General features: G+C 32.1%; 2 protein-coding genes, 1 long non-coding RNA gene and 2 pseudogenes across 4 annotated transcripts in view; 3 read left to right on the forward strand and 2 right to left on the reverse strand.

Annotated features, from left to right (window-relative positions):
- Positions 1–2,041, forward strand: part of LOC139501735 (uncharacterized) — a 7,533-nt gene extending 5,492 nt beyond the window's left edge. The window contains exon 3 of the mRNA XM_071290881.1: positions 1–2,041. This exon is cut by the window's left edge and continues 395 nt beyond it. Within this exon, the coding sequence (XP_071146982.1) occupies positions 1–315 (315 nt within the window). The 3' untranslated portion in view covers positions 316–2,041.
- A 17,122-nt stretch (positions 2,042–19,163) lies between these two features.
- On the reverse strand, positions 19,164–31,538 carry LOC139500168 (uncharacterized; annotated as a pseudogene).
- Positions 31,539–39,860: 8,322 nt separating this feature from the next.
- Positions 39,861–50,482, forward strand: LOC139500582 (uncharacterized). Of its 2 annotated transcripts, none has more exons than XR_011658308.1 (7): positions 39,861–39,984; positions 43,923–44,080; positions 45,979–46,229; positions 47,458–47,720; positions 48,153–48,250; positions 49,473–49,563; positions 50,278–50,482. It is a non-coding gene; the product is annotated as an uncharacterized lncRNA (long non-coding RNA). The 2 variants fall into 2 exon arrangements; XR_011658309.1 differs by lacking the exon at positions 39,861–39,984 and adding an exon at positions 40,107–40,130.
- On the forward strand, positions 40,566–43,110 carry LOC139501818 (uncharacterized; annotated as a pseudogene).
- Positions 50,483–55,517: 5,035 nt separating the features above from the next.
- LOC139501172 (G-protein coupled receptor dmsr-1-like) lies at positions 55,518–56,746 on the reverse strand. The gene has a single exon (XM_071290161.1). The coding sequence runs from the start codon at positions 56,736–56,738 to the stop codon at positions 55,653–55,655; it is 1,086 nt and encodes a 361-aa protein (XP_071146262.1). The 5' UTR covers positions 56,739–56,746; the 3' UTR covers positions 55,518–55,652.
- Positions 56,747–72,089: the final 15,343 nt, after the last annotated feature.

The following is a 72,089-nucleotide window of genomic DNA, read 5'->3' on the forward strand; positions in this document are numbered from 1 at the left end:
GGCATCACTGACCACACAACTAAAGCTTTCAAATGGGAATTACAAAATTCAGATAAAAGTCTTGCAATTATGAAAAATAAAAATCAGCTTAAGCACTACTTTGATGTCATGAAGGAGTTTATGGCTAAAAGATATAGAGCACAAATTGATATCTCGTCAATAGTTTGTGAAACATGTTGGAACTGCAATGAAAAGTCCAATAAATTATTGAAGTGTGGAAAGTGCAAAGTCGCCTTGTATTGTTGTAAAGAGTGTCAGAAATCAGATTGGAAAAACATACATAAATTAGTGTGTTTACCACCTAATACATTTTAAAACATCTGTTGTTTTTCATTTCAAAATTCATTGGAGCATTTTTTGAAACAAAAAAACAGTTCTTTTTAGTTTAAATCTACATCATCAAACTTTTCTTTAGGGCTAAAGCTTACATTATATATATCGCTCAAAGATCGAATGTATGTGTGATAATGAGAGTTTTTGTTTTGTTTTGGTATGTCACGTACAAACCTTTATCTTTATATATATATATAGCATACTTTGAATTAATCAATACATTTTATATCCAACGAATATACAAGATTCATTTCTTTTCTATTACATTAATTAATATTTTGTTTTACTAGATAAGCACAAAATAGTGCTATATATGTATTGATGCATAGTAACATCTGGTGAACATCTTATTTGTTTTAAATCGTTTAATGTTGACTTGTTTGTGTCTTTCATTGACCGATATGTGTGAATATTTATGAATTTAAAAAAAAGCTACCACACCCCAAAAACAAACATTTTACCGGTAATCTGGAACATAACAGATAATTTTCTAATGAGGAAAACTATAATACACATAATGCAAATACGAATATAAAAATTGCTTCGGACGTATATGTGAACATTATGGTATTCACGGTACTAGCTACTAAGGTTATAAAGGAGTAGGGCCTAAAAAAAGGCCGTGTAAAGATGCCCTTTTCAACCTTAATTATCAAAGTATATGTAATATGTATGTATTGCTTAATGTATACTAATTGAAAGATTTAAAAAAAAAAAGGTTTAATATCTGCTTCATATTTATAGAGAAATTGCATAAAACATGTAAAATAGGAAAAGATTTCATTTTCATCCACATCCGTATAAACTCTTTTGTTTAAACCTTATTTCATGATTGTATATGTGAAGCCACCTATCGCCATTTGAATTGTTTGTTGAAAGTAAAAAAATAAGGTACAAAAGAATATTTCAGCAAAAGTATTTGAGAGCGAAGGATGGCACCACTTGTAATTTTGCAGGAAACTGTCATAAATTGTGCAGAGTACTGCAAACAAAAAGATATTACAATTATTCACATGACTTATAAAATAGCTGGAATTTTTTTCCTCATCAGTTTTTTTTCTAGCTCTTCGTAGACAATACATCACAAGTTCAATTTAGTATACTAAATATTATTATGTAATATCGTATTATAATCCTTTTAAAACTGACATATTAGACGACTTGTCGCAATTGATCAAAACACACATTTCCAGTGTTTCAAATCATTTTGTTTTGTCTAGTGGTTCAGATATTAAGAGGTTGGCTGTGCGTGCATTATTCAGTCATTGGTTTTGGTATACGTTTGTATTTCGATTATGGTCTCTATTAAGTTGACAATTCTCAGACTTAGTTTTATCTATTTTTGTGATTTCAAAATTAAATCTGTTGTCATTTTTATTTGAACATTGATTATTTATATATGTAGATATAATATGTAATTACTTTGTCCATTATGTGTGCTGGTCTATCATCAATGCCATATGCATTGTATTTATTCAGGTTTTCATAAAGTATTATAGATATATATAAACTTAAAGAATCAACTAAAATTTATACCAATTCAAACAGTTGTCAATCTTTAGGCGTATTTTTAAATACAGTTATCAGAATGCTTTATTCAATGTGTGTTGCTATTGAAAAAGAATATGATTATTCGTTGTACTTGTTAACTAGCTATGCACATAAATATTGAAAATGTCCGTTTACATAAATAAAAACATTTCAAATATTAAGATTAGTTGTTGACATTCCTCTAATAATTATACATGTTTTATTTAGAGTTTGGGGGGTGGGGGTAACAACGTTTTTACATGTTGAGGTGTGAGACACATTTTTTGCCCACTTCTTGTTATCCTTGATAGAGGATTGCTGCTCACAAAGAAGTTATTAAACCAAGAGTTCCAAAATGGCGAAGTTGAAATCATCCCTTCGTACATTTTACGGATGCCATCACGAGTTGGTTGAACGTTACGGAATATCCGTTTCACCGATGATATCGGATATGATCCTAATGTAGTAACTACGATCCCGATACCTTTCCACGAATGTGAACAACCGAATTATACTATTTACCGGGTTAGTAATGACATTAGAAACACGACGGGTGTCACATGTAGAGCCGGATCTGCTTTTCCATCCGGAGCACATGATATCACCCCCAGTTTTTGGTGGGGTTCGTGTTGCTTTCTCTTTAGTTTTTTATGTTGTGTCATGTGTACTATTGTTTTCTGTTTGTCTTTTTATTTTTTAGCCATAGCATTATCAGTTTATTTTTTTATCTATTACCTTAAATGTCCCTATGGTATCATTCGACAGTCTTTTATCGTTATCTTATCATTGTTATCATATGTTGATTTATTTTTCTGTTATAGTCTTCATTTTTTTGTTAGTCATTCTGATAGTGTTTTTATGGTAATCCCGCTGGTTTATTTCACATCATACATGGATATAATTATTATTTGTGTATGGAACACCTCATATATTTTATAAAACCTGAGTTTCATTTTTCTTGTTATCTTTTAATCAAGATTTGTCTGTGTATAGTTTTCCTCTGAATCAGAATTAAATGTATAGTTGTAGTTAGAAAATAAAATCACAAAAATACTGAATTCCGAGGAAAATTCAAAACGAAAACACCCTAATCTAATGGTAAAATCAAAGGCTCAAACACATCAAACGAATGGATAACAACTGTGATGTCCCGGACTTGGTACAGGCATTTTCTAGAACCTGGTTTTATAACTAGCTAAACCTTTCACTTGTGTGACATTCGCATCAAATTACATTACATTGACAACGATGCGTGAACAAAACAAACAGACATAATAGGTAAAAATGTCATAATAGGAGTACACCAGTCACGTTGTGTTATAATCTTAATCACTATAGAAAACAAGCAAATATGTAACAAAGATGCACAAAATGCATATATCAAATTTAACAACCTCGTTCACTGCTTTTTAGCCCCCTACCGACAAAGTCGATGGGGACTTTAGGTTTGAACTCCGTCCGTCTGTCTGTCTGTATGTATGTCCGGCAGTCCGGCAATTCAGCTTTCCATACATTTTTTCTTCGTTCTTAAACATGTTCAAGATATTGATTGGATATTTGTTATATGGTTTTATCATGACAAGTTATAGATCATGTTCGAATTTTGTTCCATTCGGATGATTTAGTTCAGAGTTATGGTCCATAAAAAAAAATCCATATCTAATGTTAGAGTACTATGTTAAACCATATTTCTATACAAAGAGAGATAACTATCTTTTTTAAAGAGATTCTTTAGTAAATTGTTTGAAAAATTTGTGCCAGTTTGTTTGTTTGTTATTTTGTATTAACTAATTTTCTGAATGCTATATATATAAAAAAACAAATATTATTAAGGGAGTTCGCTTCTCCGTTTCAAGGTAATTAACTTTTCAAAACACTAGTTTTTATAGATAGGGGATTTATAAAGGAGTCCAAAGAGCAAATATATATATATATATATATGTTACCGTGCTTGTTTTCGAGATATCAGCCATTGAAATTTTGGCGGAAAATATTCTCTCTTGACTTTTCATAGCTTTATCATTGGCAAGTTGAAGTTCTCAAAAACTTAAAAAGAAATTAAAATGTTATAAGACTTTTACAGATGGCTTATCATTATACATGTTAAAGATTAACAAAAAGAAAAATGGGGGTCACCGGGCAAATTATTTCAAGGCATTCAAATGGATAAACCAGAGGATTCCGAAAATCTGACAAAAAAACTAAAAGCTTCCTTAATTAGATAATAATAATCTATTTATATTAAGGTATATATTTCATTACATTACATCATGTACATTGTGTAGATAAAAGTGTAGAAAAACACTTTATAGATACGTTACAAATCTATATTAGTTTGTGACAAATGAAAGACAAAATAGATGGAACTATTGATTATATATTGTATTTGATATATAATTTGAAAACAAATATATATTTTATAACATCATATCTAATTTTAGAGAACTATCAATCATATCAAATGTTAAGAGTGTTTTCAACACTTTTTTTCATCATGCTTGAAGATATTGATTGATAATTGGTATATAGTTTTATCATGACAAGTTCCAGATCAAGTTCAAATTTTGTTTCGGTCTGATAATTTTCTGCATGTTATGGTCCTCATATAATCAGTTATTCACACTGTTTTAGTCATGCTTAAATATAATGACTTGATATTTACTTTTTTGTTTACACCATGACAAGTTATAGAACAAGTTAGCATTTTGTTCCAGGATATTGTAATTTTTACCCAGTAAGGGACTATGTATTGCCATGCAATACTCTCAGAGTGCTCGTTTATTATACGATTTAATTTATCTATGTTAAATTCATCCATAAAGGATTGAAAGATTTTAAGTACTGGGACCGAATCCTTAACCTGACAGGCACATGGTAAGGTTAGCATTAACTCTGGCGTAGAATCGCGCGTTTGACGTACACCAATTGATCAGAATGTAAACGTCACACAGGTAGTTATAAAATGATTTTGTCGTTAAAAGAATGAACATAATATAGTCTATAGTTCTGTTTTGCATATCCTTTGCAGAATCTAAATAAGAACTTTCCCTTGTCTTCCATATGAATTTCTTCAAAAAAAAAAGAGCCACGTCATTATGTATCAAAGAAACACAAAAAGGAATATAGACAAAGCATAAACAAATATGAAAGACAAGAATACAAAAATGTTCATAGAACAATAACACAATGGCGGGATGTACAAATACAGAGTCACGTCATATGTATCAAAGAAACACAGAAATTGACATGTAGCAACACATTCTATTCTAATTATTGTAGGGCAGTTGTTGATCTTGTAGTTCAATGTTAAAGGTCTCTTTGTGATTGTCATTTATATTATCAATGTGCATGGATTCCTTGTGGTTTATTGAAAAATAAGACGACATATCACCAACATTGCAATTAAAAGTATCGACAGAAAAAGACAAACAGACAAATAACAGTACACAAAAAAACACGATAGACAATTCGGATAGGAACATAAAGATGGTTGCAGAGTTAAACATATTTTTTGCGCGCCTTCACTCCAAGTTGTTGGTGGGATTCGTGTTGCTTAGTCTTTAGTTTTTTATGTTGTGTCTTAACGAAAAACAAGTAATTTGTCTATATCATTCAAAGAGGTTTAAACACTTCCAAAATGGCAAATGTCATCAATTTTAAATGTCTTATTACAAGAGATAATAATAGGAATGATAGTTGTCGAGGGAACCAATTAAAAGGACATAACGGCATAAACTCTTATAGGTTCATAAGTTTTGTATAAGGTAAAGGGGTACTAGCTGTCAAATTCATGTTCACTGATTTGACTCTAAGTCTCATATTTAATTTATTACAATGTAAAACATTTATCCAAATTATAAAGAGTATAAAATAAACAATATACCTGGCATGGGCTTCCGTGTGTATTTTAGTCTAGACGCCATCTTATTAACTGTAGAGTTGAACCCCCGAAGACCTCTGATTGCCATATAAGCGATATAAACATAAATATAGATATAAATAGATATCAAACTCGTGCATTTGGATTTTTCTATGTCTGTTTAATTTTATATTATAGATTAAAAATATATGTTAATTATCGTTTTTATCTGTATTAGAATGATTGTTTGTGTACCGAATCCGTCAATCAAATGATTTACCTTTGTTTCACTTTCAAAGTTGACATTCATTTCCTTTAAATAGTTGAACACGCACAACGCATGCGGTATCCGTCTCTAACTAAGGGGCCGGGTTAAGTTGAAGTTCACATGAATACGGGTTCAATGAGTTCGAATTATTCATTTGCAAGTAAATAATTCATCATCAATGATTCTTAGCTTATTTTGACAAAATTGAACCCTATTGGCTGCTAGAAGCGATTCAATATTTCACTATTTCACTTTCATTAATGATTGAACAAAAAGATCGTATTTCATATTTTTTCTTATATATCTCGTAGCTAGTGCCCCTTTAAGAAAATTAATACATGTATAGAGACACAGACACGTTAACTTTTATTTCTATAGAAGTCGCTCTTCACTATACTACTACCTGTCGATACATTTATTTTTGGCATTGCACAAGTCATGTCTTCTTTGACTATTAATGACGTTAAAATACTAAATCCCTGTGATGTGTTTTAGTCGATTTTAGTCTCTGATGCATGATTTTTTATTATTAATTGGTTTTGGCTTTTAACTAGCTGTCAGTAACTGCGAGTACTCTCAAATCGTATTTTCTTGTTAATTCGACCTGTTGATACTGTTTATAATGCTTTTTTGTCATTTTTTATTTATACGGATCTTGTCTGTACACCAGCTTTGATTATTTGTAATATCTTCACTTATTCTTACAACATTTGTATAAACTTCAAGATTATAAAAAAACCGGTTTTTTTCTAAAGTGAACATTGATTGGTTAAATATTTCTCAGTCATGTCCTGTTTTTGAATTTGTTTGTTAGCTTTTTGGTCATGAATGTTTGTCTCTAATATTTAATTAACTGTGCATTTGTATTCTGATATCGCAGATCAAATTTATTCGTTCATTGTTTAATCATACGTTTTTTGATTGAGTTAAGTCTGCCAATTGATATTTTATCGTATGTTTTTCTTTGTTGTGATGTTATGCTATTGTTTCAGAAAAAGGGAGAAGGTTTGGATCCATTAAAACGTTTAATCCCGCTGCAAATGTTTGCACCTGTCCTAAGTCAGGAATCTGATGTACAGTAGTTGTCGTTTGTTTATGTAATATATACGTGTTTCTCGTTTCTCGTTTTGTTTATATAGATTAGACCGTTGGTTTTCCCGTTTGAATGGTTTTACACTAGTAATTTTGGGGCCCTTTATAGCTTGTTGTTCGGTGTGAGCTAAGGCTCCGTGTTAAAGGCCGTACTTAAACCTATAATGGTTTACTTTTTAAATTGTTATTTGTATGGAGAGTTGTCTCATTGGCACTCACACCACATCTTCCTATATCTAATTGAAGAACTTATACATTTAAGAATGTATTTTTAGCTTGGAGTTGGAAGATGGATGATTGACTTCAATTTGACTATTTGTGTGTACTGTCTTGAAAATATTAACATTTGTTATTTCTTTTTTTAAGAACACCAGAGTCGTATATATACGTCATACGATTTACACTGGTTTGGCTGTATTGTCAGTCAGTAAACGAATGAATATATTTTTCACCGTTTTATAATTTCAAAATTGATTACTCTCATTCTTAACAATAGACAACCTGTTCAATGAACTAGATTCAATACAATTAGTCTTTTTTTACGTGGTTCAGTTTTTCTTCATTTGAAGTAACGTATTACGTTTATCAAATAAAATACATGCGATTTACATATAAAAGATAAAAGATGTGATATGCTTGCCAATTAGACAACTCTCTACAATAGACAAATGGCACAGAAATTCACAACTATCGGTCACCGTACGGCCTTCAACAAGGAGCAAAATCCATACCGCATAGTCAGATATAAGAGGTCCCGATATGATAAATAATGTAAAACAATGTAAACCAATTCAAAAGAGGAAACTAACGGCCTAATGTATGTACAAAAAATGAACGATATATCAAATATGTAACACATCAACAAAAGACAACCACTGAATTACAGGCTCCTGACTTGGGACATGCACATACATACAGAATGCGTCGGGGTTAAACATATTAGCGGGATCCGAACATTCTCCCTAACCTAGGACAGTAGTGTAACAGTACAACATAAGAACGACCTATAAAAATCAGTTAAAAAGGGCTTTGATGATCAGATTGATACAAAGAGAAATATATCTAAAAAAAAAGCAGAGTGGACGTGGCCGAATACTTGTATATTCTAACAACAAAAAGACACTAAGTACTGATCTGAGAGTACTCGCAGTTACTGACAGCTAGTTAAAAGCCACTTACAACTAATACTAAAAAGTCATGCATGTAAGACTAAATTATCAATCAGTACACATTCAACATCCAATGAATTTAGTGTAAAGACGTAATAAACAGTCGGAGAGTAACACGACCTTGTGCAATGCCAATATACAGGTATCGACAGATTGTAGATCCATGAATGTATATAACAATAATATTTAGTTTGTCTTTTAATTTACTGATAGAAAAATCAAATATCTTATCGATCCTTTTATTAAATAAACTCATTCCAAAAGGTTACTAATTCAACACTGTAATTAGATCATTGAATATTGTTTTATTGGTATCCATATTGATTTTTTTTATCAGTACATTAAAAGACAAACTAAATATTATTGTTATATTAGTAGGGTGCCCAATCAACAAATTTTATCGATTTGCCTTAACGGAATAACATACGGCTATATTTTATATCCTTGTAAAGAGGAGAACAAGCCTCATCGAAATAGCGTTGTCGTCGTTGTTTGCCGTGGTCACGTTTTTTTTTAAATCAGGGTCAAAGGTCAAAGCAAAAAATCAAGAAAAATGCACAGTCACATATAGATAGCTAGTTTCTCCTACATATATGCGTTTGGAGGAAAATAAAAACAACTAGTTTAGAGAAAAATATCTTTTGTATCTACATTTAGAACTGATTTTATATTTTTATCGCCAAAAATGACTTTAAATTGACTTTTTTGCATATAGGGTGCAAATTTTTAATTTTCGAATAGCTGTTCAATAACAGTGACCTTGACCTATTTCAATTTCTAAATTTGATTTTTTTGTATTAAATTCGCTACAAGTACGATCTAGAGATGTTTTTTAGATCTTAACTTTAATCATTTGTCGAAAAAAAATGTGATTTTCACGTCTTTTGATAGTAAGGTGTTCGTCAATTTCTAGGTAAAAATCAAATTTCTGTTATTGTGTGTTAAAGAGTATCTATAAATGATTTGTTTCAAAATTAACATCACATTTGGTTGAATATAAAGCTCTGTGTATAGCTTTGCTTTACAGAAGTACAAATTACTGCAAACAGAGAAAAAGGGGGAGGGGGAAAATTTTTGAAAACAAAACAGGTATTAGAAACAGGTAAACCACCCTATCCTACATATACAGATGAAAAAAAAAAAGCAACAATTGGCTATAATGTTTACAAGTATTCCAAAAATATAATAAGGGAGAGGGTTATGTTCAGCATTAATGTATTTTACAAATAATTGCAAACAAAATAGGCGTGAGAAACCAAAGGAACATTAAAAACTTATAAACTGAAGACAAGCAGACTTCAGCATGGCAAAAACACGAAAAAGAAAAACAAATGCAAAAAGAAAATTATGAAATGTGATTTTCACGTCTTTTGATAGTAAGGTGTTCGTCAATTTCTAGGTAAAAATCAAATTTCTGTTATTGTGTGTTAAAGAGTATCTATAAATGATTTGTTTCAAAATTAACATCACATTTGGTTGAATATAAAGCTCTGTGTATAGCTTTGCTTTACAGAAGTACAAATTACTGCAAACAGAGAAAAAGGGGGAGGGGGAAAAGTTTTGAAAACAAAACAGGTATTAGAAACAGGTAAACCACCCTATCCTACATATACAGATGAAAAAAAAAGCAACAATTGGCTATAATGTTTACAAGTATTCCAAAAATATAATAAGGGAGAGGGTTATGTTCAGCATTAATGTATTTTACAAATAATTGCAAACAAAATAGGCGTGAGAAACCAAAGGAACATTAAAACTTATAAACTGAAGACAAGCAGACTTCAGCATGGCAAAAACACGAAAAAGAAAAACAAATGCAAAAAGAAAATTATGATCTAGGCTAGTATTACCTACACTGATCTACACTACATTCTATGGTCTCCTGTAGTTCCCCGGCCAACGTCAAAGAACATATTGCAGGTTTTTTTTATTTTTGTTTTTTTACATATCTTTCCCCACTAGATAGATTATTACTATATTTCCGACGATTTCAAAATTGAGAAGATGTTTTATATATTGTTTAGAAAATATTATGGACTGCGTTATTTTCATTCGATTGCTAACAATGATTTATAAGACACATACAGAAAAATGAAATCTTATACATCGTCATCTTCGTCGTCATCAATGTGTCTAACTACAACCACACGAGTATTTACATTTTGACATATGTCATTTGCCTGACATAGGCATACATCTATACATGATAGATTTTGATCAAAGCAAATGCAACCCTTTGAAAACACAGAATTCCCCTTACAAGTAGAAACTAAATCTTGCAGAAATTCGGATGACATATGACCTCCGAGATAGAAAGGAACAAGTCATTGCCCATTTTGAAGAATGCTAAGGTGTAGTTCAGCTACACGGGAAGACATCACACTTACGTCTGGAGTGAAACTATTATTACATATTGTTTAAAAGTAGATTCGCTAGGAGGAAGTTTGACAAGGGAGAAATTTTAAATTGTCGCCAATTTTACGCTCAAATTGTTTAGATCGCAGTGATCTATTTTTAGTTTTGACTTGAGATCATTCAACCTGACAACAAGATCTCGATCTGCATCTATAGGTTCAGCGATGTCACATTAGGAAAGGTTTGACAAATCGGTCAAATCATCTGGGCTGTCATTCAAGACTAAAAAACAGTGCGCTTACTGATCCTAAACAGGGTCCAATACGTTGTATTGCATCATGTAACAGCACGTGTGGTAGAAAGTTACAGATGGCAAACCTGAGACTTTTACATATTTCGTGGACAGGTATACAGTAGTTGTCAATTGTTTATGTAATTTATACGCGTTTCTCGTTTCTCGTTTTTTTATATCTATTAGACCGTTGGTTTTCCCGTTTGAATGGTTTTACACTAGTAATTTTGGGGCTCTTTATAGCTTGTTGTTCGGTGTGAGCCAAGGCTCCGTGTTGAAGGCCGTACATTGACATATAATGGCTTACTTTTTTAAATTGTTATTTGCATGGAGAGTTGTCTCATTGGCGCTCACACCACATCTTCCTATATTTATATAGATGCGAAAATCTTGTATTCAAGTAATAGTGTCTGTTTGAAACCATAGGTCATGTGTATGCTGCATGGAGTGGATGTAAGGGACGCATAAGATTAGAACATCTGTATCTTGTGACTTTGTTATTATCCTACCCTTGATTCCTTTCACACCTATCTCTTTGTCTACATAAATAGCATGCATATGTAAAATCATGCGAGTATCTACTTCATCGGGCGTATCAAATAATTCTTAAAACCTAAATACTATTTTTGAGCTAATTTAGGGTCCTTTGAAGTGCTAGCTAGAATATGACTTTCTCGTGTTTCATAGTAGCTGTTGATCTACCATGATGCTGAACAATCGATTCCCCAAGAAATCTGATTAAGGCCTGCTGTATCTCACTGACTCAAAAAAAACTTTTTCCAGGCAGGATTTTGACGACCTTCTATATGTTATGTCCTGAAACACTTTAACAGACGATCAAGAACTTCATTCAGCTTTAAATTTAAAAAAAATTCAGTTGTGTCTGCTAGTGTAAGATTTGTAGCAAGAATGATGCTACAACATTTTGTAATCATCAGTACGAAAATGGTCTAGGTCTGAAGCATCAGGCAATAAACTCAAATATTTCCGTGCTCCCATAGCCTCGATAAAGCTTTTGTTTGTGCTTATTACTCAATTATTAATAAGCAATTCAGTAAAAGAACCTTGAGATATAACACACTTATCCCATTGTATTTCATTCTTACTTCGCTTATGGTTTGATTAGCTTAGTTTAACAGGACTGTAAATGTGTGCCATATTCCGGGTCCGAAACGTGATCGAAGGATTTGATTTGTATATTACAATTATAACAAAACTATCAATAAAAAAAACAATTAAAGTTATGGAAACCAACAAAAAATATTTCCAATTACAAAAGAACGATCTTCAAACTGACTGGACTATTCCAAATATACAATTTGACCATACGACAAGCAAAAAATAGAAATGAAGTTAGTGAAAATTGTCCTAGTTAATGACCTGGTAGTGTAAGCTACAAAACGGTTAACGGCACGAGAAAAGGCGTGTTTGAAACAAGGCAGAATGATCACTAAATTTGTGTTTTAAATTGCTATTTTCTTCTCACCGATTAACATTACACAATAGATATTTGGCACACATATGAACCACGTGTTATTGATGTAATCAGAGTAAAAATCCCGTGAAAGTAACACGTAATAAATTTTCTTTTGTTCAAAATGTGGTAAATTTCAGCTAAAAAAGTAGCCATACTAAAATCATGAAATACTTATTTTTAAATTATATAAATCTTTTCAGCTTTCATTATATGATAAATTTAATTTTTAAGCTAAATGATGAGTATCATTTGAACAGATAACATAGAAATCAATAAATTTTTTTTTCGTGTTGAAGATGGTCTGTATGACGAGGTTTCTGTGGGTACCCTAAGAAACCACAAAAATTTGAAAAACGTGACCACGGGAGCATACGACGACATTCATGATTAAAGAATATAATGATTTTCCAATCGTTTGCATATAAATATAGCCGTATGTTATCCGTTAACTTAAACTCGTTAATTAGACGTCTTTTTCGATACTGGGCACCCTAATATATACATTCATGATCTACAATCTGTCGATACCTGTATCTTTGCATTGCACAAGGTAATGTTTTTCTCTGACTGTTTATGACGTCTTTACACTAAATTCGTTGGATGTTGGATGTATATTGATTGATTATTTAGTCTTAAATGCATGATTTGTTTTATTAGTTGTTAGTGGCTTTGAACTAGCTGTCAGTAACAGCGAGTACTCTCAGATCAGTACTTAGTGTCTTTTTGTTGTTGGGATATACAAGCACCCGGACACGTCCACGCTGTGGTTTTGTTATTTGTTATTTGTATCCATCTGATGAGTTTATAGATTGTTCTTTTGTTGTACTGTTACATCACGGTCCCAGGTAAGGGAGAGGGTTGGGATCCTGCTAACATGCTTAACCCTGCCACATTCTGCATGTATGTGCCTGTCCCAAGCCAGGAGCCTGTAATTCAGTGGTTTTCGTTTATTGATGTGTTACACATTTGTTTTTCGTTCGTTTTTTGTACATAAATTAGGCCGTTAGTTTTCTCTTTTGAATTGTTTCACATTTGTCATTTCGGGGCCTTTTATAGCTGACTATGCGGTTAATTTCTCTGTCATTTGGTCTCTTGTGGAGAGTTGTCTCATTGGCAATCATACCACATCTTACTTTTCATAGGCTTATGAATCGCTGCAATTTGGGATAAGTTAACCAAATGTTTTCCGATGATTTTGTCGTGAATAGAAACTTACCACTGTTACAATAATTTTTCCCCAAGTTGCACAGATTGTTAGCTGGATTTTACTTGTTTAAGTTGATCAAATTGGCCGTATGCAAGAGTGTTCTACCACAGATTAGGTAACCTATCAAAAGTATGTATAACTAGAGTCGTAGGTAGTATGAAAATTTTACTCGACATTAAATCTGAGGGTCAATCACGGATAATGACATCTACAGGCATAGCCCATAACTTTTAAGGTGAATACATGTAATCCACAAAAAAATTGTATTACCTATAAAAAAAAATGAATACCGACAGATGACCTATACCAAAACTTTATCATTACACATGTGCATTTTTTCAAGGAAAGAAGAATGACATGAATTCCTTAAAGACACATATCTACTACTTTGCTATATATATTTTTTTGTAATCAAGTATTTTAAGCAAAAAGAATACTAATGTGTATGCAGAGTTTGGCAACAACTACTTTACTTTTACCACTGAAAGACATGACTCTGGATTTATCTTTTCATCTGTGCCAGGCATAACGTATATGATATCGCCGATATCTAAATCAATGGCAAAACTTCCAGATACTGAACGGTCGGCCGCGTCATTAGAATACATGTTTTGTATAAATAGCATGTTTGTGCTATTTTTCTTGATCCAATAGTAACTATAAGAGGAAACGCCACGCATTGACACCATAACGATATAAAGTCCACTTTTTTCGCAAATAAAAATTCCTGATGATAGCAATCTGATCGTATTAGAAATCCCTGTACTTGATCTTATGATGTTGTATTTTATTACTTGATTGTAGTTGTAACTAACTGATGATGTGCAACAAGCTGTTACCATTACTACAAACAAACAAAAAACAAAAACAATCAATTAATTATTTACGACATGCAATGATCATAGTGTTACTCTGTCATATTTAGTATGTGTTTGATTAATGTCTGGAGACATGTTTTTGTTCGTTGCTGTCTATCATTTTAGTTTTTAGGTTTTGGTTTTTTTTTACGATAACAAATCGTTTTTTTTTTTATTTGTACATATATCTTAGATTACGTTATGTAGGAGCCTGTTTACTGCTTACTATAAGGTATGGGTTTTGTTCATTGTAGAACGACCACGATTTTTAAATTGAATGTAATTGTATCATAGTTTAATAGATATCATATTGGCAATGATACCGCACCTTCTTATTACAACCGCGTAACCTTAAAAATTAAGACATTACACAATCAAAACATTACAATTTTGTTTATTACAGATATTTTATCATATCCACGGTTGAATGCACAATATCCCCACCAAGAGAACCGTCTACTGTTAGAGGTGGGACGACAGCCTAGATGTCGTGTGCAAAAATAATAATCACTTGGTACGGTTTCAACTTGCGTATTGTAATTTTAAATAGTATAGATCGATTCGTGTTTTAAAATCAAACAAACGCCACTGCTTGCACTGATGATCAAAAAATTACTTTTATATATATATATATATATATATATATATATAAAAAACAATGTATTTGTTACATGTTATTGGTATTAAATTGTATATTTTGAAGATCATATTCCGTAATGTTATGCCCTGAATTCTATTCGATGTCTTTAAAGCAAATAAAATCTATTTGTACTCGTAACAAAAAGGAGAAAAGATTGGGCTGCCTCTCTTCAATTTTGTCCAGTTACCAAAGTAAAATCAAAATTAAATTCTCCGACTGATTTGGTCTGACACGGTCTTAGCGGGTCTAAACAACCCGCTAGACGATTCAGTCTTTACCTGATGAGGCTATCGATCTGAGCGGCGACTTAAACTATCTTAAATATCTTGACGATTTTTTCTAGCGGTAAATCCAGTCAATCAAGATGTGATCAGACCAAAATGACCGTTTCAGACTTAAATCGTGCTACTAGTGTTTTGAGTACGTGTAATTGTGTAAAACGACGAGTTTTCTAGATAAGGCAATCTAAGCGTTTATCTTGAATTACATATACTATTATTGTACCTACCCTTTTCACTTTCATTGTTTATTTTGGAAAACAGTCCGCTATATGTCACATTATTTCGAAGTTCTAATTGGTGCAGATATGTATTTGTATGATTTTGTCCATCTTCCAATTTCCTCAAACTGTTTTCCGTAGTACTGTATCTTTCTTTAGCAATACTTTCTGACTGATTCATATTATTTTGAAGTTGGCTGATGGACAATGTATTGTTTGTAACGTAATGTTCTGTTGTTTGTGTTTTTATGTATAAAGCTAACAAGTCCTGACTTCTAGACTGACTAATGCTTTCCAACTGTTGGAACTTTGAGATTAAGATCTGCACTTCTTTTTGTAGAGGGTTAAAGGTCTGAAGTTGAGTTTCATTCCACAGATTGCTAAAGTCAACTATTTACTGTTGCAGTTGATTTAAACTTTGATCTGTTTTGTTACAGGTATCGTAAAACTGGCTTAGACTCTTATCTGTTTGATTTTGTCGGTCTTCCAATTTCTTCAAACTTGTTTCCGTCGTATCGAGTTTTTCTTTCGAAATGATTTCTGACATGTTCATATATTTATGAATTTGACCTATTGATAATGTATTGTTCGTAACATAGTTTGCTGTTGTTTGTGTACTCCTGTATAACGCTAAAAAATCCTGACTTCTAGCTTGACTACTGCTTTCCAGTTGGCTTGTTTTCAAATTTAAGGTTTGCACTTCATTTGTCAGAGAGTTCAATGTCTGGAGTTGGTTTACCGTCTTCAGATTACGTAAGTCACCGACTTCCTGTTGCAGTTCATTAAGTCGCTGATCTGTTTCGTTACAGGCATGGTATAACGCATTGTGTTTTGTTTCCAGGGCACTTAACTTCAGTTCAATATCCATGGTTCTTTTAAATAGTGGTTGAATTGCCTCGCTATCCGCTGGACATGAACATGTATTGTTAATCGGTGAGGCAGTTATCTGTTCCACCGACGATAAGTTCTATCAGAGTCAGGAAATGTTGATCGGTTATAACAGAACCACCAATAAGTTGGGAAGAAGGAGTACTTTCATCCAAAAGGAAACCGCGAGTGAACAAGCTTTTGTACATAATAAGCACACTCAAAATAAACCAGCGGGTTACTTTCATTTTTGTTTAAGAACCAACAGTCTCTGAATAATTAAATTTTAAATATCAAATCCGTCAGTTGAATGATGTTCATACATAACTTGATAAACATAAACGTTATCATAAAAGTTTATCTTGCAATTTACTTTTATCAAAGTGTGGTAATTATTCACACTGAAACTATGCAGATGTCCTGATTTTTTAATAAGAATGTTACCAGAACGTAATCAGGATTCAAAGGTACGGAGTATATATCTCCCAATTGATACGATTTTCCCGGGCTTGTATGTCCTATCATGATTTCCTTGTCAGAGGGTTGCTGCACACATGGAAGCTATTAAAGCAAGAGTTTCAAATGGTGAAGTTGAAATCATCCCTTTGTAAAGTTTACGGACGTCATCACGAGTTGATTCACCGTTACGGAATAACTGTTTCACAGATGATATCGGATATGTTCCTTATGTCGTAACTACAATCTTCTTCCATTTTCACTAATATGACCTACCGAAGTAAATTATTTATCAGGTTTTAATATCATGAACAACACGATGGATACCACATGTTGAGCAGGATCTGCGTACTCTTCCGGAGCACCTGAGATCACCCCCAGGTTTTGGTGGGGTACGTGTTGCTAAGTTTTCTTCAGTTTTCTAGAATGTGCGTTGTGTTTTATTATTTGTCTGTTTGTCATTTTCTTTTTTAGCCGTGGCGTTGTCAGTTTATTGTCGATTTATGAGTTTGACTGTCACTCGGGTATATTTTACCCTTCTTCAGACGAATATTCATAGAACCACATTACATGATACGTTATATTTACCGTTACGCACACATGGATGAATGTATTTTTTTACAATCCAGGTTAAGCTAAGATGCCCCTAGAATGTCTTAAGATCCTTCATCACTGGATAAAACATTTCATTTTACTTGCGATCTTCTATTGATGAGTATTATCCGATGATAAGGGATACTTAAATGGCGGATTGTTAAAAGTCTTTTAAATGAAACATTGGTATGTGTATAGGAAAATTCTTAAATCTAAAATTTGATCATACGTGAAGTTTTAAATAAGATTTAATTATCAAGAGCTAGAAATCGTAAAATTGAAAAAAATTAAGGTCCTAAATACGCATCCTTTTAACATTTTGACCGATGAGATTTGACCTTTCCGTAAGGGGCATAACACCTGTTATTTGTTTCTGAAAAAGACAAATCAGCTTTAACTCGTGAACCAAAAGTCCTAGACCTGTGGTCTTTTATGATGGCATAATGGACCAATGACCTTGAAAAATGAAAAATAAGCACAGTATGTTGGCCACAAACATTCAGAAACCGTAAGTTGTAGCTGCTAGGATCTTCACCAATCATCATAAATTCATGTGTATTCGAAAAAATTTCAAGGTCAAATTTGCAAGTTGACATTGATCGTCGACCTAACACCTTGTTATGGAATAATATCAGCAAATTTAATACTTATAGACGTGTTGAAGATTGGAAAATGTTTGGGCCATTAATGCACATTTTTTTTGTTACATTTGACCGAAGATATTTGACCTTTCTGTAAGGGGCATTATCCCTGTGTTGGGTTTATGAAAAGACAAAATCAGCTTTCACTATAAAACCAATAGTTCTAGACCGATGGGGTCTTCAGCAATGATATTGGAGACATGTTTACAGCCAATAGAACAAAACTTTAAGTTTATACATGGGAATTTTTCGAAGGTCTCGTGTAACCTATTGTTTTGATTACTTTCTATATATTTACGGGGTTGCTAACATAATAGATTATTATTAATATAACAGATTATCATTAACATAATAGATTATTATTTTTAACATAATAGATAATCATTTCATCGTCTGTTGACACCAGAAGTTTTTCTTCTACAAGTTACCAAATATATGGTAGAACTTTTTAGTGCTGATACAGGTATCGTAAAACTGGCTTAAACTCTTATCTGTTTGATTTTGTCGGTCTTCCAATTTCTTCAAACTCTTTTTCGTCGTATTACGATTTACCTTCTCAATGGTTTCTGAAATGTTCATGTAATACTGAATTTTACGTATGGACAATGTATTGGTGGTAACGTAGTTTGCTGTTGTGTGTAAACTCCTGTTAAAAGCTAAAATATCCTGACTTCTAGTATGACTACTGCATTCTATTTGATTTGTTGTGGCGTTTATGGTTAGCAACTCATTTTTGAAAGAGTTTAATGTCTGGTTTACTGTCAGATTACGCAAGACACTTACTTCCTGTAGCACTTCATTAATCCGTTGATTTGTTTTGTTACGGGCATGGTAGAACTTACAATACTTTGATTCTAGGGCAATATACTTCAGTTCAATGTCCATGGTTCTTTTAGATAGTTTTTAGATCACCTCGCTTTCCTCTAGACAAGTACATGTATTGTTAACAGGTGATGTAGTCTGCTGTTCCACTGACGATATTCTATTTTCAAGTTGTTTTATGTAGTTTTCCAATTGAGAAATTGTACTATCCTGATCCACAAAAGCTTGCTATATCTAGTGCGGCAACTTTTTGTTCTAGTAGATATCGATGTTGTTTTTCGTCGGCTATAAGTCCCATTAGAGACAGGAATTGTTTATTGGTTATAACCGATCCACCGCTTAAATGTGGACCAATGGTACTTTTGTCTAGAAGGAAACCTTCAGTGATCAAGCTGGAGTACATAATTAGCACAGCACAAATATACCAGCAGTTGACGTTCATTTTTGTTTCATGAACCTACAGTTTGCGAATAATTTTAGTTTAGATAGCCAACTACTTTGTTTTGATTATATGAATAGCTTGATAAAAACAAACGTACTGATCAGAGCTCTGCGTACTGATAAAAACATATCTTCTAATTTACTTTTATCACCCCGTTGTTATGTTATCCAATAGAAAATTATTTTAAAGTAAAACTGTGCAAATACATTTATCTTTTCAATGACTACATAGTGTCCTATTTATCTAAATGAATGCGTCAATATCAGTTTCTTTTATTTTCAATGGGAGGATAATCATCAATATATATAACGTTTTCAAGTTTGAATTCTAATTCCGTTTATGTGTTCAAGAGTTATTAAATGGTCATATATCTTAACGTAGTAATACAATCGCATATTTGGAAATATCGTGTGTTTCCATTTATACATAATCTGACTCGAGCTAGTGTCATTAAGTGCCGTGCGTTATCATACTGGTAATGTATACTGAATCTGTTCAAAAAAATTTATCTTTTGTTGACCTATTGATTGAAATAAATTTGATGTTATACTAAATTTATATAAATGTGGTGTTCTATTGATTGAAATAAATTTGTTGTTATACTATATTTATATAAATCGATTTATAAATAAGTTTAAAAACATTATATTCACATATATCCATAAGTCACATATGATCTGTTATGGCAGAAGCTAATTTTTATCATATATTACGTTTTCCAATTTGTTTTTGTGTTCAAAAGTCATGGACAAATTATATATTTTTGACTTGTTGGTTCGAATGCCCCTTTGGTATCTTAAACTTCTATTTTTAGTATAAAAAAGAAGATGTGGTATGATTGCCAATGAGACAACTATCCATAAAAGACCAAAATGACACAGACATTAACAACTATATATAGGTCACCGTACGGCCTTCAACAATGAGCAAAGCCCATACCGCATAGTCAGCTATAATAGGCCCCGATAAGACAATGTAAAACAATCCAAACGAGAAAACTAACTAGACTTGTTTCAAAACACGCATGTTGAAATAGAAAATTAACTTCCCATTCTAAACGCGTAAAAATTTAACCACCCGAAAAAAATAATTGTTTGTGAATTCGAATTTGTTTTTTCAAAATATTTGCAGAAAAGTATTCAAATTAAAAAGACGTGAACAAGTACAGTTCATCGAAACGTATACCGTACTTATGGTATGATACACTATACAAGGACACAGTATAACATTATTAATATTCTCGTTATCAACAAGCAACTGCAAAGCATGATTTTTGTTTGGTTTGGGAATTACACAAATGTTAGTCGTACAAATAATATATTGAATTGCTAAGCATGGACTGGATGGTATTAACTAATCGCAAAACTAGACAAAAATTGACGCTTCATATACAAAAGACAAATTTAACACTTGGTCGAGATTCTTTATCGCGTGGAACTCACTATTATTTGTTCTAAATTTTAGTGACCGTCCATGGAACCCTTTTCTTAGGAAAAGAGCAACCGCTTAATATTGTAGCCAAACAAAATCCATGCATTGGGATAAATGCTCAATACATGTTATACTCTTTTGAGTAGTAAATGGCTTAATTCATCATGAATTAGGAATGAATAATAATTTTTACCGTCTTTAAAAGAAATATTAACAAAACAGAGAACTCTAATAAAATTCCAAAAGGGCGAGTCTGACAAAATCTATCTTAAGACTATATCAGCCAACAGAAGGATGGAAAACAACTGCCATATTTTTAATAAGGTACAGACATTTTCCAGATTTTATAGCTAGCTTAATGCGTATGAGAGTTGCTTATATAAGGTAAAACCCAATTAATTTTGATAACATTGTAAGTCGACGTGCAAATTACTTGCTGTTTAAACAATTCAAAGAATTCAATTATAAATTTCTTCGGAAAACATCGAAAGAAAAGTGATCTGATGTTGACATTTCTCATATTTTCATGTAATTAACTTCGTTTCGACAATAATTGTCAGCATAAGTTGTTTGAGTTATAATTATCTTATTACCAGAAATCATGATATTCTTAATCAAAAGAAATTCTTATAAAAAAAAAACAACAAAAGAAAGATATTTACAGAAAAAATGAACTTCCAACGAAAGTTTAATTGTCTACTGTATGATTGTTTACAGATTCAGCTGGAAATAACAGGAAATTGCGGAAAGATTTGGTCCAATCAGTATTAACACGTGTTAAACATTCATCACGAATATATGACTATTGTGAAACACAGCATTTTAACTGGACATTTCTATTACGCCTTAAATGTTTCATAGTGGGTTTATACGAAGAAATGGAACAGTGTATTGTATGATAAAACAGGAAAGTAAATGATTGTAATTCAAAGAATCAAGAAACTAGGAAAAAACACTGTTCAGTACTTCATTTACGAATAAACAGTTGGAACGACAAATTTCCACTGAAATAACAATAATTTTACAGTAATTGTGTCGAATTACTTCAATTTTACGAAATGATTGCAAATTAAAGTTTGAAAATCAATGGGGAATGTATCCGAAAATGACACAAGCCTGCATGTTGCTGGTAAAAATATGTTTAAAATCTACACTTTAGCAATTTTAGCAACAATTGTACTTCTGATATCAGTTTTGAACATAGTATGTATTGTTGTGTTATTAAAATCTCCGGAATTAAAGAAAAGCAGATTTCATTGCCTAACACTAGGATTAACTGTAGGAGATTTTTTGACCACGATTCTTGTTGTGGTACTTTTAGCAAACAACTGCTTAGAAACCATTGGATTACACGTACCTTATCTATGTATGATTCTTTCATCGTTAGTATACTGTTCAATAGTGTTTTCTCTCTTTCAAATACTGTTTATATGCATCGAAAGATATTTTGCCACGACCGTTACAGCTGACAGAACGTCAAAATTACCGAAACGATTAATGCAGAAGAAAGTTATGGTTCTGATTTTTTTATTACCCCTTTTTTTCAAAATATTCATCAACGCATTTGAACTACAAGAAGATTGTGTGGATAGTTTTCATTCTTCAATGTACATCTATCTCACAGAAATACCGATTATTATATGTCTTATTGTTATTGTTTGTTTGTATATAAACATTATTGCACGTCTACGGAGGCATTTGGTGCGAGTGTCATCCGCAGATGGAGTATTAACAGAATTTCATTACACACAAAGAATCAAACGACTTAAAATTAATATTTTTACATTAGGATTTCTGCTAATTGTTTTAGTTATAGGATTGGTTCCTCGATCAATAGTTGCACTTATCGGAAATCAGGGAAAGGGGAATTATGCGAATACAACTTGGATCTTGTCACCATTGTTAAACCCCATAATATATATTCTACGTTTCACAGAATTTAGAGAAAGGATAAAGAAAACATGCTGCTCTTATAAAGCAACAGCAAATATTGACTCTCAATTATAGTGGTTTGCTCACGGTTGTACGACCAAGAAAACAAATACAGCAAAAGAATTCCTTCACTACTGTGGAAAGTCCAATGGTATAAAACACCATTACAACATATAGAGACAAAATAGAGACAAAATACTAGACCTTTAGAAAACAAGTATCGGGATTGTTATGCATAACATTATGTTAAGAACAAAAATAAGACTCATCAAAGGTTCAATATGGCTACAGGTTAGAAGCGCCATGTTTTCATAGTGGCAGATTTACTTGAAAAGAAAAGAAAAAAAGGTTACAAAAGAAATTGCCATATAGGCATTACGTATGAGGCAATAGCAAATTACTGATGTTCAACTTTCTTCAAAGTTAATAACAATATGAAATTTCCTAAACACCAAACGTGGTTGAATTAAAATTCACCGTTCTATATATCATCCTCCAAATAATCAAAGCCTTTGTTTCTGAGGACCTGATATCACCCCCAATTTTCGGTGGGACTCGTGTTGTTTAATCTTTAGTTTTCTATGTTGTGTCCTGTGTACTATTATTTGTCTGTTTGTCTATTTCTTTTCAGCAAAGGTATTGTCAGTTTATTTTCGATCTACGAGTTTGTCTGTACCTCTGGTATCGTTCGCCCCTCTTATATATAAACGATGTTTACTATTGTGTCCAAATCTGTCAATTATCATATGTGGATCAAATATAAGAGATAATTAGTATTTACCATAAAAAGCTAAATTATAAAATCACTGAACTCCAAGGAAAATTCTAAACGGAAAGTCACCTACTCACCCCTTCACGTTTAAGCATTTGCCTGTTCAATGAAGGAAAATGTAATCCAATAGTTGTCTTTGTTTGCAGTCTGAATTCAGCGCTTTTTTTTAAAGTTGCAGTAAAAATTATGCATTTCATTTTATCTATAGATTTGTTTCTCATTTCTATTATCCCATGTTACCATATTTTACATGTAGTTCAATCTGGCTTAACAATAACCCTAAGGTGAAAATTAAACCTTTTTTTTAAAACAAAGGAAGATTGGTTTGAAAATGGTATTAGATTTATAAATGACATTTTAAATATTAATATAGATCAAACCATTTAATCTTAGCTACAGACAAATTGAACATTTTGTAATGGAGAAATTCAAACATTAAAACATACAGACACTATTAGAAAAAGATAAACAATTGATTTCTGACCAATGAAATTAGTTTTTTGTTTTTTGTTTTTTTTTGTTAACAAAATAAGGATTTTATTTGGTTACATTGCACAATTAATCAAAAGGCAATGCACAAAATGCCATTTCTCTTTTCATAAAACAATATGTTTATAATACAAGATGTTTTAAAAAAAACCCAATAAACTCAGTATAAAGAAGTTGACATATTTGTATGCAGTTGATTAAAATGTTGCTATGAAAAACAAAAGTGAATATCAGTTCCTCAGAGAATGGATTCTGTTTTATAGATTACATGTAAATAGTTAAGAATATAATTTGAATGATGTAGAATTTCAATGATTTGATTTATTTTTATTGAAAACTCACCACAATACTCTCTCTCTCTCTCTCTCTCTCTCTCTCTCTCTCTCTCTCTCTCTCTCTCTCTCTCTCTCTCTCTCTCTCTCTCTCCTCTCTCTCTCTCTCTCTCTCTCTCTAATATAATTTGAATGATGTAGAATTTCAATGATTTGATTTATTTTTATTGAAAACTCACCACAATACTCTCTCTCTCTCTCTCTCTCTCTCTCTCTCTCTCTCTCTCTCTCTCTCTCTCTCTCTCTCTCTCTCTCTCTCTCTCTCTCTCTCTCTCTCTCTCTCTCTCTCTCTTCTCTCTCTCTCTCTATTTATATGTTTCCTTAAAAAGATGTATTGATTAGATACCATCAATAGGTTTATATATTATAAATTCCTATTTTATTTGTTTATATTATGTTGTACATTGGAAGTTATCAATAAAGATATATAAAAAAAGACTTGTTGCACAATCAGCACGTGTCAATTGTTATTTACATTTTTACAATTAACACGTGTTCATCTTAAAAGGTGTTTTTTATATCTTAATCCGCCAAGGCTGGAGAGAAGACTGTGACGCTCGAATTTAAAAAAGTTAACAAGGACAAAAAATGTACGAAATTGAAGAGAATTGAAGACCAAAATTCCTAAAAGTTTCGCCAGAGAAAGCTAAGGCAATCTATTCCTGAGGTATAAAAACCTTAGTTTTTGTAGAGCCTGCGACTTTTGTCGCAAAAAGGTCGAAATAGGGATAGTGATCCGGCGGAGGCGGCGTTAGTTAATTTCTTAAAGCATTGTATTTTAGAAGGCGGAAGACATGGATGCTTCAGACATTGTACATAGATGTGTTATGTTAAGAAGTTTCCGTCTGTCACATGTCCATTGTCCTTGGCCTCATTTCTATGGTTCAGTGACTACTTGAAAACAAAATTAAGAATTTTTGTTAGTTAAATTATCTCTTATTCTGAGTAATAGGATAACTGTATTCAATTGGTATGTGCGTACCTTGTAAGGTCTACTTGTCCGTTAGACAGTTTTCACTTGACCTCGACCTCATTTCACGAGTCAGTGAACAAGGTTAAGTTTTGGTGGTCAAGTCCATATATCAGATACTATAAGCAATAGGTCTAGTATATTCAGTGTATAGAAGGACTGTTAGTTGTACATGTCCAACTGGCAAGTGTCATCTGTCCGTGACCACATTTTCATGGTTCTGTTGTTATAGTTATTTTTTGTGTTTTGGTCTGTTTTTCTCATACTGTATGCAAAAGGTCTACTATATTTTGAGTATGGAATGATTGTAAGGTGTACATGTGAGTGTCTAGTGGGCAGGTGTCATATGACCTTGACCTCATTTTCATGGTTTAGTAGTTACAGTTTAGTTTTTGAGGTTGATCTTTTTTTCTTATACTATATGCAATAGATCATCTATATTTGGTGTAGGGAAATATTTTATGATGTACACGTCAGTCTCACACCTTTTATTTGACCTTGACCTCATTTTCAAGGTTAATTGCTCAATGTAAAGATCTTGTGTTTTGTCTGTTTTTTCTTAAACTATAAGCCATAGGTCACCTATATCTGTTATATGGAATTATTGTTAGCTTATACATGTTATATGTCTGCCTTGCATAGTTCCTCTGACATTGATCTCATTTTCATGGTTCATTGGTCAATATTTAGTTTTCTTGGTTAAGTCTGTTTCTTAGAAATTATAAGCAAATGCAATAGGTCAACTATATTTTGTGAATTGAATGATTGTAAGGTGTACATGTATTTCTTGATCAGTTTATATGAACTTGACCTTATTTTTTGTCATGTAAAGTTATTGTGATTATTCAAGTAAAATTTTATATTTAGGACTATCAACATACTATCAATGATTAATAAAAAGGCGAGACAGTTCAGCGAATGCACTCTTGTTAAAAAAATTCAAAAGTTTGGGAAACAATTAATTAATAAATATGACCATATCTATGATAATTTATAACAGCACATAAGTGCTGACTACTGGGCTGGTGATACCTTTCGGGGAATAACAACTCCATCAGCAGTGGCATCGACCCATGCAGTGGTTGTAAATAAGCTCATAAATGTTATTCTTATATTGCACTTGCGAAATCACTGCTACATTTTAATTTATTAAGTACGACGCATTTACATTGGCTACAAAAAATTGTCTAAAGATTGACATTTTGATTTCACAATTAACTTATTTGCGTCCCGTCCTTAATTTTTAGGACTTACTAAACACATTGCAAACAAAAAAGTGAAAGTATCTCTTTTGCTTGAAGGTTGTGGTTTTGTTTTTGAAAACGTATTGGAAATGTTTTTCAGCATGTATATTAGTACATAAAACGAGCTGAAGTATCTCGAAAAGTAACTCATGGAGGTATTTTTTGCTCTTTATATAAACCGTCTTTCAATACGACTTCATGTACATATGAAAAAGACGGTGTCATATAAAAAAAAATTAAGATAGAAACTATCTTTTTTGTATCTTGAGCGTTCAAATAAGTAAACAGAATCAAATTACCCTCTAGTATTTGCTTATCTTTCTATCTGCAGATTGGAAAAGAAAGCACATCAACATGCAGATTAACCTTTTATTTGTCTGAAACATAAAATGCATAATAATATCTTTCGTTTATCTAGCTCCAGTTTTGCCTGAATATCTTTACCAGTGTTTCTGTATTCAGTATAGATTTTGTAATGTCAATACAGCCATATTTGTCCTTTTTTGAAACTAAGGCGAGTTCTTAGGGAGTCTGACATTTATGTACTAAATTATAATTCCGATACATTTGATAATTATTTACGCCACTGGGTCGTTGTCACTGCTGGTGGACGTTTCGTCCCCTGAATGTCTCACCAGCCCAGTAGTCAGCAATTCGGTGTTTACATGAATATCAATTATATGGTCATTTGATTAAAAATTTGCTGTTACAAAATTTGAATTGTTCGTAAAAACTAAGGATTTTCTGATCCCAGGAATAAATTACCTTCGATGTATTTGGCACAACTTTTTGGAATTAGTACTTGTTCGGCTTTATAATTATTTTGACCTGAGCGTCACTGATGAGTCTTGTGTAGACGAAACGCAAGTCTGGCGTACTTAGTTATAATCCTGGTACCTTTGATAACTATTAGTTGTTTACCTATAGCAAGCTTCTATCTGATGCATCATCTAATTAATTTGATAATGATTCCTTCATTCAGGTGTAATGTTGTCTAAAGTTTACTTCTAATAAGGAAATGTTCATGAATTTTCGTCTTTGTTTTGGCTCGTGTATGAAAACAAATCGGGTCTAGAAATGACCAGATTCCGGTTATTTAGTCTCTATTATTAACATTATTAAGTTAACGGATCTGGAGGGGGTGTTATAACCAACAATTACATTAATTTTGCATGATTGACAACTGAGCTGTTTTCTGGGGACACATACTCAAATCAATATGGAACTAGATATGAAGTTTTAAAACAAAATGGTTTTACTTTAACCCTCTTCAGTAACTCAGAACACAAACACACAACAAAGCAACATACCAGTATACAAGCAATAAAACAAATTGCAACCGCACTTGGCATTTTTAGATCATGTAATGCAATGTATACTATACAATAATTGGTTTTAAAGCAAATTATTTTATGCTTTTGAGATCCGCTTTTCGCTATAACTAATTATAGATATCAGTATTAAAACTGAATACTATATCAGTGAGTCATTTAGGCTCGAATAAAAAAGTCAAAAGTCAAAATAAAGTACCAAATATTCCAAAATGCCATGATGAAAAAGTAAAATTTGCACAACAAACGTAGGAAATGCATATTCATACAAGAGAGGAAAAATAATCAAACTAGCAACAGCAAGTGAAAATGAATTTTTTTTCTGGAACACCCTTTTCACCTCAGAAAATTTGATGAACGTCCCCGATTTGAAACGATGTAAATCAAAATTAATGTTTCGAAAAAAAAAAGATCATTTAACTTTTATTAGTTATACATTTAAAAGAATAACTACCGAAAAATGATTTAAAGTAGTATTGCACTTAATTTTGAATACTGAATTACTCCGTTGTATGTCAATTTATTCGTTGGAATAAATTGAGGTTGTCTCGCTTTGCCAATATTGTTTTGCCTTACTTTTTACTTTTACATTGACGTATATTCCGCATGCATCCTATTTTCATTAAAATCATTTCAGCAGTGAATATTTTTTGGACAACGCCTAAGGTTTCTAATATGCTATTGATGGAGCCGCTTTTAATTATTGTTACAGTAATACTATTGAATAAACTCTGAACGGTCTCAAATAGTTTTTAAAGTATAAGAGATTATCTAAACAAAGGTAAATTTGGTATGATTGTCAAAGGGACAACTATCCACTTGAGCCCAAAGAGGTGGATGTTAACAAGAAATCACAGGCAACCGGACGGCTTTCAACAATGATAAAAAAACAATCCTGTAAAGTCGACTATAAAAGGTCGTCTAAGAAAAATATAAACAATTGTAATATGATTTTTACTAATTTCTTTGATCTTTTGTGTGCTTTAAAATCTGATGTTTTGGAAAGGAGTGCATTAACTTCCCGATTTGAACGTTAATGCACTGTCGTAGGATTATTCAACAATCTCCCATTAGAAAACCATTGGTAGGAGGAGCCAAAAAGCAGAGCATTAATTTCACTGAAAGTGCACAGTAAGGCTCCACCTCTTTTTTATATAAACAAATTATTTATAACTACTTTTGTTTGTATTTTTTAAGTTTTTTTTTTTTATTTATCCCTCGTTTTTTTCTGTTCCCAATGTTGTTTTTGTTACAGGATTTCCCTGGGAATTGTAAATTTCTTTTACTTGAAAGAAGAGAATAATGTGTGTTTTTTTTTCTAAGATTCGCACTAAAATTAAACTTGTGTAGAACCTCACAGGTATATCTGAAATTTTAATTACTAGTACTGTAATTTATACATTCAAGCGAAAATATATGAAAGCCCACCGTTATGCTTTACATTAAATGAAACAAATTGAAAGTTAGTCAGTTAATAACTCGGCAACATATTAATTCAATGAAAATTAAAGTTACAATTTGAGAATGTAACGGCACCAGAATCATTCAAACGGCATGTATTTGTGATATCACCCAGGCAGTGTTTTTTGTTCAAATTCCTTTCAAACGGTTCGGCCACAGCAGTTTTTGTTAGAACGGATTCCTGTAAACTGTCATTCATATCACGATCGGACGGGGGGTTCAAGACATCCGATACTCGTTTATGAATGTTACTGTTAGCGGTCTTGTATGTTCGAACGCCTTTCGTAGAGCGGTGCCCAGTCCTTTCCATAATCTGTTGCTCATCTATTCCTGCTTGATATAGCGCAGTAGCCGCACATGTTCTTTTTCCCGAGTGGTTGGTAAAGTTGCCAACCAAGCCCCCCTTTTCACACATTTCACGCATTAAACAATTCAACTAGTTTACTCCTAACGCGGACTTTCCGTAGCAATGATTATCTTGGACATCAGAAATAAGTTGTTTGCGATAAAATACGCCAGATCCAATTGCCTTCAAGTATGTTTCATAGAAGTCAACTATGCATCTTGCATCTTATGTTTGCATGTATAGAAACAGAAAGAAATAACAAGTGGTATTTATTAACAATTTTAAAATTAATATAAAAACTAGACAACTAAACTAATTAGTTAGAAAGGGTCCAACCGGCAAAATTTTAAATATTTTATGGGAAACAACTGAAGATTCAGAAAATGATATAGGCCAGTCAGCAACCCCGTCCTGTCTTGCTCGAGAGGTTCTTGAGATGAAACATCCACAATAACTAGCTTTTGAGGGACGGACAGACAAACAAACGGTAGGACGGACGGATGGACAAAGTGAAAATAAAAGACAACCACGTGCTTTTAATATGGGAGTCTTCAGATTTCTACAAGTTTATACGATTTAGCCTGAAACAAATTTGTCACGGCTTTGTCATTCTTTTTGTTTCAAAAATACGTAAAACGTGATATGCTAATTGCCGTTTTAAAAACAAGTTTTTTTTAAATAATTTAAATACGTATACACTTACCTCTTGCATAGTGTTTGATATCTTTGTTATCCAGCCGTAAATCGCCGAAACCACCTTTGAACGTCTTGTTGTTTCAACCAATGAATCTTGTAAATCTTCCAGTAGCATCTTGTCCAGTTTCGAACTGAGAATGGTCCAGATTTCTGTGCTCGTCCCGTCCCCTAAGTCCAAAAAGTTTGCAGTTGTAAAAAAATACAGTATATTGCAAAGAAGTTGAATTTTTTGTACCGAAAACACCATTAGCCCACAACTTATCTTCGTCGTCACCGGATACGGGGTCTGCCCTGCGGACCTTAGTGCCTAGTCCTTTCGATAATGAGTCTTTCATTTTAGCGTCAAAAACGAGTCTGAAATGAGCAAATCCGCCATCTTTCTGATCCAGAAAGTTTTTGTCGTGGACATTCATGTCCCTACAATGTCTAAGGAGACCACACACAATGTAGTATAAAGATTTAGGCGGATACTCGTCTCCGTTTTGTTTCCTCGTCTCCATAACAAACCTTTCTAGCCAATACTAGTTCAAACATTCCGCGTTCTTCATATGTAGCTCAATAATAGGATCCCCGTTCTGCCCCCGGAAAGATCTCCATTGGTTAAATACACCCACTGCCCATTTCGTGTTCTTTTTTGTGTTAGCGTTCATTTTTTCATTGACTAGATTTGAAATTTCTTCATCGGTGACAACCGTAGTAAAACGGTAAGGTTTACTTTTTAAATTGTTATTTGTATGGAGAGTTGTCTCATTGGCACTCACACCACATCTTCCTATATCTACTTGAAGCCTGCATTTCCTCGAAATTTAGTCCAAGGTCAAAAATGGCAGTTTGAAAAATATCATAATCACTCTCGGCGACCAAATTTGTGTCATCAAAAGATTCTTTAGAAACGAAACTTTCAAACTGCAGTGGGATGGTAAAATTATCAACATTGCGGTCTCCTCCTTGGCACAAAGCATCATCCGCATAGTCCTTCTCTATTTTCATCGCAATTTGCGATAGTGACATATCGTCCTCTATTTCCCCGCAAAACTGCCAAAGTGCTAAATTATCAACGTCCTCTTCAGAGATTTGAGAGAGGACAAAGTTTTCTTCACCGTCGCCTAAAAATTCAACCATTGCCTCCGACATTTTAAGCTTCTAGACAGACAAGAGCTCGTGCAGAATTTTAGCGGTAATAACGTCATTTTGGCCACGCCTTAATAATTAACTATTTAATGTCTGTATAATAAAGCATTTTCATTGGTCATATTACAAATCATATATAGCCACGCCTTACTCATTAAAATTTGTAATGCACTCTAACGCTACGCGTTTTCGATGCATTAAAAATCTTAATTCGTAAGAGTCGTGCTATATATATATCTTAAAACTTGAAAACTAACGGTCTTTAATATTTATAACAACATAGTTCCGATAAACAAATATGAAAAACAAAATGAACGAAAAACCACTGGAATACAGTCGCATAAGTATTTTAGAACATTTTTGTGAGCGCTTACTGGAGAATTTCAGCAAAAGTATAAGTCATAGGTTATTGGGGATAGAAAAATGTTGTTTTTTTTTATCCCTCCTCCTTCTTTTCCAAAATTCCTGATTTTTGGTTTTCTATCAATTTCAATATGAACATTCATTTTGTATGTTATGAACATTTAAGTAAGGAGCCTGTAATTCAGTGGTTGTCGTTTGTTTATGTGCAACATATTTGTTTTCGTTCATTATTTGTACATAAATAAGGCCGCTAGTTTTCTCGATTGAATTGATTATAATCTTCATTTCGTGGCCTTTTATAGCTGAGTATGGGCTTTGCTCGTGGTTAAAGGCCATACGGTGACCTATAGTTGTTAATTTCTGTGTCATTTTGGTCTCTTGTGGAGAGTTGTCTCAACATGGTAATCATACCACATCTTTTTTTTTGTAATCAATGAATTTTGTAAAAGATTTAATGACTGGATAATTTCAGAAAAGGTATCAAAAGTTCACATGAATAATTTTAACGGTTATCTGCAGTATATTATGAACATTCATTACTATATAGATAAAGTGTATTTACTTTCAATTCTTAGTTTACTATTCGATCCATGGTGGTCAATTGATAAAGTATACAGACCCTCTCCATTTTATAAACTCTGTGACCGTCGTGGATAGTAAACTTGAAAATGATAGCAGATAGAATTAAAATACACTTTATTCGTAGTATTATGTATGGTCAGATTATATAGAAAAACGCAAACCGGAAGTCTAATCTGACTTAAAATTTCGTCCAATGACGGGACAATATCCGGATGACTATTTTCTCGTTTTTCTCCCAAAATAACTCAATCTGAATAATCATTTGAATGGACTGTACATGTAGGACACAGAGGCGTGTTGATTAATTTATTGTGGAAAGAAGAGAAGCGACACACAAAATGAGGTCTTCTCGTTTAATAGTATAGATATATATGTTTCACTACAGGAGTAATACTAAGAGGGACCATTTGTATCTATTAAAACGTTTAAACCCGCTGCATTTGTTTGCACCTGTCAGGAGTCAGGAATCTAATGTTCAGTGGTTGTCGTTTGTTGATTTGTGTTTCTCGTTTCTGTCTTTTTTCATATAAAGAATAGACTGTTGATTTTCCGTTTGAATGATTTTACACTAGTCATTGTCGGGGCCCTTTATAACTTACTGGTCGATGTAAGCCAAGTCTTTGTGTTAAAAGATATATAGTTTATTCTCATAAACCGTGCTTTGAACTATATAATAGATTACTTTTACAAATTATGACTTGGATGGGAAGCTGTTTCATTGGCACTCATACCACGTCTTCTTACATCTAAATTCAGGACTTTTATAAGGTGAATAAAACTTTGATAAATAACATAATATTTTATTATAAAATTGATCTAAAGTTATTTTAGAAACTATTTGATGTTAATATTAAGAAATTAGTTGAAAATATGTCTAATTTTATTAATGTTCTTCAACTAGTGTTTTTGTTCAGATTTATCTTGTATTGTTACCTCTTTTTCTTTATTAAAAAATGCAAACCAATCCTTATTAAGTGCAAACAATTCCATCCTGGTTCTACTACAGCAACAGTAATGCCTTATACAATCTTAAGTATTGCAAACATGTTTTAGTCGATTTTAGTCTCTGATGCATGATTTTTTATTATTTATTGGTTTTGGCTTTTAACTAGCTGTCAGTAACTGCGAGTACTCTCAAATCGTATTTTCTTGTTAATTCGACCTGTTGATACTGTTTATAATGCTTTTTTGTTATTTTTTATTTATATGGATCTTGTCTGTACACCAGCTTTCATTATTTGTAATATCTTCAATTTTTCACTTATTCTTACAACATTTGTATAAACTTCAAGATTATAAAAAAAACCGGTTTTTTTCTAAAGTGAACATTGATTGGTTAAATATTTCTCAGTCATGTCCTGTGTTTGAATTTGTTTGTTAGCTTTTTGGTCATGAATGTTTGTCTCTAATATTTAATTAACTGTGCATTTGTATTCAGATATCGCAGATCAAATTTATTCGTTCATTGTTTAATCATACGTTTTTTGATTGAGTTAAGTCTGCCAATTGATATTTTATCGTATGTTTTTCTTTGTTGTGATGTTATGCTATTGTTTCAGAAAAAGGGAGAAGGTTTGGATCCATTAAAACGTTTAATCCCGCTGCAAATGTTTGCACCTGTCCTAAGTCAGGAATCTGATGTACAGTAGTTGTCGTTTGTTTATGTAAAATATACATGTTTCTCGTTTCTCGTTTTGTTTATATAGATTAGACCGTTGGTTTTCCCGTTTGAATGGTTTTACACTAGTAATTTTGGGGCCCTTTATAGCTTGTTGTTCGGTGTGAGCCAAGGCTCCGTGATGAAGGCCGTACTTTAACCTATAATGGTTTACTTTTTAAATTGTTATTTGTATGGAGAGTTGTCTCATTGGCACTCACACCACATCTTCCTATATCTATGTAGTCTCCCCCAATATTTATGCTACTATGTTCCTATCATGATTTCTTTGCTAGAGGATTGCTACTCACAAGGAAGTTATCAAACCAAGAGTTCCAAATCGTGATGTTGAAATCATCCATTGGTTAATTTTATGGACGACATCACGAGTTGGCTGACCGTTAAAAAAAAACCGTTTCACAGATGATATCGGATATGTTCCTTATGTCGTAACTACAATACTCTGACCTTTTCACGAATGTGACCTACCGAATAAGACTATTTAACGGCCCCGATTTGTAACGGGTGCCACATGTGGAGCAGAATCTGCTTACTCTTCCGGAGCGCCTGAGATCACCCCCAGTTTTTAATTGGGTTCGTGTTGCTAAGTCTTTAGTTTTCAATGTTTTGTCTTCTGTACTATTAATTTACTGTTTGTCTTTTTATTTAAGCCATTGTGTTGTCGGTTTATTTTCAATCTATGAGTTTGGCTCTACCTCTGATATCTTTTGTTCCTCTTCTAGGACATATTAGGGGTTTCAGTAACTACATGTATCCCATGAACGAGTAACCACATATATGAGGCCCACAGTGGGTCTGAATAGGGCTCATCATTGTTTTAAATTTTTTTAGTATTTTTTTTTTCTCTTTATATGGTTTACTTTTTTTTTAATTTTAACTCTCCAAATAGCCTTTATTCTCTATTCTTTAATTTTTGTACTTATTTTTCTGTTTTCTGATTTCTGTATTTTTTTTTCCATTTGTCTAAAGATTTGACACTTTGTTCTATATTATGTAAATACCATGCTGACGTACACTCATATCTCCGAACCTTAACTGAAAATAAATCTTAAAAACTATCTTTTTTAAACAGAGGCGGAAGACACTGACAAACCCTTTGCACAAGCAAAAATAAAGAAGTCAAAAATAATCTGAAAGACAGATCTTGAAAAAACTAAAGACAAAGCGAAAAGAAGCCTATCATAACAGATGTGATCGCAGGTGCTCCGGAATGGATTAAAGATCATGTTCCCCATCTTAATACATGCACGAACACATGTAAATCTATTCAATTGATCACGTTACATTCTAATAGGAAGAGCTTTATCTGACCAGTTCAAAACCATTTTTTTTTTAATTTAGATTTTTTATTGAATTCTGTACATTTGTTAGTAATGAAAACATCAAATACCGGTAACTTATCCAAAACCAAAAGTTGTGAAAACACATGAATAATAAAATAAATGTAGCCAATAGGGCTGAAAGTGGTATTCATCACACATAAATCAATCCAAAATAATCATTAGTCTTTTTTAAATAGTATTTTGTATTGGATCTTTGGTATATGATTCTTAATAATTTTATAATTTAGCATATATTATTGGATTCGAAATTCCGTATTCATCCTTTCTGAATTTTATTTTTATACATATTAGCATAAAGATAATTTTCATTTTGGAAAGATAGTATAAAGAAAAAACAACAAACAGCTAATGACTACGCATAGATATCTATAGTTTGTGTATTGTTACTTGGCGCCGTAAGATAGTCACATATTATATTATATTTAACTCTTCAAGCAATGTATTAGTGCTGTAATACAATTTTTAAATTTAATTATTTCAGCATGTACATGTATATATAAGGTATAACATAGTTTACATGAAGATCGTATATTTAACTGCAGTATACTACCACGAGTGCAAACTACTTGTGTAATTTACTATTGGTTTGTCATGTTTGTTTAAGCATCATTCATAACTGCTTCTGTGAATTGTTACTACTTGAAAATAAAAACTGTAAGCAGCTTTTAAGCTGGTATCAAACATTAACAACTCTACTGCAGTCCTTAAAGGTCCATTCCTGAATAAAATTTGTCAAAAGTCTGATCTTGTGAACTGTGGCTGGAAATTTTAACTTTCATTAAATTTTGTAAACACTTTTTTTTAAATCACGACAACAATCAGATATTGTTCAGGAAACGTCCAAATTCAGCTGTGTCCACAATTGAATTTGTCCTGATTATCCCGTTCCCGGCACTATTTCGGAACGGTTTCGGCGAAGACGGTTGGCATTTGGCAAGATCTGGATGCAATCTGAACTCAATCGGCCTAAACAACAGCAATGACAAATTTTTCAAGATCTTGCACTTTCCAGAGGACAACCTCCAGAAAACAGAGAATATTGTTACAAAATTAATCCGATACATCAGAGCCTGTCACGACATAGTCACGATTGTATACCAACTAAACAAAACCGGCTGTGTTTCTTGGAATGTTAAGAGACAAACCTAACTGCAGAGGTGCCTATCCGACCTCTCCGGACCATTCTTGATTCGTAGGAATCTGTTACGAACGTATACGACTTTAAACCAATTAGTATAGTAATCCGAATTTTGAACTTTCCGTGTTTTCGTGCTCTCCGAGCTCAAACGGGATCCATAATCTGCACTGTGTGAGCGCCGCATTTAAGGCAGTGTGACACTATTTCAATCTCTAGATGCCTCTCTTATTCTTGACATCGTTCTTTGTCATGTCATACCAGTTATAAGAGTATGGTCTTTCATTTATTTATATTTCGCTGCACGTCCCTAAAAGATAATGTAGTATAGAACATGTAGGAAGGTCATCAGCAGTCCGATCTCAATTACGTTTTGTTTTTATGTTACATATTTGAACACCAATCTAATAGATTAATATCTAGTATACAAGATTTTTATACTTTTCATTTTGCTAGATTTAGGCATGTAGTTTATTTTACTAATATGTTGATAAATGATTTATTGGCAATTGTTTTACCATTACGGCTTGTCACTTCAAAGATTGTATTTTATTATAAATGAGGTTCACGATCTCTAGTTTGCACTGTTGTGGCATCTTATCATCTCAATCTAAGATTACTTCAACAGAATTTCTTAATACTTTTGTTACGCTTGTATGCCATTATATGTATTTGTTTAACATTTGATTGCATTCTGAATCGTTTTGTAGTACTTTGCATTTTTCTTTAATGATTTTTCGCATAATAAGCATGTGTCGGATGTAAGACAGAACATTCAATTGAACCTTGAAGTGAAAAATAAGAGTTGAACGTGCATACTTTATGTACATGTAGTTAATAGTACAAAGTAGTAGTGAAACATACGAGCTATACGAACAATCATATAAACTTAGTAATAGTTAAACGATTGTATATATACACTTTTAATCTATTTATTTATAATAAGTAGTAGTATTAAGTATAATACAGGGTTTGTTACTGTGTTGATGCAGTAGAATATGTCGCCGTGTATATAGTGTATGCTCTTATAATTTTTTTTAGGGTTGTTCATGTGAGAGTGCTGTCTATGCATTCCATTATATTTAAGTCATTTTGTCTCTTGTGCATAGTAGCCTCATTTGCAGTCATACATGTACCACATCTCTTTTTATTCATAAAAACTTTATGAACAGTACTAGTACATTGTAACAGATTAAAATATCATCGGTCATCGTACAGTTTACCATTGGCTTAAAGCTAGGTTCACACTGCCGATCAGATCAACTCGATGAATCCGATTGTCCAAATTTCCACGACCAAGCTCAACCAAATTCTTGATCGGGCCTGTTTACGACTTCTACCAAACCGCCATCCAACTGTACACGACCTTAACTCGACAATTCACGACCCCATCAGGGGCCGTGTCAATGAAAGTAGCCTAGGATATGTCCTAAGATATGTCTTAGGACGTTATTTAGGATGGTCTTAGGACGTGTCTGAGACATGTCTTAGGATGTAAAACAAAGCTGTCTTAGGACAGTCCTAACTACGATGGTCATAGGACCATCCTAACACATTTTTTTAATTGAAAAACATGTGTTGAGATTGCTATGACATAGATTTAATGGTATTTTAGTATCTACTAGAACACACCCGTGATATCGCAGGTCCGTGACTGAATTAAAGTATATAACTATGCGCAAGCCTTATCTTAGTATTAGTACTGTCATCTGATAAAGTAATGCCGATTATAAGATACACAATTTTCTCTGCTTTCAAGTCTTTCTGTTTGAACCCGTCGAACTGGGACTTATCAATTGTTGATAATATTAAATATTTGGAAAACAAAAGGTCCTGGAATGGAGTATTTTTTAATCAACAGCATTGTCCTATATTAGTTATAAATAAAGTTGAATTCTTTGATTCGCTGTTTTACGTCATGCCCGCTAACAAATTGAAACTTATTTTTGGTCCAGATTTTTAGTATTCGTATTGTTATCTTAGAAAGTCTTACGGATTAAAATACTACAATAGGTAACAATTTGACAATTTAGTAGTGTCAACCCTGTGATTATGACCCGTTTATATAGCATATTAATCCTGAATACACCGTTTGGTGGTGCGCCTGTCAGATGCGGAACGTACAGATAAGGTAATAGGTAACAGGTGATTATACTATTGGTATCGATATCGGACTCGACCCGGAACTTCCTAATTATTGGCGATATTAATTACGTGGAAAACAAAAGGGCCTGGAGTGGTGTAATTTTTAATCTACACCTTTGTACTATATTAGTTGTATATAAAGTTGAATTCCTTGATTCGTCGTTTTTACGTGATGACGGCTGACAAATTGGACCTCGTAATTTTAGTATTATAGATATGTATAAAGAGAGGGAGGAGGACTTTTATATGGAAAACAATTAACGCAAAATAAAAGTTAAAGATTTAACGTTATTCTAATAAATAACGTTGTTTAATAATATGATAAAAGATATAAATGAATTTAAGGTTCCGCTAAAGTCAAAATTTCAATCTGGTGGTGCAATTACCAAATGTACATGTTTTGTACCTTAAACAAATTACTGAGGGGTGAAATTTGGTCAAATTATAAAATTTTTACCATTATTTGTGGGACCATGCAGAGTTTGTATCAAACCTTAAAATTAAATACACTATTCCAATGTTAAAAGTTGAAAATGCATCTTCACAACACACATTTTTTCAAAAAATAGAACATTCTTAAATCAATGTTATATCACCCAAAATTGGCACCGAGTATTCTTTATGTTTCAATGCAGGTCGAGCTATACCTAAAACTTGCTAAAAGTCATCTGTCTTTCTATTAAGTTAAGAATAACAGAGTGTCCCACGCTGTTGGATAGCCGCCATTTTTACAATGTTGTTGTATGATTGAATTTTTACTATTTACAACTGTTTAATTTGCTTGATCTCCCTTGACACTTTATGACTTGCAAATTCATATGTGTATGAGAATATTTAGCTGTAATTTAAAAACATTTTTTACCATTTACACAATAAAATAAACTGTTGAATTGGGTGTTCTGTGATTCTTCTGAAAACGAAAGTAGAATTTCATGATCTGATATCACACCGCACTTTCGAATATAACAAAAATAGCATTTTTTCAAAATTGAATGAGTGTACTGATATTTTTTATTATACATTTCAGGTGAATTAAGTTTTTGGACATTAAACAATCGATTTAATCATTGAATTTTGATGCGAAAGAAATAACTATATGAGAGAAATCACTTCCGGTTTGAAGAACTACGGTTGATCTTTTGATCAAGTGAAGTAAACATTGAGAAAATGTCAGTTTATTGTCTAATCGGTGAACTTTGATTGGTAAGGAATTGATCCTATATATTGAAATACTTGTTTAGTACATATATATATCTAAAAAACAATCATCAGATATCACAGTTAAGTCCTTAACGGGAAAATAAATACAATGTAGACCAAACAGACATGTTTACACGTGTGTCATTTTGGTGAGTTTGTATTACTTTTAAATTAAATAATTATTTAAATCATGGAAATATGAATGGTAAAAATATGGGTAAGAAACACATTGCAACCAAGGTAAGTGAAAATAAAGTTATATTTAAAAATGTTAAAAAACGTGTATGGAAAGCAAGGTTGACAAAAGGAAGCCACTACATGTGTTGACAATATCAAAGAAGAATTTATTATGGGCAGTAAAAGTATAAAAAACAGAGTGTTTGGTAGAAGTCTGGGTAGGCATAGCAGAGTAAGGAGAGGGAGGCATTTAGGGAGACCTATTTACAGAATTAAAAAAAAATCTAGAAACATCAAAAAAGACATTTTGAAGATAAAGATAAAGAAAATACATAATTTTTATGGCACTACTTTGAAAAAACATATGTCAAACACCTCTATTTATACCGCATTTTCCTATTGTGATAACTTCAGAATGAGGATACTCAAAGTTAAAGACCTCAGTCCAAAAGGTTACAGAATGATGAACTTAGACTGTTTGCAATCACATGTATCTGAAATAACAATGCATGTATGTTTATGTGTAGAGGCAATGAAGGTTTCGTCTGAAGGAAAAACTCCTATCAAGCTACAGACAGAGGTGAGATCGTTAGGTTTAGCCAGTGTGATGATGGCAGAGTGCCAAGGGTGTTTCAAGAAATTTAAATTTGATACGAGTCCCAAGGTCCCTGGTTCAAAACGGTACGATGTCAATGTGCGTGCTGTTTGGGGTAGTATGGTCACTGGCAATGGCCCAGCACATCTGAATGAACTAATGGCCACATTGAATTCACCTGGTTTGTCTCAGCCAACTTTTACATCAATTGAAACTGACATTGGAAAATGGTGGCACTATATATTAGAACGGGAGATGATGCTAGCGGGTCAAGAAGAAAGACGTTTGGCAATTGATAGGAATGATTACCATCATGAGGTTCCTGCTATTACAGTAATAGTAGATGGAGGTTGGTCAAAGAGGACTCATAAGCATTCCTATAACGCTGCAGGTGGGGTTGCTATAATAATTGGGAAAGAAACTAAGAAACTGCTACACATAGGTGTTCGGAATAAATACTGCTATATTTGTGGTCAGAATGACAATAAACCCCACACATGCTTTAAGAATTGGGACAAAGACAGCCAGTCCATGGAAAGTGACATTATTTTAGAAGGGTTTAAACAGGCAGAAGAAAAACATGGTTTGCGGTACATGAGAGTGGTAGGCGATGGGGACTCTTCTGTTTTTGCAACTATCAGGGAAGGAGTGCCAGGGTGGGGAAGACAGGTAACTAAGGAGGAATGCGCCAACCATATATGTAAATGTTATCGTTCCAACTTGGAAAAGATGGTTACTGAAAACCCACTGTACAAAGGGAGACATCATTTGTCTAAAACAACGCGAGTGCGCCTGGTTAGTGCATTAAGATGTGCCATCCGCTTTAGGTCAAAAGAACTAAAAGAACAAACAGTAGATGTATCAACAGCAATTAAACGACTTCGCCATGACATCATAAACTCGGTCAATCATGTTTTTGGTCAACATGATCACTGTTCTGACTTCTGCCGCGCTAAAACCCAACAAACAGATACATCATCTGATATTCATACATGTACTTCATCAAACTCTCATCATTCAACAGCATCTTCACCCACCATAGTAAAAAACTCTGATGAACCAGATCTTTTAGATTGTCAGATAGATTTCTGGTCAGAAGGATCGTCCTTGGCATCCCAGGAAGAGTCCAGACTTGGTACAACCATACAGTACAGTAATGTAGAACAACATATAATTAAGGATGTCTTGACTTTGCTTAACAGAATAGCTGAGAAATCTGACCGCCTTATCAGCAACAGTACAACTAACCTGGCAGAGAGTTGGATGCACATCCGAACCAAATTTGATGGAGGAAAGGTCCGCAGTGGTCATGTCAGGCTTGGGAAACGTGTACAGCAACAGAACCAGGAAAACATTTTACAGCTAGGTACAAACGTAACGAACAGATGCTTAAAAATTCCATTCGTCACAAATCAAAGCCAGATGTAAAACAAAAAAGGTGGAAACGAAAAATCTCATCTCTGAAAGGCTGCACTACAAGGAAAGCTAGACAATCGTATGGTACAGATGCCATTGAGGTTACTACTGATGTATCTACCACAGCGCTTGAAAAACTTCAGAATGATTTTTTGGATACACACATCAATCTTTCGGCAGTTCAATGTAAACAAATTACACTATCAACAGTTCAACAGTCTCAATCTGGTCTTTGGCATTCTGAACGTCATAAAAGAATAACTGCTTCAAACTTTGGCTCCATCATTAGACGAAACCCATCTTTACCTATAAATAAATTTGTCCGTAATTTGCTGTACTCCCAATTTAAAGGAAATCGACATACACGAAATGGCATTCTACAAGAAGATACCACCATAGAGGAATATAAGCTTAAGAAAGCAGAAGATAATGAGAATATCTATGTGAATAAAACTGGTCTTGTTATTCACCCAACCAACAAATTTTTAGCTGCTAGTCCAGACGGGATTGTTACATCATCAACTGACGGCACTGGACTTATTGAAATAAAAAACCTTTTGCATTCAAAACCAATCAACCTTTTTGAAGCTGCTAATTCAAACAATTTCTGCCTGATTACTATCAATGGAAATTTGAAGTTGAAGGAAAATCACCCTTATTTTTTCCAATGCCATGGCCTTCTGAATGTTTGTCACAAACCATGGATAGACTTTGTTGTGCGTACACTGAATCCATATCAGATGTTTATACAGAGAATTTATCGAGATGTTGACCTTTGGGAGAACACTCTACTACCAAAACTCAAAGCTTTCTTCACTAAGGCACTTTTACCTGAACTTGCCTCACCACGAGAAGGAAAGAGCCCAGGCATTCGAGAACCTGGAATATGGGTGAGTTCAATATTAAGTTTGAAATCAATCCAAAAACAGCCTTGTTTTTAAATTCAGTTGTTTACGGAACAACATTTGATTTAATGAACTTATCAGGGTATTGTATTTTTTAATAAGAAACATCTTCCAATTATCTTATACAGGTATTGTATACAATTGTCAGCTTATGTCATTTTCTGTCATGTATGTATTGAGAAGAAACATCTTCCAATTATCTTACATGTATACAGGTATTGTATATAATTGCCAGCCTATGTCATTTTCTGTCATGCATGTATTGAGAAGAAACATCTTCCAATTATCTTACATGTATACAGGTATTGTATATAATTGTCAGCCTATGTCATGTATGTCATTTTCTGTCATGCATGTATTGAGAAGAAACATCTTCCAATTATATTTATACAGGTATTTGATTCACTTTGTAATTATATCCCCTTATAATACTTATTATACTCCTTAATTATTTTTAACATATATATAAACCTTGATGTCCTAGAGCCCAAAAATATAGCTGCCTCACAACTCTAAAAGTTTTAACGGCAAAAAAAAAGCCTACTAGAAAAGATTTTTCACCAAAAATCACATTGTTTGCCTATTAATTAAAATAGTGGTATAAACACACAAGTTCACTGTATTTTCAAGATCTCAGGATGAAAGGGAAACATTTTTTTTTATCAAAAGGGGTGTCTATTATATTGTAAAGATTTTCACTATGCAACAAACCAAATTTGACAATCATACAGCTTTTATTTTCATTATTCACAACCAATTATATTGACATTATCATTGTGTGTGGTGCTGGTATGAAACACTGAGTATATTAATGGAATATTCTTATAATACAACTTTTATAATTTCAGTTTGTTGATTCCAAAACCAGTATAAAAAGAAAGAGAAAGATAACATCAGCTTCAACGAATAGAAGAAAGACGAAAAAACAGAATCCAAGACCAGACACTTCATCAGACTCTGAAACAGCCAACACTCAAGCTAAAGAACCTGCACAAAATAGGCTAACGTATGTAATATTATATTATATCTAGCTAGTTTCCCATAAATCCTACAAAATTTCATGATTTTGATTTCAAAATGTTATTGAAGTATGCACATCTACATATCATACCAATACATCTTACCAAATGTCAAACCTGTTTCAGTATTTGTGTTCACAATACATATAGATTAATTTTGAGATAGCGGTTACATTTTACTGAGAAAAATACATCATCCAAAAGTTACATTTTTCTTAAAAAAGGTACATGATCCAATAGTAGAGAACATAACAAGCTATCGAGAGGTCACCTCTTGTTCTTAAACCCAAGTAAACAAACACAACACATCACGAAAGATTGGTGCGTTCAGGGTTGGCAAAAACCCGGGTTTTATGAGTAATGCCCAGCCCAGTGGGAAATACTGGGAAAACCCGGGTTTTACTGGGTTTTAGTGGGTAATACTGGGCAATACTGGGTAATATAAAATATTTGTCTGATTTTAAAGAGGATTCAGTGATAAACACAAATGCAATACATTTAATAAGATATTTATACCCTATTTTGTTTGTTTAGCATTTGTCTAGATTGGCAAACTGTAAAAAGAAAGCAAATAAATCATTTTTTTTCAAATGAATATAGCTGCTATTAAGAATTAACAATTACATGTATTAAAGAAACATCACATTTAGATAATGTATATGTACTGTCACTAATTAATAAGTAATTATTCAGATTAGAACATAGATTTGTTTATGTAACAATAATCAGTCCTTTCAATTTTATAAGTGTTAATGGAATGACCCTGTAAGGTGTTTATTTAGCAATATGAATGTATAACAATTAAAATTAACAATTCACTTAAACACTGCAATAAAATGCATTTTTTCAAAGTTTGGACTATTGAAACAATACTTGGTAATTAAAAGATATCTTATAGTGTGCAAATCTTGTATTCTGCCTACATATAAAATTAATAGAGAAGAGAATGAAATTGAATTTTCTAGAAATGACTGTCAATGGTTATCTGTATAAAAAGTATATATTTAGCTGTTATACTATGAAACTATAACAAGTCTTTACTATTTGGTGTTAAAATAAGCTTAAAAAATCATATTGCCCAGTAATGCCCACTATTACCCATTTCTGGGAGTATTGCCCAGCCCGGGAAAACCCGGGTTTTCCCGCCCGGGAATTCCCGGGTGGGTAATACTTTGCCAACCCTGGGTGCGTTTCTTTGACAAGAATAAGATATTTGACAATTGTTGTTTTATTAAATTTTTTTCCAATATATTCATTATTAAAAAGTGGTACAATGTACATTAAAGATGTACATTTACCCATATTCATATAAATATTAATTAATTTATACCATTTCAATATAAACATAATTATATATATATATATATATATATATATATATAGTTAAAACCCAAAATCATGTCGGGAAATGATCATGTGATTGTCTTGTACACCACATGTATGTACAAAACGAAAAACACATTTGTATTATGTAAGTCATTAGTACGTTTACACTATATAGTACATCTCTCTTACTATATAGATGAGATATGTATTGCATCTAAATATCTAATACAATGTACATGTATACCTTTTTTAAAAATAGATATTTTGTTAGTCTTGTATTATTTTAATTTTAGTTTCTTGTGTACAACTTGGAAATTAGTATGGCGTTCATTATCACTGAACTAGTATATATTTGTTTAGGGGCCAGTTGTAGGACGCCTCCGGGTGCGGGAATTTCTCGCTACATTGAAGACCTGTTGGTGACCTTCTGCTGTTGTTTTTTTCTATGGTCGGGTTGTTGTCTCTTTGGCACATTCCCCATTTCCATTCTCAATTTTATATATTAAAAGAACATCTAAGTAACTTGTTGTTTTAATTTAGTTAGTGATTTTTAATTTAGGAGAGGAAGGCAGAAACAGACCAAATTTGTTGGACGTAGCATTAAACAACAGTGGATAATTGACGAGGATGCAAACCATAAGGAATGGTATAAAGGAACAGTTGTTTCATTACTTAAAGGGACAGATGGAAAATTGAATGCAGTCTATGAAGTGTTGTTTGATGGAGATGATGATGTTTATGAAATTGACCATTTAGTTGCAGATTATCATTCTGGTTCTGTTCAATTTTGTGACTTATGATACATGCCAGGTATGCACATTTTTATCTCGCCATTATTGAAATAAGGGTGAGCTATTTTCTGTTTGTAGCACATCATTTATAAATTTCTTAAGGAAGTATAATTTTTTAAGCCTTAAAGCCGCCAATTATAATGTAATGAAAACTGAGAGAAAACTCTGTACATAAGAAATTTCGTTATATATCTGGAAAACTAGTGTATGACTTCTTTGTATATGCACATTACATGTACACAATGGAGGATTCATATCCTCCTGGTGTTTATCTTCTTTTTGATATAAAATAATGACATATTGCTGACATCAAGTGTTTTTACTATGCCCACTGTTTTGCTTGCAGAGATTTATGTTTTACCTTTGTCCGTCTGTCTGTACCACACTTTGTAGGACTTGAAATTAGTTTCAGCTGTATATAAACTTTACTTTGTTTGAACCAAATATTATGAACATTTTACAAAAATTGCGACAATAACTATAAAACACATATCATGTTTGACTTTTAGAAATATCCCACGAACAGTTTTAAAGTAACACAGCAGGAGCATTAGAATCCTTGAGACACATTCTTATTTCATTTCATGTAGTACGGATGGTCATCCAAAAATTGTGAGAGCAAGATTTGATTCTTTCATAATATATTTTCTAGTTCTACATTATCAGTCATTTATATTATGAAATAATTACATTAGATGTATGTTTCATTATAATATTTTATTCTGATTGGCTAACTGCACATCCCGTGTTATTCCGTAAGCAGTTGCATTGCTCAATACAACTTTCACTCATGATATCACGTGCTCCAACAATAAAGTGCACAGGTGAATTAAATAATAAAACATATAAAATTCGTGTTTTCATGACCATAGCTAAAAAATGTAATTATAAGTATTGAATGCTTCTTTTTGTAACTTTATAGGGATGTAAAAGCGTTGACCGTGCGTACATTTTTAGAATGAAGCGCTTCCGCGCTTTATACAAAATGTACTTTGGTCAACGCTTTTACACCCCAATAAATTTACAAAAAGAAGCATTCAATTCTTAAATAAACTATTATAGATATTTGTTACTTTTATTTAGGATATCATAAAGAAGATACCATGATAAAAATTTCAATACCTGTTTATTATAGATGGTAAATTTTGTCTTATCAAATTGCAATTTGAATGTTTCAAATGAACTTCAACATATATTTTTGATAATACAATGCAATTATTTCATATATTACTATATTTTATTTGAAGGTTGTACTGACATGACTGATTATGATTTCCTGTGAGATGGATTTGGAATTGCCTATCTGTTTTCAACTTTTGAATCTGAAATAAGTGTATAATGAAGGCTGTTATATTTGATGAACACTTGGATTATTATAGACATTGTGATAAAATTGCAATTATTGTATCACAATCAGTTTCACCTTATTGTTGACTGAGGAATTTCATTTACAGTTTATGACCAATGATCTGCATTACAATAAAAAAATCAATCATTATACACATTTGAGGTACGTAGATTAACCTTATTTTATTGTATTAAATAAAAAATGCAAGCTGCAAATTACACAAACACCATTTCAAATGTTGACAAATATTGCTTTCATGGAGTTATGTTCCTTTATAAAATAAAACCTACTTTCGGGTAATGATTTCCATCTACAGAGTTATGGTCCTTGGAAATTGAATAATGCTATGTCCATAGGCAAATTCAAAACATAATGTAAGGAAATCATCTTCATGTTAAATCAGTCATCTTTGTTTTAGGTACTGTATTACTTATTGTGAATTACAGATGTAAAAAAGAAGAGAATTCAATAAAAAAAGAAATCCATGTTCAAAATGATGTATATATACATTTTATATAATTTTATAAAAGGACTATTGTCTATCTTATAATGTGTATTCATGAGATATGACTGTTTTTATTTAATATTTTTCAGCTGACATTTTGTTTTCTGCTTTTCAAAATAATGTCTTTTGTCCAAGAGCAAGTGACTGTGAACTATTACAGATATTGTTAAATGATAACTTTGAAATAGTAAGTTTGTAATTTTTTAAAGTTCCAATTATTGAACAATGATCATGATTAGCTTTGTAGTTATGTATAAACAGAAAATGTAGTATGATTGTCAATGAGACAACACTCAACAAATGACTAAATGACACAAAAATTAACAACTATATATGACCATACAGCCTTTAACAATGAGCCAAGCCCATACTGCATAGTCAGCTATAAGAGGCCCTGAACCGACAAATTTAAAACAAATAAAATGAGAAGACTAATGGCCTTATTTATGTACAAAATTGAAGGAAAAACAAATATGTAACACATTAAAACAAAAGACAACCACTGAATTACAGGCTTCTGACTTTGGAGACACATACATACAGAATGCAGCTGGGTTAAACATGTTAGCTGGATCCCAACACTCTCCCTAACCTGAGACAGTAGAGTAACAATACAACATAAGCATGAACTATACAAATCAATAGAAAAAAGCTTAGCTCATCAGATGGATACAAATAGAAATACATCCAACAAAAACACAGAGAGGATGTTGGAGTTTAATTGTACATCCCAACAACTAAAAAGACACTAAATACTGATCCGAAAGTACAAGCAGTTACTGACAGCTAGTTACAAGCCACTGACAATGAATAAACAAAAATCATGCATCTAAGACGCAATTATCAATCAATACACATCATAAACAGTCACACAGTCAGAGAAACACATGACCTTTATAGTTTGTTAAAAAAAAAAAAAAGGTACCTTCAATTTTTGTGGGCACAGAATAAATCGTGGTATTGGCAAAATTTAGCTGACAAAGACATATGTTTCATTCTTTTCATTATGATGTTGACATAAAGACTTGATTATACTTGGTTATTGTGTATAAAGATACCCAAAGCAAGCACCATATGTTGAAGAGGTGATCTTGTAGCTCACTTAAACAGATCAGAAATATATCTTCTGTTGAAGTTAGCTCTCAATTTCTTTTTTGTATTGCATTTTTGGAGTTGGTAATGTCTTGATTCCTTCACCCATATCTGTTTTATATATATATAATGTATAAAAAAAGCAACAATCAACATTCAATCAATTTAGGTGTGGATCAGATTGTGCAAATAAACTGATACAGTTACTGAATTAAAATTATATAAATGTCTAAGAATATAACTTAAACACACTAATTAATTATATATGTATTAAAACTTTTTTGTTTCTTAATCTGAATAGTCTTTGAAACTTTCAGGAAGCTGGAATTCTCAGATGAAAAGAAATTCTTTTTTGGTAGCACTTGTTGGAGGCAATACGTCACTTATAGATACTCTGCCCAGAACTAGGTAAATATACAATCTATAAAAAAGAACACCAACCTGGGAAATATATATCTTTAGCCATTTGAAACCTTTTTTTGTGATTTAAGCTTTAAATATCAGGTACAAAACGTTGAAGCAAATAAAAGAAGGTCATACAAAACAATATACTCTAGAATATATGCTGAATTATTTCTTCAATCTGACTTTAAATGTTGGAATACATGAAGGGACCAAGGGTGGACATAGTGTAGTACTGGTGAGGAAAATAGCAAAATACCTATCTTTCCTAGCTAAAATTTATGAAGCTGTAATTAATTTAATTTGCCCATGGTAACAAAGTAATTTTTTTATTCTGTGTAGATGAGGTTCTTATATATATATGTAACATAACTCCCCCCTTTTTTTCAAAAACCTGGTTTAAAATTTTAAAAGCACTGAAGTCTTTGAAACATGTAATTTTGAAAAAAAACATCTTCCTATTTCTATTTACATCAATGTTTGTATAGTGTGTTCATTTTATTTCTAAAACATTTATATTAATATATACTAGTTTTCACAATATTGCCCTCCATACTTTTCACAAAAAAGTAGTTCCTTATCAAATATGGCCGACTATTTTATTTTATGAAAGAAAAGTTTTAATGGCCAAACATGCTTTTATGGTTGCATTTTATTCAAAATAAATAATAGCTTGTACTAGAAATTCCTATTCTCTATAGTTTTATTCATATTTTTCAGAATTTTGTGTACATGGAAATGCTGTGGATTTATTCAAAGTGTGCCTCTATTCTGAATGACTTATTAGACTTATATACATGCTGAAGTGTTTAATTTTGTTATATATGTATTCTACACACCACAACGAAGATTTTGATATATGATATGGTAATCTTTGTTCCTCAAATAATTAATAAATTGACAATAAAGTTTTACTGAAATTTGACTTTAGCGGAACCTTAATACGAAAACAAAAGTAAATAGTCACGAAACTTTGTTATATGCGATATTTATTCGTGCTGCAATTTTAGTCGATGAACTAGTTTTGTCCTTAGGTCCACTCGATTTCATTACATGTCTCGAATGAGGATTAGTTACAAAAAAAGTCATATTTTCCCCATTTTTAATTTAATATTGCACCGTTTTTAGTTAGTCGCAAAAATGTTGCTTTAATGTTTGTTTGTTTTAGGCTTCAAAAAAGGCAACACGAAATAATCTAATGTAAAACAGTCAAATCTTTAACAAAAATTGAAAAACAAATTGTTGTATTAATTTAATTCTCATAACAGTATGATAGTTTAATATTGAATACATGTATGTATTTTTAGTATTGAGTTTATGCCATATTTGTTGTTTTTATTACGTTTTAGGACATTTTAACCTATTAAGACTATCCTAAGACACCTATTTGTATGTCCTAACTTTAGGACCAAATTTAGGACATTACTTATTTTAGGAGACTTTCGTTAACCTGACTAAGGACTAAGACGTGTCCTAAGACCATCCTAAGACATGTCCTAGTCCTAGGACAGCTTCGTTGACACAGCCCAGGACTCCATCCCGACAACAAAATGAATACTTATTCGATAATTCCGATCAACTCACGATCTTTACACGATATTTACTCCACTAACTAGACCAAATCATTTTTTTCACGATCTCGGTGTGATCTCGACCAGACCAGATCGACCTCATCGTATATGGTTCGTAGGGATAAATTAATCGGGAATTGGTCGAATATGCACAATTTTAGTATAAAAACGTCCTAAACTTTTATTCCTCGCCGCTTCGGAGTGGGCATTACGTGTTACCCTTGTCCGTCCGTACGTTTGTGCGTACGTCCCAACAATATTAGTTTCCGTTCTCTAATTTTATTTAGCCTCAACCAAATTTTTATGAAACGCCGTATACACAATGCTTATTTCCATAAAACAAAGTTCAAATGCAAATTTGGGTGGCCGTTCTTGAGTTATGACCATTTATAATGTTATATATGCTAGCTGGGGTATTATCAGTGTCCCATGGATACATTTCCGTATATTTGGTTATTTCAGTAGAAGGTCAGAATAAAATCATACATTTAAAATATCTATATAGAAAAAAAGCAATTGGATTTGTGGGCAAGGTGATAAGAGCTCAGAGAGACAGGTAAATAGCTGTAACGGAGCTTGGAGAGTGAAAAGAAGACGAACAAGCAGATGTAGACAGCAAAGGGCGCCGAGAAATCTAAGTGAGGCAGTGGCTGACACGCCGACCACATGTGGCAGTATGAGAGACTTGCACTAACTTAACAAAGAGGAACCCAATGCTTACAAAAACTTTCTCATAGTGGACACTGATATGTAATGGTAGTTGTAAGGTTCTTTTTTTGAGTAATTTTAGACAACATTTTGAGTTATGACAAGCAAGAACACGTTTAGATAATTGATTTAATGTTAAAGTTAGAAAGAAATCCATCGTTTAAACTAACAAAACGACAAACAGAAGACGCATTAGCAGCGAGTGTATAGTTTGTCAAAGTTTATGCAAACTTTGCAAAAGTATGTTAGAAACAAATGATCAAAACTTGTGCACGCTGAACTGTTGGTATCGTTAGTGTAAGAACGAAATTCGCTCCAAATAAAAAAAAAATATGTGTCTCCTTTTTGTGTGAAATTACGTAAAAAAGGTTCGAATGAAACAAAAATTGACAGTAATTTGACCTATAGTTGTTATTAATCATGTCTATGTCATTTGGTGTTCTGTGAAGAGCTGTCTCGTTGGCAATTGTACTGCATCTTCTATGTTTTTATTAGTACAAACATTTCTGGACAAACGGAAAATACGGACAGACAAAACAGAAAATAGCCCATAAAACAGGTAAATATAATCTTGATCGATTTTCTTATAAACCAACTTTGAAAGATAACTTAGTCGTCAGCAGTCTAAATTAAATAATGAATATTATTGCACAATTACTTTCATATTTGAAAAATCAGCCGGTGCCAACATTGCAGGATATTCTTCCCTTCCGGAACACCTGAGTTCATCCCAGGTTTTTTGTTGGGTTACGTGTTGCTAAGTTTTTAGTTTTCTATGTTATGTGGACTGTCTTCTCGTCGGTTACCGTATTTCGCTATGGCTGTGTCACTTTGTTTTCGACCTTTGAGTTTGATTGTTCCTTTGGTGTCTTTTGCCTCTCTTTTAAAATGTAACCTCTCCTTGCAAAAGTAAATACACGTACTGTACATAGAGGAATTTTTGTACAATTAAATATGATGTTGCCAATATGATTTTGCGGAGACAGAGTTATGAGAGTTAATCAGATCTGCACAAACGTTTAGAGAATCGTGTAGCAGTCATGTGTTCTCGTGTATGGGCGAGAAGAGATCGAAGAGTTGTCGAATGTTGTCGCGAAGGGATCGGGTATTGGTCGAGTTGGTCTGGGGTAAAATAAATATAGAAGTCGCAGTGATCTGGAAGCGATCGGACTTTGGTCGAGTTAATCTGGGAATGATCGGACATTAGTCGAGCAAAGGTCGAAATGATCGAGAACTGATCGGAAATTTTGTTGTATTCCGACCAAACTTGATCTCTACACGATCCTTTCCCGGTCAATTCGACCGCTACTCAACGAATTATCGATCTCCTCTCGAGTGACTTGCTTCTGGGTCCTTACTCGATTGTTTTTGAAATGTCAAAAAGTCTCGGGTAGATAGTCAGATCGATGACGAGTAGGGTAGACTATTCCGAACATCCTTGTCGATTGAGTCAGACCAGTCTCCCGATCACGTAATTTGTCTTGATCGGGCTTGATCGAGTTGATCTGATCGGCAGTGTGAACCTAGTTTTACAGAGGCGGCCCTCTGACTGACATAAAAGGGGGGCTGCTCCAGTCACGCCTCATTGATTCGCTATATAATCAACTACCGTTTTTTCCACAAAGCCCCCCACCCATTTTGGATCCGTCTATGCTGTTTTAAAACTTTACATTATACATTCCTGAAGTTTTCGAAATGCTGTAGAAATGCTGTTTGTAAAGTTTCTTCCTTCAAGCAACATACAACAAAAACCAACAAACTAGTAGGAAACTTGTGTTTGCGTGATTGATTTCAGAGTTTATAAGTCATTGTATACAGTTCTGATCAGAAATTGAAACATACTTTAGTCTAGTATTATTATCTATAATTAGATTTTGGAGTTTAGTGCGACGTTCATTTCGCTGAACTAGATATTCATTAATGAATTTTTTCGCTGCTTTTGAGACCCATTGGTAGCCTTTAGCTGTTTGACACATTTGCCGTTTCCATTCTCAATTTTATATTGCTGTCTCATTTGACGACTGTAACAATTTTTTTAAAAACCACCATTTTTTTTTTTAATTCACAGTATCGTGTTAACCTTGCAAGTGTTACCCAGGACGAATTATCAGAGAGTACATTAATTAAAAGGTGAATATCTAGTGGATATTATTAAGTGTTATAAACATCAAGAAATGTGACATCAATTTTTACGTTGTAGCACGATCTTTGATATTAATTATCGATGCTAACGATGATCTTTAAGAGCCTGTCTTTGTAAGAAGCAAGCAAATCATAAAAAATGGCACATCATGGTCGAAAAAAAAACCCCACTGACCTAGCCATCCTACTTTACAGTTACCATTGTCCTGCAGTTAGAAATGGTAGGTCTTCTGTTTCTGTATGTCTTGTAATTTGGGAAATCTCTAGACAATTTTTGGTTGAGGTTTGGCTTTCCCCTTAATTTGTTTACTTTAAGTGAATTTCAAGCAAATTATATCTTGAATTACTAAATCAAGGAAAAGGAACGAATGTTATGTTCTGCACCATTATACATGTTGTAATGTTAACTTTAATGGGTTTTTGTTTACCATGCTTCCAGTTAAGATTCCAGATTAATATGCAAATTGGCACTTGATGGTCAACAGTCTAAGAAATAACCAATACATGTAATAAGTTACACGTGGTCTTGAGGATATCAAAAGTGTTAGTCAACTGTGCTCTCCTTATTCTATTCTGTACTCTTTTTATGCTATTCATTTGTAAATTAAAGCGTCGACCAAGCACATTTCGATATAATATGTAAGCTTCTAGTTTTATATGTGTATAAATTGTTCGTAACTATTTGGTTATTTTGTTATTTCGTCAGTGTTGACTCAAATTTGTTAAGTAGATTGGTATATGATATTTTTAATATTACTGCTGTTTATTTCTAACATGCCTAAGGCCAAATGAAAATATATGTGTGGTGCCAGTTACCCTACCCCGACTTTTCAGTTTTGATAATAGCCTACCCGAAATTATTTTTCTTTATTTTACGAAGCACTGTAAATTTAAGTCAGAATGTTACTCCCATATAATCAATGTAAAAAAATCCTTCCTACCTATCCTTACTTTTTATAGATGTAACTTGAACTACACATACTATTTTATTTGGCCTTAAAATAAAAATCATTGCAGCAAATGAGACGAAACAATGTAAACAACAAAATTTATGTAACGTGTTTGTGGATTAACAAATTGAATTTAACTAATGATATAAACTTTGTAGTTTAACGAACCCTCTAACAATTCATTCATTTTACAATACTTCTCTATGTTATCTATAAGTCATAACGAACAGCACAACTCGGAAAATCATGTGCCTTGAAACCGTCAAAGGGATAACGGTGTGTCGCAGCGATTGAATTGTTATATCAGTATGAATCACAGAGATTAATAATATCGGAATATAATGCTTAATCATAAAAAAAGTTTCTGCTTGAGTAAAATTCCATAGTATGTTTAATCGACGAAAACGTTGCAGCAATAGTAATCAGTTGTAAACAAATCCTTGCTTATACGTACTTTTCATCCTTGCCTTCTTCAACTGATTATGCGCAATGTGTAGAAGATATTCACGTGTTCAAATTGTTGGTTTTTTGGCACGATAGAATATTTGCCATTGATAATTAGTTTCACATTACAGTGTTTGTGGTAGAATCTAAATATCATCAGCTTAATATATATATATGATAATCTACTATTCCTTCACTTTTAGATCTTGACTCGTTAAATGAAAGTACCTAGTGGTGAAAATGGCGAGTATAATATCTTGTATTCATAGAACCATTTACTTTAAACATGGACATGTGACGTTTTTGTCTGAATTGCTTTAACGTGACTGTAAGATGCATCTTCGCCATTATGTAAATATTTGCACGTCATTTCAAACAGTATATCACGAAATTGTCTACTCATAGCACAATACATAATAAAGTTAGTTGCATTATTGATAAGTGCTAAAATATCAATCGTATCTGCTAACAAAGCATATTCCACTTTGAAGAAATTTTCTTTGAAAATGCCAATCAAAAGTAAGATTGACTGTGGAAGTTCAGCTACAATAAACATACAAATAATAGCAAGCAGCATAATTGTTGTTCGTCGGTGAGTGCGCATGCGTTCTTCAACTCTTGCTCCTTTCAGTGCTTTTGTTCGTTCTTGGCTTATGTGCAATGTGTACAAAAGAAGACTCCCGGATATTGTTATAAGTATACAAGGTCCAATTTTCCCCATCAAAATAAATATCCAAGCAGCTAATGCTTCTATCCAAGGCATATCCTTTTCCCCTAAACGTAAATTTTCAAGCATGTATACATTATCCGATCCTGCAGTTATTCGTACTTTTGTGATATAATAATTTGGTATACAAAACAGTATAGATATAAGAAATACCATGACCACCAGAATCACCGATTTTGCTTGGTCGATGTTTATTTTTCCTATTCCCATAGATTTTATGTAGATATATCGCACAATTGACATACACACTCCAAGCCATATTGAAATCATATGTGTTGTAACACTCAAGTTAAAATGTAAGGCAAGAAACCAAGTCCATTCGAATGTATATTTGGCTGGTGTTCGTTCAAGGCCATGCTGTATATAAAAATGAATTGCAAACGGTATGTATGACATCATTGTTATGGCGTCTGAGATTGCAATGCCGGTTAAGATATTATTAATTGGGTTACGCATGCTCTTCCTCGTAAGTATTATGATATTCACCAAATTCGTAGGAACTCCGAAACAGCAAATAGCCAAGCTTAGGTAACCATGCAATGTATAATATACGCATGCATACGCGAACAACTCATTGATTGGTTGATCACATTGGCCCAAGTTGGAGACATTCGACGTTGTGTTGTTCATGTTGGTCATCTTAGTCGCCCCCTACAATTGAGAAAACAAATTTGCATTTGAAATATTTGAATTTATTTGAAATTACAATTTAGAAATTGAACAAATTCGCATTGGAATATTGGAAAGTTTGTTAAAAACTCAATGAGAACCACCAGAAGTTTTACATGTCATAGTGGTTATTTGTTACTCTAAGTTGCTGTATCATTGGTGCATATCTGAATAATCTTTGTTTTTCAAAATATTTAAATTTACTTTTATTGATAGGTTATCAATATTCTCATTTGCAAACCCTTGTGGTTCCATTGCTATTTGAACGAATTGGCATTTCAAATTGGAAAACATATAAATTCAATGACATTATAATACATCAATGTTGATTTTAATTATTGTTTGTTTATATCGTACAGAGCAATAACATTTTTTCAAACATGTACAATTACACTGTTAATGAAAAGTTAATGTTAAAAGTCATGCTGAAATGAATCATACTGTAATACAAACTGACTTCAATTTGAATGTCGTATTTAAATATATAAATGATAGAAAAAGTACGTGGATAAAAACTTCCTCAGTATGGTGGAGTTTGTTATCTATGATAAGAATGCAATGACTCTATGATACGAGTGCAATACAGTGTTATTTTGGGGAATAGGTATAATTCGGAATACCTTAAGTGCATTTTCTGAAGCTATGAAAATCCTACATCGTTATATATTTTATGTATAAATAACATTTGGATATGTTGACCTTTTTCACCATTAGTTGTCCTTTGAACTTGCGCTTTGCGGTTCCGGAAAAATATAAAAAGAGGTTTTGTGGTTAAGTTTACTGCATACAATAAAGCTAACGGCGAATTACAGTACGGGAAGACAGCCATTCAATATCAGCACATTCCTTAGGACTTTGACAAGAAAAACTCATATAGGTATATAAAACATATTCAACTTTGTTTGCAAAATGTAAAAAATCTTATGACATGAACATGTATTTTCATGTAGTTAGTCCTTAATCATACAATCATGTGAAGTACTATAAAGATGAGTCATAAAGAATACCGCCAGCTTGACAAATCGCTTTGAAATCTCTTTACAATAGATCCTCTTTGACAAAAATAATTGTGTTTGATATACTCGCATACGATAAACAGAGAATTTATGAATTTATAGAAAACTAATCGAGTGCATAAGGACTGGTGTGACATTATTGAATATTTTTGATTTTTGCATACTAGACAATTCTTTTAATTTTTGTATCTTCTCTCTCTGAACGATATCCTGTCGCCCTACTATTTTTAAATTTGATAGTTTGATAATTTGACAAATTATGTTTTTCTATACTAAACAATAATAATACGTCTATGAATGACATTTTAAATTGCTTTTCCTCACTATTAGCTATTATTCTTCGTTACCACGGATAATCATTTCTTGACAGAAATTGGAAATAAAATACGCAATTTCTTTTTATGGATAAAATATGCCATAACATTGACGACAAACACGAAAACGGTTTCAATATAACGGATATGCCACTTGCTTAAATAATACTCATCATTCCTTGTTCATTTTAATGTAGTTTGCATCGCACTTTTTATGCCCATATAATAATGTTTGACTTCAGAACCTTTAAATGGAATTGGAATTAATGGCCTTTGTTATTGCCCGTACTTTTGTTAACAAACAAAGCAGAGGAAATCCTTACAACAGATATTATCTTTAGGATGATTCTAGACACACTGTAGGTTGGCGAACAATTAAATAATTTAATAGATAAGATGCCGATAAGACATTTAATGCAATTATTTTTTTTCAGTATGGTATCTATTGACTGAATAAATATAACTTTTGTGTAAGAGATATCAGATTAAAAGGATGTTCAGAAATTAAATGTTTCAACTGACTGATTGTTTTAAATAGATGTAAGATGATGTGGTATGAGTGCCAATGCGACAACTCTTCATCAAAGTAACAATTTATAAAAGTAAACCATAAATATCCTTATCGTACTGCATTCCCATTATGAAATGTAAGCGTTATATCTAACATTGCCATAAAGTGCAAGGTCTGCCTAGACACACACTAGGTTCAACCCACCTTTATTTTCTTCTTAGAAATGTCCTGACAGTGTACTAAGTCAGGAATACGGCAACTGTTATTATATAGTTCGTCTGTGTGTATGTTGACTTTTTTTTGTGTTGCAAATCAGTGTTCCTGTTGTTCCTTTGTTTTCCTTTTAAAGTTGATGTGTTTCTTTCAATTTTAGTTTTTTATCCGTATTTTTTTATTTTTTTAATCGATTTTCTAAGTATAACTATTGAACACCAGTATAATACTGTTGCCTTTATCTACACCATTATTCAAATTATCAAAATGGTATAAAACATGTAATATACGAGTACATAATACAATTAAAGTCGGAACGTATTGTTTGAGTTTCCTATGTTGAGTCTTATGTTCTATTATTTGTCTTTTTCTTTTTTTCAGCCATGACGTTGTCAGTTTGTTTTCAAACTACGAGTTTGACTGTCCCTCTAGTATATTTTGCCCCTCTTTTTGAATTAATTCAAAATATCTGGAACAGAGTGCAGCTGAAACGATTTGGCCATCGTCTATGTAACAGATCCACATCTATGTTTTCCAAAAGCTTATAGCGTATAATGATTACAATCGAAAACTCAACACTGGACCAATCCCTACCCTTACGTAGGCTTTAATTAAGGCCAGCTACGAACTGTTACAATTGTAAATTCAAATTTAAATTGTATTGAGAATTTCTGTAAATTTAGTATTAAGATTTAAAGGAAGTCATAAAGGTTCTGCTTGATGTACGTGTTACTCAGCTGAATATAGGATCATTACAAATATAAACGAAACAGATCTTAACTTGATATCTTAGAGTATAAAATTACAATCTTTTTTCTACAGAATCTTTTAATGGTATTTATTCTATAATTTTATAGAACATAAAATTGATGAACATCAAATCTAAAAATTTCTTGTGGAACATTTACTTGAAATATTGGGTTTTTTTCAGAAGATTTTTGAAACTTTTCAAAATCCTTAGATTTAGAAATATTTCATCCCTTTTGGTATAACCATGTTGGAAGCCTTTGAATACAGTCCTATGCTGTAAATAAATACACAAATCTAACAAAAAGTAAACACAAATAATTCAAATTTCAAAGGAATATCCAGAAATAAACCGTTTAGATTTTTTAACAACGCAAAAAGAAACAATAAAGTGGAAGTGCATAAAGAATTTTCCAAAACATTACACTCGGTTAAAACAAGTGTCAAATATCAAAATTTGTGTAGTAAAAATATAGTGACGAACTAATACATACTTTCTCATTGGAACTCACACCACATCTTCCTATATCTATGTAGGATATCACTACATCAAAGAAAACAATATTTGATCAAGCAAAACTTAATCATTCTATATATATAAAAAAGGAATATGTGGTATGATTGCCAATGAGAAAGTCTGTATTAGTTCGTATCTAATTACACACCCTGCGGGAATGACTTGATGGTCGGAATTAACTTGTCCTCGTGTTAAGTTTGTAGCAGAGATTAAGAGCATACTCGATTAAAACTAATGTTTATTCCGATACCAAGATTTATAGCAGTAAAATATGGTAACCTTCGGGATATCACAACACTGAAAAAAAAAAACAATCTTTGATCAAGCAAATCTTTTTGTTCATTGCATTTCGTATCTAATTGCAATCCCTCCGGAAATGACTTGATGGTCGGCATTTACTTGTCCTCTTGCTAGGTTTGTAACAGTGATTAAGGATGTTCGCTTATCATGTTTTGGAATTTTTGTTAGATTTTCGGAATCCTCAGGTTTAATCCATTTGAATGTCTTAACAAAAAATTCCCATTGACCCCCATTTTGCTTTTTTATAAATCTTTTACATGTCTAATGATAAGCTATCTGTAAAAGTTTTCTTAATTTCATTTATTTTTTAATAGTTTTTGAAAACTTAAATTTGTCAATGATAAAGCTAAGAAAAGTCAAGAGAGAACATTTCCCCGCCAAAATTTAAATGGCTAACATGACATATATATATAGATATATTTTTTTTCTATTTAGATTACTTTATTAATCATCTATCAATAAATACAAGTGTTTTGAAATGCTTATTATTTTGCAAACTGAGTAGCGAACTCCATTAAGAGTATGCTTTGCTACAACAAATGTCTAATTCAATATCAAGATTTTTAGAAGTCAAAATATGGTGACCCTCAGGATATCACAACACTAAAAAAACAATCTTCGATCAAGCAAATCTTTTTATTCATTGCAGTTCATATCTAATTACAAATCCTCCGGAAATGACTTGATGGTCGGCATTTACTTGTCGTCTTGTTAAGTTTGTAATAGAGATTAAATCGGAAATGCCATTGAAGGTTATCCAAGATTCTTGTAGTGAATTGATTTGATTTAAAGCAGTCTGCGGGGCAAATATAAATTATTGTCTGTTGAAAAAGACTCCATACGTATGTGTAATAAATCGACGATAAGTAATTCATATCTCAAAAATCAAATAACATAAAGTTCGCAAATGAGAATAAAATTTTACAGAGAGAGAGATAGACAGTCGTTATTTTATTTTTTGACCTATTGAAGGCCCTTAACACGTAACTTAATTTGTGTCAAAGAAAAAGCTCTTTTAAAACATTCGGTTTAGGCACACTTGTAAATGGGTTGTGATGCAGTATAATGTGTGTGTATAGCTCAGCTATTCAAGGCATATCCAAACGTATAAGCCAAATACTTACTAAAAAAGGCAACAAATACGGGCTTCCAACTAAAACCAAACGAAACAAATAAACATTGAAGTGCAACAAAAACAAACAACAATACAACATACATGTACATAGAAACAACCTATTAGATACCACTTGTCATATTCCAGATGTAGTCCAGGACATATTAAGAAAAAACTGGTGTGTTGAACCCGGTTTTTTGGCTAGCTAAACCTCCGTGTTTTATGGAAATGTTAACGAAGACATTGCAAAATTTAAAACAAAAGACAAAATGACAGACGATTGATTGCACTAAGTACCAGATTAGTTCTTATGTGCTTTAAAAAAATAAGAGGAACCTGCTCAGACGTTTATTATATGTATCATTGCCTGATGCAGTTTTATCATGCAGCACTTGTTATTTGCTCTTTTTGGTATCATATGTTTATATCACTAATTCAATGTTTAAACAGGTCAATCGAAACATCCTCGATTTATAATTAAAATAAAAAATATCTAACTTAAATTTGTAATTCTTATTTTTAGTGTGATAATTATTTTGAAGGAATACCAGTATCATAGTGTGTCATGTCAAACTAGATTTAATCAACATCTTTAAACAAAATGATTAAACACTATCTGCATTAGTTTACTATATATACACTCTTCATTTTGTTTGCATTACCGCAAAGATTTCCTTTAGATACTTTATGATACTGTCCTATTGGGAAATAGAAATATAGATCACGATTTACTGCGAGGTTTGTAATTATCTGACCAAGTCTACGAGATAAGACAGGAAATTAAACAGCAACGTCTGATTTATTACATAGTTTACATCATGGTTAAGGAAGGCCATCTTTTTATATCAAAAGAATTGCGTGACTCTATATTGTCGCATTTGATGACCTGCAATTCGTAGGTGGAAAGTGAGGGAAATCAAAGCTGTCATATTGTTTACTATGTTTGATTTACGTTACATAATTTATGCAATGTATTGTTACACATTTATTAAGGATATGATATTATTAAATGTTAAGAAGCATTTGGAATTAGATGTGTATGTCGATTTACTGTACATACAATACGACATTCCATACTAATCCCTCGGTAAAGCTAAATTCATACATGGCAGTTTTATAAATCTACACTCAAATAGAAACACAGAATATGATAGCGCATAAAATGCAACGCAGATAATATGAGTTATCAATATCCAAATAAAAGCACGTTTAATCCAGTGGGTGTTTTTATAAGAAGACTGTCAAAATATTTTCCGTTATTATTATTGTATATATGAGATCGTAAACTTTCTTGAGCAAATGTTTAATATGTTGTCATTCGGCGACCTTTAAATCCGAAATTGCATATTGGTTTTCGTATTATTAAGGACCTACGACGACTTGTAATTATATACATTTATTGTTCGGACTCTATGAATTGCAGTCTTATTGTCAATCATATAACTATATATATGACATTACTATATGTGTCAATTTTTTTTTATACTATGCGGGCGTTTTGTTTACAATATACTGATTAGTGATGCCCGAATCGAAAAAGTTAAAAGGCTAAATCAAGTAAATAGTACGCTTCGAGAGCCACATATTTCGAAATATGACTTGTTTGAAACTAGAAAGGATATCGTCGCTGGGCTTCTAAAATGTCGTATATGACTTTTTTTGGCTAAAATTACTTTTTGACACCAATGGTCTGGGCGGGAGGAAATCTTTGGTATTACAAAATAGAATACAGTTAGACCAATCAAAATGTGTGAAATAAGACATATTACAAAATTGCCAATGTTAGTTGTTTGTAAAGTTTGCTTCCAAAATGCTGAATGAAAACTTAAAAATCGTTGTAGAATGGCTTTAGGAAAAAAATAATTGTACATTTCTTTATTTCTGTGAAAATAGTTTGAGTTCTTGGATAATCCAGAAATGTCAAAGTTTTTATTTCAATGCTGTTTACAAAAATGTTCAAGTTCACATACGACATTTTGGAAGCATACATTTTGCCAAAAATTTCAAAGCCTGTTTGTGAGATATCTTTTTATTGAACAATTTGTAATTAACAACATTTTAGAAGCCTAGCGACGATATGCAAATAAAGGAGGTATTATCGGAATATTAAACCTTTTACTTAGAATTATGAGTACAAATACTGTCTTTATATCTAAGCATCAAATAATAACTGAAAATCAATTCCTCGAGAAAAAAATCATCCAGAAAGTGCAGATATCTGTTATATAAAAACTTAATTCTTTGATCTTGCAAATGTCATATAGAATCAAATTCAGCTTTTAGCGTTAATGTGATTATACTAAAGAAACAAATTTCCAAATTATATGGTTAGGTAATGTGGTAGTTATGTTTGGCGAGTATCTCATTTGATATTCTGACAAAATGACATTTAAGAGTGTATGATAATTTTTCATTTTTCCTTTTGAACATAATATTGAAAGTGGCCAATGTAGAGACTGATTATGTGTGGGACTTAACAGTTATAATGAAAGAGGGTTAATTTCGGACACTACCACAACGCATAACGTCTGTTTGATTATTAATTTTACATATACTTCGATATTTACATATAGCAATGATTTAGAAATGATTTTTTTTATTAAATCAAGTCTAATGCATACTCTTTTTAATTACTACTTTCTTGCTTCAGAATATAATATTATGAATTCTTTTATTTTCGTGGCTTTCAATTTCATGGATTGAGGAAATCTTATTTTTTCTGGATATTTCATTTCGTGTTTTTTGCCAAATTCTGTAAAAAAAAAACAAATCATATTTCGTTGAAGATTTATTTCGTGGTTCGCATGTACCAACAGAAAAAAAAACCCAACGAAAATTGGTATTTATCTAGTAATGATATATCCACAGTACTTTGTATTGCAGTCCTTGGAAAAGTTACGACTTCATACAACTTCAGAAATAAAAACTACCGTCACATTTTTAACTTGAAATATTTAAAAATAGCGTTTTACACCAATCAGTTGTTTAACGAATTGGTCGAATCTATTTTAGATTTTGGTGCATATAGTTGGTTTCTTTTTTATCTACTATGGAGAGTTGTCTCATTGCCAATCATACCACATCTTCTTTTTATATATACACTCACAAATAGAAAAAAAATACTAATGCATGGGTAATTGATTAATATAATTTGTTCAGTATATTTACTCTATTTCATGCAAGAAGAAAAGAATCCTTTCGATAGTAAAAAATAACCCAAGTAAGCTATTTTAAAATGTTGTTACCTCACTATCAAATATATATGGCGGTGTAATTATAAGTATCTAAGCAATATCGCAATAGTTTTGTACAATAAGAAATGCATGACACCTAAAACCATTCATTTTCCTGGTTTCAATTAGTCAATGAATTATCAAAACGTTTTCAATTATTTGGTGTTGAAATATAAATATAAAAAATAACAGTAATCACTTTCTTACCTTAAAATTTTGAAATTCACATTTCAGTACATCTTTCACATAGGAAATGTGAACCTAACTAATTACATCGATATGTCATGATCATCAATTTGTGTATGAGGTCTCTATCCTACTGCTGAATGTCTTTTATAATGTATCAGCTTCACAACTGTAGACACGTTTCTGTATAAAGAGAGGGAAAACTAATTTTGATTATTCCACATTTAATTTTTAATCTTTACTTTCAGAACGAGTTTTTTTTTTTCTTATTTCAATGCCTTTTTTTTTCAACTTAACAGGAAGATAAAAAAAAAAAACAACAAAGCATGCCTTTTTTTGTTCTCACATCGTACACATCATGCACAAAATAGCTAGTATCATTTATAGCGATCCAAATATATTTTATGCAAATAATTCTGTTAGTAAACCCACAATATTTAATGAAACGATTACAAAGTCTGTTATATATAACCTCAATCTAAACCAATTACAATACAGTGATCGATTTTCAAGTCCAATGACTTATCTTGTTATACGCATAATTATTTTTAAATTCAGATATATTTGTAACTTTGTACATCAATCAACATAGGGAATGTCAACATGATACTTTGTAATTTAAAAGTATTGCACAGTTGTCATCAGGTTGGAGGTTTTGTAATCAAGACCATTATTTGAATATATCATTGTCAAGCGAAACTATTTTTGAAAATCTAAAATTGATTTGTGAGTTTCCAACGGTTAATATCTTTAAAATCTAGCTTGTATGTGTACAAGAAAATAATGTTTCAGTTTTTCTAAAATAAAATTTAAGCACAAAGGACTATCCCCTGAATTACATACTGTAACCATATACTAGTAATCTTATAAAACATATATTATGCGTTGACAAATTTAGCAAGGATTGAATACGATTGCAATTAAGTCAAAGTTTACTTATATGCATTTGACAACTTGTAGGTCACATCTAGTCGTGAAAGTCTTAATATGTTTAGGTCTTATAAATCTTTGGCCTTCAAATTTTGGTTTTGGGTGTTCCAGGTGAAGGTTAATCCAGGAAAGCGCTTTGGTGCACATTGTGATGATTTTAAATCAGAAACATTTAAAGCATTAAAACCATAACAGGCCTATTCAATTTTTTTTAGAAGTACGGCAGTTAGTTTTCTCGTTTGAAGTGTTTTACATTGTCATTTCGGGGCCTTTTATAGCTGACTATGCGGTATGGGCTTTGCGCACTGTTGAAGACCGTTCAGTAACCTATTGCTGTTAATTTCTGTGTCATTTTGGTCTTTTGTGAAGAGTTGTCTCATTGGTAATCATACCACATCTTCTTTTTTTATATACACAGATTTATGCCAGAGTGAATTGTAATATTAGTTTTAGCACTGAAGGAATAGCATCGTATGCTGCTTAGTTATAAAACAAAGTATCATATGATGTTTGGGAACATAGTGCCTTGGAGTTCTAAAAGCAGAATCTCAACAAAATACTGGAAACATTGGATGAACTTCGAAATGTGGAAAATATATAAATTTTAAAGTGGATCGATGGAAGGTAAAAAATTGCTAAACATTTAGATACCTTAATAAACATGAAATCAAATGTGTCTACAGAGTATATCTAACATAAACGGATATGTACATATTTGGATAAAAAAAAGTTAACAATCATTGCAATTAATCATTTCATTTCGGGACGAATTGTTAAAATCAGATGGCAAGATTAGAGAAGTCTACTGGAGAGAAAATGCTTCTTCCATTAGCTTAAACATGAAATTTATGGTAAATCCATGGCAACCGTATGTTAGTAAATCATAACCCCTGGGAAAATTTGTCGAAAGCAATTCAGAAAACAACATGTATACAAAAGAAAGTGATAGACGTTAATTCTGTAGCATGTTGTATAAACAAAAACATCTTACATCTCTACACAGTTTTTCTTTTTTTTGTATTTTTTATCTCACTGACAAAGCACACAAGCACAATACAAATAGATAATATGTTATACATTATAGAAGGTTTTTATCATCACGTGATAAGGCATTACAGATTTGAGGATGGTTAATATACCCTCATTCAACACTAAAACATCACCAAATTAAAAAAAAAACAATCGGTAAAGCAAATGAACTCACCCTAACAGAATTTGCAAATTGGAACTAGAATCACCTTTTTCATGACAATGATCGACAAGAATGTTCCCAGTAAACACCACACAGACATTTAAAAAGTGAAGAGCACAAAGAAGAACACTTATAACTAAATCATGAGCAACAGGAACATTTTGGCATGTGCTTTTGGAGGGTAAACAGATAGTGCTTATATTGTCTCACTTTTGTTGCATCAATTACTAATGCAAAGCAAATTTTGACAACAAACTTTTCATCAGAAATTTTGACATTCGATTGTTTTAAGGATGACTAAAACTAGCGACACGAACTTAACATAACTGCTTTTTTATCAGGACGAACATAATATTTGTACTGCGTTTATCTTTCTCTCTGCCTAAAATAGGATACAATTCACCACAATAGATAATGAACACTACATGACAACATATTTTCCAATAATAGTAACTTTTGACAACTCATTATGTTCTTGCTATTTGCATTTAATAATCATCAATCAAAACTAGTGTTATCAGCAGGGGACCTTTGTAAATGCAATTTCTTCGCATGAAACACTTATCACTTAATTATTCATGTTATAATATAATTGGATTTCTACAAGACGACTTGCACCAGTACTAGTGTTTTTTCAACATTATGATGTCTATTATGAAACTTTGTTCTTTCGTAATCCTATTGGGGGACAAACCAAAGTCAAAATGATTCCACATGGAGTCGAACAAAATGACAATATCAAAGATACATGTACAATTAGAACGACGAAAACACAAACGATAATCCACACAATATTTATACATTACTAAGCATTCTGTTCCACTGATGGAGTGATCATTGTCATGTTTGTGTTATACAAAGTGGCATTTGATTAGGAATAGCATTTATTGATATAGCAATCGTGAAAAATACAAGTGACTACGACCAGTTAAAGAAAAGAAGAGAAACGAAAGATAAAAGAGGGGCGAAAGACACCAGAGGGACAGACAAACTATTGTGGGCTTATTTGTTTTATATATATTTATACTTTCGACGAATCATAAGGTTCTTAATTTTTTTAAAAACCATTTGGAACCTTTGATCAGTAGCTCCTTTCGCCTATATCTATGAAATAATGATAGATACTTATGAATATGTCAGAGATATAGACTCAATTTACTGTTCGAATAATGTTGCACAGATGAAGACTATTTTCATTGGAAAATCATTTGGACGTTAATTTTAGTTCTCAATCGACACTCGATTGCCATGGGTATCTAGTTTTAATCCGGTTATATTTTCCCTTGAGCAATTCTTATTGATGTCTGCCTCATAAGATGTAATAATTTTCGTTACCCTTCTTAATGGTGTCAGCATTTTTTTTAAAATACAATGTGTTCCTTTTCAAAAGAAGATGTTGACATATCCTCTTGTCATTGTTTTTAATGATACAATGGTGGCCTTATTCCTACAATTTATTTTGGATTTATAATAAAGAATGACTGTCTAAGAAAGAATCATTCGATGTTTTATACTCTTGCACGAGAGGAATAATTTGTAAAAATGTAAATAAAAAACAGATGTTCCATTGCATATAATTTAGAAATATTTACTCCGTATCACAGAGATCTTTTTTTTTATTTTAAGGATCAGTTTAAAAATATTGCGATTGATATCTCGAATTTTCAAAATCATAGCGTTACGCAACTACGCAACACTTTTTTTAAAGAACTACTTGCATCGTGCTAATGTAATTGTACATAATGATTTAGAGCAAAGGTTAACACTATCATTATAATTATAAATAAATATGTAAAAAACGGGCAAAACATTGATAAACTACCTTTGAAATACTACAAGCCATTGTAAATGTAAAACATGACATAGAAAAAATAATGTTGACCAACACAAAACCCATTGACAACATACATTTTCAAGGGCTCAGGGAGAAAAAGTTACTATACTAGTCATAACCGTCGTATTGCTCATGAAAAGTCAACTAACTGTTATGAGTCAAACACATTGTTATTAATATGAGGAATGAACGAAGAGTTGGTTTTAACATGTGTACCAACCGAAAGAACATATCCAAACAGATTCTTCACAACAGTTATATCAAGTCATTGTGTCTATGAAATTCCGAAAATATGACTTCAATTTAAAACCAAGAACACTTGTTTGAATGTCGTCCGTGTATACAAATATCCAGTTGATCATTATAGGCCAGGAATCTGAAGCCCTGGAACAAATACAGATGATTTCCTAATGGAGTTGGACATTTGTTATGTGTTTTGTTATTTTTGACTAGAGAGATGGAAATTCCTGTTACACATTAAACTTATTAAAAGGAAACGGTTTAGACGATGTCGTATCTGATAACACTTGAGAATAGCCTATGTGTGTATCACACATTAGAGTCATTAATTAATTCTATTTGCACAATTTATAATTCTAGGTTTTAATTTACTCGTTTGTACACCTGTCTTCGTTTCTTTTCGTTTCGCTTCTATGTTTCTTTGTTTTTTATCCGCCTTATGCTTTGTTTACTGAAAATTTCTATCAACAAAATCCTATTTTTTTTAAATCGAATCTGTACCCATTGTCAATCTATATGCTGTTTTGAAATGATATCAAAATCGTTTTTTTTTTTTTAGATTTATGACACAAGTTAATTGCAATCTTGTAGTTCAAATGTAAACAAAGGAATTATTGATTTGAACTGATCTTGTACGCATAGTGTCATTACCTAAGTAATCATTTAGTTATTATTTCATTATTAATGCAAACAGTAGTAATCTGTGGAAACCGATTAAGTATGGCATTATTGATATCTATTCTAGATCACTGTCCCCGATATATACGATGAGGAATATTGTTCTGATTTGTTTAATCGCAAGTGGGAGCTACAAAACATATCACTATATTAATAAAAAATATATTGAAAATAATTAAACCAACACAAGTTTAATCTCCTGTGCAAGTACTTTTAATCAAGCGTAGTATACATATTGCTATTCCAGATTATAAAAAAAGAAGATGTGGTATGATTGCCAATGAGACAACTCTCCACAAGAGACCAAAATGACACTGAAATTAACAACTAGGTCATTGTACGACCTTCAACATTGAACAAGGAGCAAAGCCCATACCGCATAGACAGCTAAAAAGGCCCCGAAATGACAATGTAAAACAATTCAAACGAAAAAACTAACGGCCTTATGTGTGTATACAATTTTACTTGCTTTGCTTTAGAAAACGTCATATATGAAACAGACCTCATACAAGGGCATCTAATGATGAATTAGAAACGAGATAAAATTCTGATTCGCTTTACATAATATGCCCGTTAACTATATAATTTCGACAACTATGTTGATGTCAGCTTGACATAAAAATAACATATATTTAAAATTAATGTATGGCATATTAAAAGTAATACATAGCGGTGCTATGTATGACAATGATTTTTTTCCCCAGAATACTTTCCCAAAGCATCTGGTATCGTTACTTGTTTTTCGTCAACTGAATGCTGACATTATGCATTTATAACGATTATTTTGACTATATGAGTTAGGTAGTTATATATTTGTAACTATCTACAACAGTTTTATTTCCTATTGATAATGAGAAAAAAAAATAATATTTAGATACATGTAGTACAAAATGTCAATGTGTTAGCTGTTTTCGCATTTGTTATTGGTTTTTGGACTGAAAGAAGAAAAGAAGTAAAAAAGGTCTAATATAGAAATTAGCCAATTTATAAATCAATACACAGATGAATTAGATATACTACCGTTCAAGAGCTGATTACAAAAACAAAAGTAAGCTTAGCACAAGAAAGTCGATCTATACGCACCAAAAAGCACTTTCCTAATTTCAAAAAATTTCGAAATTGTATTACAGCAGAATTAACAAAAATGTAATAAAATAATTTTCGTAAAAATTATATTGTCAAATATAGTTTTATGGTGGTAAACTTTATTATTATTTTTCATTCGTACCGTGAAAGTAATACTATTGAAATCGCACTTGCTATAGAAAACTACAAATTGAGACGTAAATCAAAAAATGAATGGTGTTAGAGATAAGACAACTTAAAAATATCATTAACATGAAAGAAAAAAAAGAAAAAAAATATAACAAAATTATCTTACCTTAGACGTTTAGTTGATGTAAAAGACAAATAATTTGTAATTATTGTCAATCCATTTATTTTGTGCAAAATATAACTGCAGAAGTTCAGTAGTATCTAATTATTGTTTTGTAACATAACGATTTTGTTACATTTTAGTTGAAGTCGATTTGTTTTCACAGCAATTATAGTGCATAGTTGTGTCATGTTACGCCCTTTTACAATAAAAATAAAGCGCTGTACCGTTTCCGACAATAACATGTCCAATATCCTTTTGGAAACAATTTTTGATTTACAGATCAAGTTTTTTTCACTATAAAAATTTTCCTCAATTACCGTATACTGTAACGTTTAGCACAATTGTGCGGTATAATCACGTATACTTTGTCTTTGATGAGTATACCATTACAAGATATGAATTATTGATGCATTAAGTATGTAAATTTGTTGCTACAAATTGCTTTACAACTATTATATATCTCTCATGTAAGCAAAGGTATTCAGCCCACGATTAGTACTTGATAAAAGTAATTGTCTAATAGCACATTTTAGTTATTCAAATTATCCTTATATCGACAATCCTGTGACCATGTTTAAAGATAAATTGGTTTTACCTAACCCAGTAATGCTGATGTGAAAACTCGTCTCACATTACTGTATCCAATCCTTTTGAATAAACATAAGATCAAATAACTTCCAGTCAATAGATAAAACATTTTATTACTTTCCAAATGCTAATAGAACAGTATACATGGTTTTCCATTTGATTTGCTACAAATGAGTCAAATACTTTCTTACTGTGTTCAATACATTCAAGGCATTTGGTTTTACAATGTACAATTTTAAATTCTATCAATTTCCTTTAATATTAGATTTTTTTTTCTATTGGAATAAATGGGATATTTCCATTAATGGCCAATTCTAACAATTCATGCAT

The sequence above is a fragment of the Mytilus edulis genome, chromosome 13 (genome assembly GCF_963676685.1).
Source record: "Mytilus edulis chromosome 13, xbMytEdul2.2, whole genome shotgun sequence".
Taxonomy (NCBI): Eukaryota; Metazoa; Mollusca; class Bivalvia; order Mytilida; family Mytilidae; genus Mytilus; species Mytilus edulis.

Coding starts and splice junctions, on each gene's coding strand:
- LOC139501172 (XM_071290161.1), bottom strand. CDS start 56,738: ATGACCAACATGAACAACACAACGTCGAATGTCTCCAACTTGGGCCAA.